General features: G+C 38.4%; 1 protein-coding gene across 1 annotated transcript; it reads left to right on the top strand.

The window, feature by feature from the left end:
* The first annotated feature begins 26,699 nt into the window (after positions 1–26,699).
* On the top strand, positions 26,700–63,369 carry TXNRD3 (thioredoxin reductase 3). The gene is made up of 16 exons (XM_044656874.1): positions 26,700–26,828; positions 30,194–30,254; positions 31,090–31,199; positions 34,197–34,304; positions 34,577–34,649; positions 37,610–37,729; positions 41,770–41,912; positions 43,419–43,534; positions 43,670–43,895; positions 44,404–44,496; positions 46,386–46,462; positions 47,362–47,518; positions 48,234–48,341; positions 57,208–57,303; positions 61,912–62,046; positions 62,237–63,369. Exons 1-16 carry the CDS (start codon positions 26,700–26,702, stop codon positions 62,297–62,299), a joined length of 1,815 nt encoding a protein of 604 aa, XP_044512809.1. The 3' UTR covers positions 62,300–63,369.
* The last annotated feature ends 8,720 nt before the right edge of the window (positions 63,370–72,089 follow it).

Raw genomic sequence — 72,089 nt, 5'->3', positions numbered from 1 at the left:
AATTTCCATAGTCTATTCATGCTACAGAGTTCTCTGACTCTGCTAAGAATTATTTCCCATGCCTTGGTTTTATCCTTTTGGCTAAGCCCAAGTCCCTAAGGTGTTGGCAAAATAGATGCTGCTGGAGGGAAAGCAATAAAAAAGAAGGCATAGAATTGAAGTCGAAGGGCCTGAGCTGAGGCACCATTTTCCAAGAGGCAGTCAACCTATTAAAATGGGCAAGCAGGAAGCCCAGGCTCAGTATAGAGGCAGAAGGCAGAAAGCAGGGAACCCACCGAGACTGGAGGTCAGGCCAGACTGCAGGTCAGAGGCCAGCAGCCTAACGAGGACCAGACAGACGTCGGGTGTCAGAAGACAGTCTTACCAGGGAATAGACAGAAAGGGAAGAGGTAAGACAGATAGCAGACAGATCAGAGGATTTAGAGCATGAGGGGATTTTGGAGATCACTTACACCAAACCCATCATTTTACAGATAAGAAAACTGAGGCTCACCATGTTGTCAAATGCTAGTTCTGCTTCCTTATCGGCGTGATTTTGATTAAGTCAAATAACCTCTCCAAGCCTCAGTTTCTTTACCTGTAAGTCGAGTGACTTGGACGACTGATCACCAAGGTCCCTTCTAATTCTACCTCTATAATTCTGTTGTGATTGACGCCTGGCCAATGAGCCCAGACCATCCGGGTAGGCTCCAGTGTGCTTGGATAATGCAGTTCCCCACATGGAAGAGGCTGGGGGGCTTGCTTTTGGGAGAATCATGCTGATATGCAATGGAAGAGATGAGCTACCAAATGGAGGATTCTCTTTGACTTTGGGGTGCATTCAAGAGGCACCAGCCAAGTAAAACCTTATCTTCTTTGGCTGACTTTCTTCCATGAGCATTCTGGTGGAGAAAAAAAGAGAGAATACTGTAAAGAGAGACTTCAGGCCCTCCTTATCCAACTTCATGGACCATCAATCCAAGTTTTGGTTCTTTGTCTTGGCGTGTATTTGTTCTTTCATTTTTAGGCAAAGGAAACTCGAAATAACTATAACCTCAAAAGCTTCAAGAGATCTGGAGATCGAGGCCATTAGGTAGCACAGTAGTTGGAGCATCAAGCTTAGAGTTGGAAGGACCTGGGTTCAAGTCTGACCTCACAGACTTCCTAGACCATGGGCAAGTCACTTAACTCCAATATTTTAAGACAGAAGATAAGGGTGTTTTTTTTCCCCTAAGATAAGGAAATTAAGCCATAGGAGATCCAGGAGTTGACCTCAGGGAAACCCCTAGAATCCTGGGAAGGAAATGAAAGGCCCATCTTCTTTTAGAGAGGCCTGAGAATATTTAACATACAATGATAGCAGGAAGATCACACAGGAAGTAAATTGTGTGACTGGGAGGTACAGGGCAATAGTCTTAACAAGAACCCTGAGAAAAGTGGCAGTTCTTCATCTTGTACTGTCCCAGAGCTTTTTCATAGTTTTTTGTTGAGGCAGGTTCCCAACTTAATGATTTGTTAACATAAGCAGCCAGGCCTGACCTGTAGGAAGAGGCCACTAGAGCAGCAGGTCCATTTTGGCAGTCAAACAATTCAGAGAGAAAAACAGGGGGAAAAGTCTAAAAAGAAAGGCGAGTTCTTACCAGGGCTAGAACCATGACCCATGACCCATGATCTTAGGCAGTTTGAAGCCTTCTGACCTTAGTTTGAAGCTCTCTGTAGGAGCTGTTTATGGGGAGAAAGCCAAAATGTTCTGAAGCCTCCTTGCTTTCAGAGGAAGCACAGAACATCTTTAAGAACCCAAATTGCTTTTACTTCTAAATAAACCCACTAGAAAGAGCACCTATTGATAAAAGTAGCAAGTAACTTTGTTATCAGTTTAAACAGATACAACCTCTCCTTTCCCCTTCTTCAGGATTAAAAGAGCAAATTGCTTGAAGTGGTAGCAATTTATTACAACATAATCATGTTGCTACTCGCTGATAAAAAAAATAAAATGTTTATGCAGGTTTGCTCAGAAGTGAAAATAGTGATTTATATTTCCATCTGCTCCAGAGTTGGTGGTCAAATCAAGGAGAAGCCTTGCCATTTCTGGGAGAGTCAAATTTCAGACATGACCTTATAGCATATATTGTGCATTGATTTTTATAGAAATACCAAGTAATGATGCAGATCAAGCCCCACTAATCCCTTTTCTCTGCTCTTTCCCCCTCTCCCAAACCACATTAACAGGAGTGCTAGGAAAACCTTATTTCAATTAACTATAGAAACATTTGTTTTATGCTAGGAGGTTTACTGGTCCCTGGGGTAAATTCATCTGTTTCATAGGTCATTTGAAGAGTGTACAGCTTCTCTGGCTATATTGGAATTTCTCTGTAAAGAATATTGTTCACGGGGGCCCATTGGGTCTAACTTGAGCTGGGACGCAGGGATGGGAACCTTTTATCTAGGACAGATCAGATTAAGCTCTCTGTGTTTGACAAGCAAAATATAGTCCTCGTTTACAACAGAGAAGGGGATAGAATGCAGGACTTGGGATCAGGAAGACCTAGTTTGATTGCAGAGCCCACTTCTGACTTTGGGCAAGTCATTCACCTTCTTTGAACTTCAGGCAACAATCCGAGCTCCTAAGTGACAGATGATGGAGAGAGTTCCTTGAAATATCAGAGGTTTCTGTTCTATTGGCATATAGTTGTATTCACTGCCTGGGAAGACAGCTTCATTTTTTTCAGTGCAACCTAATAAGTGCCCACACTTCCCTTTGGTGAACCTGGTAAGATTAGCTGCCAATCTCTGCTGATGATCATGAACCCCAGAACCTTAGTGTTGGAAGAGACCTTGTAGATCATGTAGTCCAGCTTCCCTTCCAATACCACTACCATGTTCCAAAGGGTGAACAACGATGAATGCTCAGTTCATTTTGTGAAGATCATGGATGGATTTTTGGAAGGTAAGGATCTCAGAGGTCGTTTAGTTTAACCCTCCACCCCCTTTTTACAGATGAGAAAATTATAGTCCAGAAAATTAAGGGACATGTCTGGAGGTCATGGAGGTTGCAAGGATCAAAGGTGAGACCTGAAGCCAAGAACTTTGACTCCTTTCCAATGGACCAATCAGCATTGGGTCATAAAGGCAGGGGAAATACTGGGATTTGATCTACAGTAGTTTACTGATGGCTTTCTACCAAAATCCTTCTTCAGTGCCTCTTCATGACCTGCAGGTGTCCCTGGATTCTTGAAGATCCTGCTGGCACCATGCAAGTCCTGGCAGGTTCTCTGGTGCTAGAAAGGCTTTGAATAGGGTCTCAGTGAAAGAATGTTAGGTGAGGACCAGTCAGATACTGCAGAGAAGTTCATCACCTGCCAATTGGTGGGGAATTCTTTGGCCAGGAATCAAAATGACAAAAAAGGTTCTCAGTTCCCCATCTCCATCCCACTTCCATTGTTTCCAGGCAACCCTTCACACTCACACAGTGACTACTTTAATATAGGCGCTCTTCATCTCCTGACTTGCCATCTCTACCACCTTGTAATAATCTCTTGGATGGTTTCTCAACTCCACTCCTCTCCAGCCCATTCTCTGCTCAGCTGCCAAAGTGATATTCCTAAAGCACAGGTCTGAGCATGTCTTCTCGCTGCTTAATAATTTTCAGTGGCTCCCTATTACCACCAGAATAAAATGTGTGGCATTTAAAGTCCTTCACAAGTTCATCCTTTTCTACTTTCCCAATCTTTTTATATATTACTCCCCTTCACGATGACTGTAATCAAATGATCCTGGGCTACTTGATCTTCATTAGACTTAACATTTCATCTCCCATCTCCATGCTTTTGGGGAGCTGTTTCTATTGCCTGGATTGTCCTTCTCCTTCAGTTTATTTAGTGCCCACCTCCAGCAAGAGGTCTTTAGTGGCTTTCTCATTCCTAGTGCCTTTCCTCTGAGATTACTTTCCATTTTCCTAAAACTCTTATCTTCTATCTTAAAGTCAATACTCAATATCAGTTCTAAGACACAGTGGCAATTGGAATTAAATGACTTGCCCAGGATCGCATAACTAGAAAGTGTCTGATGTCAGATTTGAACCCAGGGCTTCCCAATTGCAGACCTGGCTCTCTATCCACCGAGACGCCTAACTGCCCCTTTCTATTTACTTCTGTATATTTTGTATGTTCATCATTTGAATCGTTTCCCTAAGTCCTTAGCATAGTATCTGACATATAGTAAGTACTTAAATGTTTATTGACCGATTGCCTCTTTCCACATATTGTCAGTGAAGGAAGAAGTCATCATTCTGCCTTTTGAGACATCTGTTCTTCCTTCGGAGGAGTGAGTTCTGCTGGGTTGCAAACGCCCTTATGCCAGGATCCATAAGGAAAAAATGTCACTGATGATGCAGCTGTGGACTTTACCCAAGAGGAGTGGAGTCATTTGGACCTTTCTCAGGAGCTGTCTAGAAATGTGATGCTGGAGACTATAGGAACCTTGCTGTTTCTAAACAGGATAAATGCAAACAGTTGAAGTTGGAATCCAGAAAGAAAAGACCCAAGAAGTTGTTCAGTGATTTCTAATATGCTTTTATGTGGTCATTTGCAAAGAGGGTACAGTAATATATTCAGAATATAATCCATTATGACCAAGTTCTATTCATACCTGAGAAGAAAGATGATTTAACACTCAGCTGATGTTTGAAGGGTTGAGTCCCTCAAGTACTTGTCATCCCTCTATAAACATTTACCTATTGATTCTTGACTTTGACTTTTAGGCAAGATCAGGGACTTTTCTAAATTTCTTGCTGTTGCTCACAGAACCTCATCTCCCTCAACTCCATCTCCTTCTGGCTCTTGCACAGAGAATGATTATCATTGCTATTAGCAAGGGTGTGGGAATCTATTATTCTATGACTTTACTCAGAATCTCTCTGATTCAGAATTGTAGGTTGCCTCTCCAGAAGCTGTTTTTCTTGATCTTTACTCACTTCTCCTCAAACCCACACATATGAGCCCCATTCCATCTCATGGCCTTATCCCCACTCTACCTTCTTTTTGTATTTATTTTGTAATGTATATTTTTTCTACCCAAGAGGATACACGTTTCTTGAAGGCATGGACTGTTTGATTTTTGCCTTTGTTTCCCCACTGTCTGGCACAGTTCTTGGAACACAGTAGACACTTGATAAATTCTTGTTGAATGAATGATTGTTGAACGACAATGGTAGGGAAAGGAGCAAAACATACTTAGAATCAACAAGTTTTTATATTGCCCATATACACTAATTTCACTGTTGGTATTGAAAATATATGATCTCTATTCCATGGCCAATAAGGAGATAAGCAACTAGATGAATGTGGCCAAGTGAACATTGACAAAAAATGAAGGCAGAGGACAAAAATAAGTTGTAGAGAAGTGGAACAGTGACATATAGGTTCTCCTTGAAGAGATGAATATAATCATTGGTGTAGATGGTTTCCTCATGTACCAAAAGAAACATTTCATGGAATTCTTGGTCAGTTCACTTTACAATGTTCATTATTACCAATAAAGAGGTAATTTTAGCCTACATGCCAATGTTTGTTACAGAGCATCAAGAAGGAGATGAAGCACTTAAAAAACTTCATGTGATCCTCCAAAATAAGTTGATGAATACCTCAATACTCAATAGTATCCAACTAAAAGTGAGCTTAGGACAAGATGGTGAAAAATGCATTTTAGAATTAAGAAACAAAAGTCTCACTTCTAAATATCATGGATATTTTACTACAGAAGTAAGTAGGAGGAAGTTATAAACCATCCTATGAAAAATTGTTCCAACTCATTAAAAATTAGAAAATAAACTAAAACAAGTTTGAACCTTGTACCCAGAAAACTGGCAAAGGTGAAAAAAGATGGAAATTAGTCAATAATAAAGGAGCCATGGGAAGACATGCATAGCAATACCCTGTTTATAAAGCTGTGAATCAGTTACATCTGGAAACAATCTGGAAGAAAAGTCACTATCTTGCTCATATCTTTGATCTAGAGACCCTACTCTCTGGCAAATGCCCCAAGAAAGTCAATGACAGAAAGAGAGATTTTAGATATACCAAAATGTTAGTAATTGTGCTTTCTTAGAATAACAGAAATTGACCATTAGTGAGGAAAACAAATTGTAGTATGTGAACATAATGAAGCATTATCGTACCAAAAGAAATGAAAAATATGAGGAAGTCAGAGAAACATTGGGAGACTTGGATAAACTCTAGCAATTTGAAGTAAGCAAAAGTAGGAAGACAGTAGACACAATACCTACAATAATATAAATGAAAATGACATGGAAATTTAGTCATAATGCATATCTGCAATGACCAGTCTTGGCTCCAGAAAGGAGATAAAGAAATGCACTTTCTATCTTTTGTTGGAGAGGGCACAAAATAATGTTTACACTGTCAGAGAAGTCCCTGTGTCAGTTGGTTTTACTAATTGTTTTTCTTTGTTCCAAGAGAAAGATCACTGAGTAAGGTGAAATGGAGAGGATACTCAGATATGACAGTAATGTTAAAATATAAGGCATGAGTAAAAAGGAAAGGAGTTGGGAGGTGTTGAACATCCAAGAACCTAGCAATATCATAAAAAATGAAATCCACTCTATGCCAGTGATTAGAAGGCTAGTTAATGGTGAGAGACCTTTTAGAATCAGCTGTTTGAGTGTAGTTGTTAGATCCTAATGTCAGGCATTGTGGTAGATGGTGGGGAATATAAAATAAATAAATAAAAACACAGCAGTCCTTAAAGCCTTTAAGAAGTTTATGATCTATTGACGGAAATAAAATATAAACATAGAAACATAGAAAATACATAAAAAGTAAACAAGATTATGTTGGGTTGGAAGAATGGGCATTACTAGCTGTGAGGATTAAGAAAATTGATACTAAATTTAGTCAACCAAGATAAGAAGACAACATGTAATTATAATAACTCTATAATCTAGGTAGGTCAAAGATAGAAAAAAAGCAAACCAAAATATTTACAGCAGACTTTTGTGTGGTAGCAGAGAATTAGAAACAAAAGTAGATGCCCATCAATTGGAGAATGGCCAAAAAACTTGTGATACACAAATAAAATGATTACTATGTGATAAGAAGCTATGAATATGAAGGATAAAGAGAAGCACGGGAAGGCATATGAACTCTGGGTAAAGGAGATAGGAAGAATGTTCTGGGAAGTGAAGGTGATATAAAATCAAAAATATACCAATAATTTTTTTTAAAAATCACAATAGTTCCAAACCAACATATTTAAAGAAGCTATTATTTCTTTAAAATGGAAATTATGAGAAAGAGAGTAATTGATTCTAATTATCACCACATTTTCATAAACCTTATATATATGTATATATATGTCTATATAATGTACTTATATATAAATATAATACAAAACATTCACCAGGATGAGGAAACCACAAAAGAGGCCATAAATGCCCCAGCCAACAAACATTTAATTCTGTCAAACTGAGAGACATGACAGCCAAGAACAACACCAGTTTTAAATGCAAAGTCATTTGAAAACATTATGGTGTTAAGAGGCTATTTCCACTATTTTAAATAAGTTGAGTCATGGGAATTACAAATGCTTTCAATGTGAGGCAACGAAGAGTATATCTGAATAAAAAAAATCGTGGATGAGAATGAGGGAAGATTAGGAGAAATATCACCTTGCCAAACAGTGGAAAGTAATGGAGGAGAAAATGAGCCTGCAGAAAACTGGGCACAAGACCCAACCAAGTCATATTATCCAGAGAACATTAATAGATGAAACTGGAAGGACAACAAATGGATGCAAAATGGGACAGATGTGCCAGCATTTCTAAGGTGAGTTGTTCTTATCATTGTTGGCATCAGAATGACCACATTTGGGGTTTTAATGTTTCAGTACCATATGAAGAAGTGTAAATGATATTTAGGAAAATGAAGTTGGGAAGAGTGGCTATATTAGACCAAATGCATTCAGAAGAAATCCTGCTAAAGTTGACATAATTTTGAAAGCACTGAAAGATCAGTTTCTCACTCCTAAAGAGAGTAAGATACCAAACAAATGGGAAGAAGTGGTGAATGCCATTATTACCAAAAAAGTTGGCTAACAAGAAATGAGCAATTATTGACCCATATTCCTTCCTCATGTCAATAAAATTTTTATGAAAATGACATACAGATGAAGGACATTTTTGAAAATGTTAGAAGGGAAGGGTGATGTTAGAAGTAAATTAGAGGAACATATAATAGTTTAACTGTCAGATCTCTGGAGAAGGGAAGAATTTATGATCAAAGAAGAGATAGAAATCATTATAAGATGTAAAATGAATAACTTTGACTATATTAAATTAAAAGGTTTTTGTACAAACAAAACCAGTGTACCCAAGATTAGAAGGAAAACAACAAACTGGGGAAAATTTTATAACAAATTTCTCTGATAAAGGTCTCATCCCTCAAATATATAAAGAACTAAGTAAAATTTATAAGACCACAAGTCATCCCCTAATTGACAAATTGTCAAAGGACATAAATGAGCAGTTTTCAGATGAAGAAGTCAAAGTCATCAATAATAATACGCAAAAATGTTCTAAATCCCTCTTGATTAGAAAAATGTAAATTAAAACAACCCTGAGGTTAAAACAACCTCACACCTATCATATTGCCCAATATGAGAGTAAAAGAAAGTGATACATTTTGGACGGGATGTGGCAAAATTGGGACACCAATGCATTGTTAGTGGAGTTGTGAACTGATCCTACTATTCTGGAGGTCAGTTTGGAACTACACCCAAAAGGGTATAAAACTGTGCATACCCTTTAATTCAGTAATGCCACTACTAGGTCTGTATCCCAGAAATAATAAAAATGGGGAAAGGACCTACTTGTATAAAAATACTTATAGCTACTCTTTTTGTGGTGGCAAAGAATTGGAAATTGAGGGGCTGTCCATCAACTGGGAATGGCAAAATAAATTGTGGTACATGTTGGTAATGGAATACTATTGTGCTATAAGAAATGATAAACAGGATGATTTCAGAAAAAGCTGAAAAGATGTGCAGGAACTGATGCAGAGAGAAATAAGCAGAACTGGGAGAACATTATGTACAATAACAGCAATATTGGATGATTGTCTGTGAAAATTTGGCTACTATCAGCAATGCACTGATCTGGGATAATCCTGAAAGACATGATGGGGAATGCCATCCACCTCCAAAAAACTGTTGGAGTCATCTTTCACATTAGTGTATCTTTGGTTTTATTTTAAGGTTTTGGTTATGAGTGTGTTCTTATAACAATGTCCAATATGGAAGTGAGCTTGCATGACAATAAAAATGGAGAAAAAAAAAAGAAATGATGAATAAGATGATTTCAGAAAGAGCTAGAAAGATCTACATGAACTGATGCAGAGTGAAATAAGCAGAACCAGGAGAACACTACACAGTAACAGCAATATTGTGAAATGACCAACTGTGGTAGACTTTGTTACTCTCAGCAATACAATGACCCAGGACAATTCCAAGGGACTTATGACAAAAAATGCTATCCATTACCAGAGAAAGAACTGTTGGAATGGGAATGTAGATGAAAACAAAAAGTTTTTTACTTGTTTATTTGGGTTTTTGTTTTGGGGTTTGGGATTTATGTGATTGTTCACTTACAAAAATGAACAATATGAAAATAGGTTTTACATGATAATATATGTATAAACCAGATAAAATTGCTTGCCAGCCCTGGGAGGGGGGAGGGAAGGGAGAGAGGTAGACAATTTGGATCATATAACTTTGGAAACTGATGTGGAAATTTGTCATATTATATGTAATTGGTAAAAATATATAAATAAATGAGTTCCTTAAAAAATTAGAAGGGAACAGACCAGTTTTAACAGAAATTTTCTATAAAACCCACATCTTAAGTTACAAATTGCCAGAAAGGTATAGAGGTTTCAATATCCCATTTATTTATTTATTATTTCCTATTAAAACATTTTTCTTAGTTGAACAAAATGTAGCCTTAAAGGTTCTTCTTTAAGGAGTCCACTGTGGGTTGTTAGGCTAACCTCCTCTAAATAAATAAGGACCTCATATAGGAGGCTTCTAAGCATATGTTAAGATGATGTAAGATTCCTTACTATGTACAACCATTAGGATAACTTTGTTTTGATATCTGGATATTAATATTGAATGAATAATGCAACCAAGATGTATGCTCACTCAAGGTTAACTCTTGGATATTGTGGGACAGTGAGCCATAGAATTCTTTTTTTAAACCCTTACCTTCTGTTCTTACCTTAAACCCTTACACCGTATTGGCTCCAAGGCAGAAGAGTAGTAAGGGATAGGCAATGGGGGTCAAGTGACTTGCCCAGGGTCACACAGCTGGGAAGTGTCTGAGGCCAGATTTGAACCCAGGACCTCCCATCTCTAGGCCTGGCTCTCAATCCACTGAGCCACCCAGCTGCTCCCTGCCATAGAATTTTGATGGGATATTTTATTAGTAACCATTTACCTCTGGGGCCCTGACTCTTTAAGAGTTGAGATAATCAACTCAGAGCATGAGTTATATATGAAGTATTAAAGGTCCAAAAGGAAGATTTCTGGTGTATTGGGAAGATCCTCTATGAAGAAGTGATGGGAAAACAAGAAGTACAAAGGAATAGAAGACTTAGATGAGTTGTGATCTTTCTACCTTTTATTCACATTAAAAAGAAGTATAAATGTAACATCCCACGGTGCAACTGTACTGACTTTGTCTCATGTTAGTTCACTGTGTCCACTGGAAAATTTATAGGATTATAGGATTCTAATAATCTAATCCAGTCTTCTCATTTTACAAATAAATTAAGGTAGAGAAGTTAATTGGCTTTTCCAAGGTTAAGATAGGATGTGGTAGACCAAGGATTTGAATCCTGATCCAAATTTGTAATCTATATCATGTGGCTGGGAATGAAAAGAGAAGTTTTAGCAGCAATACAACCTGGCCAATTCGATTTCTGACAGTGTCAAGGATTCTCATATGAACCAAACAGACATAATAGTACCTCATAGAAGAGTTAGGAAGAGATCCTCTCTCTTGAAGTCATTTAGAAAAACCATTTTAAAAAGGAGAGACTCACTGAAAAGAAGAATAGAATAAGACCGTTATTACAGACCAATATTTTTTCAAATCATTGACTCTCCTCTATGCCTCAAGCCCTGAATTACATCAGCTCCAGTGTGTATCTATGAACATAGCATTCTCATGACTTATTCTGTTTCTTCATCCATATGTGTCCCATGTCAGCGCCTATATATGCTGTTAGGCTGAGGTTAAGACCTCTTCCATGAGACCTTCCCTGCTTAATCCAGCCTTTATTGATCTCCTTAAAACCTTTACAGTACCAAGTCTGGAGCACATTCTGTAACATTTAACTATACAGTCTTCTACTGTTTATTATTCATCCCTGTATGACTATTTGGTTTCTCTAAATAGCCCATAGTAGGTGCACAAGGCAACTTGCTAATAGAGGGAAATCTATAGAAAACATAAGCCAGACATAGGACATAGTGGTGAGACCACCACCCAACCTCCACAAGTCCCATTCACTTTGCAGCATAAATATCAGCACAGTGAATGCAAAAGAGATATAGGAGAATCTGGGCTCTTCAGGGGCACCTCAGTATCCTTAACCCATGGCAGAACTTTTTTTTAAAACCCTTACTGTCTATCTTATCTGGTACAATATACTCTGTATTGATTCTAAGACGCAAGCATGGCAAGGGCCAGGCAATGGGGATTAAATGATTTGCTCAGGGTCATACAGCTAGGAAGTGTCTGAGTCCAGATTTGAACCCAGGACTTCCCTTCTCTGAGCCTGGCTCTCAATCCACTGAGCCACCCTGCTGCCCCCTCAGAACTACTTTCTTAACATTTCCTATCGCCTTGGTCCACCAATACACCAATATTGCAAATACAATTTGCAATAATATTTAAATGACCAAATATAGTCCTTCAGACAACATAGGGTTAACACAGAGTAGTATAAAGGGCACTAAACTTAAATATCAGGACAAGTGGATTTGAGTTCTAGCTCTGACTATAACTAATCTGTGATCTAGGGCAAGTTGCTTAACCTTTCTAACTTATTTCCTTGTTGGTAAAATACAATAACACTTGTACAATTTAGCTCAAATGGTTATTGTAAGGATAAAAGAGATAATGAACGTGAAAAGAATTTTGCGTATAGTGTTCTTATGAGTGCAAGGTATTATTATCAAAGGGGGCCTATAATCCACCCTTGACATTCACTGTGTAAGGGAAACCACCCTCTCTGTGGTTTTAGACAAGGGAGAGAGTTTCTTCTATTTTCTTGCAATAATAACATGGGAGTGCCCAAATCTTGGAATTTTTAAAAATATGAACAAAGCCTTGAAGTTTTTCTCTAATCTAGCACTGTGCATTGTCATAATTCAGAATTCAAATCATGTGTGTGCTATGAAAGTATCTCTTTCTGGAAGCTAAAAAATTCATACCCACTCCCAGACTGTGTGGATTTTCTTTCTTCAGCATCTTGTATCCATCACTCATTGTAACCTGATAAATGAAGGGAGCGATGAAGCCTACTTTATCGTTTTTACGTTTTGCAGGTTTCCAGCACATTACCACCATATGTCAAACCCACAAGGAAGTAGTGTACAAGCTTTTTTGTTTGTAAGTGTTATTTATATACTAATCCATGAAGTTGTTTTAAAAGAGGGAGAGAAGACAGAATAGTGTAGTGGAAAGTGAATCAGACTGGGAATCAGGAGACCTCTCCTTTCCTAGTCACTAAGTACTTCTGTGAACTTGGGTGAATCATTTCCCCATTTGGGGCTTATTTCCTTCATCTATCAAATGAAGGAGGTTGTCTTAGATGATTTCTAAGGTCTCTTCTATCTCCAAGATTCTAAGAAAAAAAGAAACCAGTTTTAGAATCTTTCTCAACACATTTCCACCAGCTTCATGCATGGTAGGTTATAAAAGACATGTTTCTTTTAAATATAAAAATAAAAAAAACTATAAAATCCATGGAGATTTTAATAATCAATAATCATTAGTGTTATAAATTAAGGATCTGAATCTTTGAAAGCTTATTGATAGTGTCCAATAAATCTCTGAGAAAAGAGTCTTAGATGATTATGAAAAGATGTGTGTGTGAGCATACGCACGCACATGTGGGTTTTCTTGAGCAAACTGGAACAAATAGAACTATATTTGGGAGGTTAAAGTACTTTAACCAGTTTTATGAGATCATTAACCAATTTTTGAGAAAAAAGTGGAAGAATTGGAAATGGAGCTATGGATATAACAAATGGTACTCTGATTTTAAGTAAACTCAGCTGATATAACTGTTTCCAACTCAACCACTTTTACTGTCTGTCTTTGGAAGGCATTTTTAGGAAATGGTAGAGAGATTCTCTTGTGGTGTACAAAACCAAGAAAATCCAAAAGACAGTAACACAAGGGATCACCTGTACTCAAATTTGCATCAGTGAGATAGAGATAAAGGGTGAGAGAGAAGAAATAAGAGACCTGGAAGAAAGGAGGGTGAGCAAGAAGGGTAGAGAGAGTGAAAAAGGAATATCATTATAACATCTTCTCTTTCTAAAAATGATTATGGATTGAGAGGTATCCTTTGGTAGATGTGAAAATGTAAAAGTGAGAAAGCATGATATAATGGGAAGAGCTCTGGAAGTCATTAGGTTTTCATTCATTTCAATTCATGGAAGAATTAGGTTTCTAGCAAGAGTTAGCTGTGTCTTTGACCAATGTACTTTCTTAACTCAGTTTCTCCAACTGTAAAATAAGGGTGTTGCGTGTGACCTTCTTCAAGATTCTTTTTAACATTACTCTTTTATGGTTCTAAGGACTATAGGATCACAGATATAGAACCAGAAGGGATCTTCTGGGTCATCTTGCCTTACCTCCTCATTTTGTAGATGATAAATCTGAGTTTCAGGGAGATTGTAAATGGATTAATCCCAACAACTTCCTTCTGTTCCTATTCAGGTATTGCTGAATAGAGTTAGAGGTGGTCATACCATACTGATAAATTAAGACTATCTAACCTCAAAGGCATACAGGATGTTCATGGATGACTAGTTCCTCCAATATGAGGGCTTGCTGTGCCCTTTTTGGGATTGTTTTCCTCCTTTGGTGTCCACCTGCCACCTAGCTCTCATCAGTGGCATTAAGAAGCCTTGGCATGAGCCACAGTCACCCTTCAATAAACTGTCTCAGCATGTGAGCTCACCCAGGTTGAGGGTAACCAACAGGTCTCAAGCCATTTCATAAATCAGTGGGATGTCTACCTGAGGCCTTTGGAGACTTTTCCTGCAGGACAAGGCAGATAAGAACAATTTGTCCCAAAGGTAATGAAGGCAGCAGGCATTGTGAAGACTTAGAGCTTGGATGGACATCAAAGAAGCCAAGGTGATCCACTGCATCCCTATCCATCACCAGTCATCTTGACTTTAAGACTGTCCCTGAACTTTGATGACTTTGGAAGAGAGAGTGAGCCCAATGAATTTGTGCAACTCTGCCTTACTTAAGCCAAATTTATGCTTGAGTCAAAAGGCATCATCAATTATGCCATTCTGGTCTTCCTTGATATGAAAGACAACCACCACCACAATCTCTCATCTACTGACTTCTTCTCTGTGGTCAACAAATGCCCAGGTATTCCTCATTTTTTTAAACACAAAACAAAAAACAAAATCCTTGAACATATCATCTCCTCAAGATACTGTTCTATATTTCTCTTCCATTTCACAGAGAAATCACTAAAAAATGTCATCTTTGTTATCCCTTTCTCACCTTCCACTCTCTCAACCCTTTGCAATCTGGCTTTCCAATTCATCATTTGACTAAAACTGTTCTTTCCAAATTTACCAATGATCTTTAAACTGCTAAATCCAATGTCCTTTTCTCAATCTTCAACCCTCTTTTCCTCTCTGCAGCTTTTTGACACTCTTCTCCTCCTGAATATTATCTTATCCTTTGGTTTCCATGATGATGCTCTCTCCTCTTTACTTCAATGCCCACCACAGCTCCACCCTAGACCCTCTTCTTTTCTCTTTTTAGATGATCTAATCAACTCCAATGTACCCAGGAATTATCTCTATGTAGTTGACTTCCAAATAAATACTCGGTAATTTCTCTCTTAAACTAGTCTTACATCACCAACTGCTTGCTAAATATTTCCATGTGGATAAGCAGTAGCCATCTCAAACTCAACATATCAAAGACAGAATTCATTATATTTCTCCTTAAACTTATCTTTTCCCCTGATTCTCCTAGTTCTGTAAAGGACTCTACCATTATTCCAGCCACTCAGATTTGCAAATTTGGAGTTATCTCCAACTTTTCACTCTCCCTCACCACCAATATTCAATCAGTCTTGTGAGTCCCCCTTCTAAACCAGCTTTCCTATTTATACCCTACTCTCCACTCACACAGCCACCACCCTAGTTCAGATTCACATCACTTTTTCCCCAGACTTTTGAAATAGTCTAACTGGTTTTCCTGCTTTCAGCCTCTCCCTTCCAAACTATATTCCACATAACTGCCAAATGGATATTTCTAAAATGCAGGTCTCAACATGCTTCTTCCCCACTCAAGAAGTTTTGGTGTCTCTTCATTCCCTGTAGGAGAAAACACGAATTCCTCTTGTCTTTAATGCCTTTCACAAACTGACTGCAACCTATCTTTCCAGAATAGTTTTACTGATTAATATTGATAACTTTTGCCTTTACATCACATTCATTTCTTACCTTCATCTTCTGATCTGTATATCTTGTAACAAAGATTTAAAAAGAAATATAAAAAAAGCAGTTACACAAAAATAATCAGGACATCAGCTTTATCTGCCAAAATATGCAATATTTCACATAGTCCTCCACCTCTGCAGGGGAAGGATGTGGATTTTCTTAACTCTCCTTTAGAGTAATACATCTTGGTCATTTTAATTACATAGAAATCACGGTTTGTTGTTGTTGGACCAATTCATAGTTCCTTCCAGAGGTGTATGAAGTGTTCGAGGAGTTGCCCCTCTGGACTTGTCAAGTCTTTTTCAGGGATGCTCATCCACCTATGATGTCCTCCTTTCACCAACTTTGACTCACGGCTCCAAGAAGTTGTAGCATGAGCAGCAGCCTCACCCTCATAAAACTGTCTTAGCAGACAGGCTAAATCAGATTGAGGGTAAGCAACAGGCTTCAAACCTGTCAGTGAATCAAGGAAATGTCTACCCCAGCCCAGTGAAGACTTCCTCTGGTAGAGCAGGTAGATGAGAATAAAGCATTCCAACAGCCATGAAGGCAGCAAAAGCAGTCATTGCAGAGTGTGTGGAGTTTAGTCAGACATCCGAGATGCCAAGGTCATGCCAGGTCATCACCAGGCACCCTGACTTTTGTCTTGTCACTAGGCACGGATGGCCCTGGAAGACAGAAGGAGGCTGATGCAACTCTGCATCACTTAAGACCAAATCATGAGCAAGTTAGCTCTGGGATGTCGTTGACCTTTGAAAACAAAGGATGAACAAACAGTTCCTTCTAGAGTATTAAAGTGTTTGTCTTTCTACATCATTCCCAACAATGACCATTCTAGTCTTCAGACATCTTTGCCAATTTGTTGATCATGGGATGAAACTTCAGAGTTGTTTTGATTTGCATTTCTCTATTAGTGATCTGGGGAAATTTTTCATAGGATTGTAGTTTGCAATTATTCTCTGAGAACTGTTTATTCATATCTTTTGACCATTAACCACTGGAGAACGGTTCTTGGCTTTATACATTTGTGTTAATTTCCTATATATCTTGGCTATCAGATATATTAGAGTTTTTAATCTGCTATCTGTGAGCTTTTAAAAAAATATTTGATGAGTGTGTTTCAATCTAATTGGTTGGATTTTTAAAAATAAAAATAGTTATGGTTACCATAATTTACAGTGGAGAAATGTTTATAATCTGGAACATGTCCAAACCATGGGATGATCAGAGAGGCTAGAAATCATACTATATAAGGATCAGTGGAAAGAAATAGAAACATTTAGCATGTAAAATAGAAGACTAAGGGATGGGAAGCTAGGTGGCTCTGTGGATAGAGAGCTAGACCTGGAGAGGAGCCGGACTCAAATTTGACCTCAGACATTTCCTTAGCCATATGACCTGGGCAAGTCACCTAACTCCAGGTGCTTAGCTCTTATTGTTGTGCCTTAGGATCAATCAACTCAATATTGATTCTAAGATAGAAGATAAAGATTAAAAAGAAGAAGAAGGCATAGGTGAGACATGATCATCTGTCCTGTATCTGAAAGGAATTTTCCTATGGAATAGTGATTGCATTGGTTCTGCTTAGCTTTGGAGAGAACTAGGAGCAACTATTGGAATATGATGACAGATTTCTACTCAACATAAGAAAAAACTTGCCCACAATTATAACTGTCTAAAAATAAAATGGACTGACTCCGGATGCGATGTGTTTCTTATCACTGGCAGTCTTCAAGAGATGGCTAGTTAGATGACCGTTTGTCAAGGGATCTTTTTCATTGTGGGTTTGACTAGATGACATCTTTGGTACCTTTCAGCTCTGATAGTCTAGAATTCTAAAATTCTATGAAATAGAAGACATATTTCCTGCTCTTGCATAGCCTATAATCTAATTGCAGAGAAAGGCCAATCAAATATTTTTTGAAACATGAAACAACACACAAATACACACAAATCTGTCTTTATCTGCCTGCTTTTTTGGCTGTTAACCACTGGAACCTACACTAAAGAGGACAAGGGAAACTAGAGGAGCTTAGACTCAAACCAGTCATTTGAACTTCTTGCAGTCTCTCTTGGAAAAAAAGGTTTAATGGAGAAGATTGAAATTATTGACCAAAATAAGATTTTAGGATTATCTGTGGATCCCATTTCTAATGCTTGCCTTTCTCCCATTACCAGAGATATGTGAAAATTGGCTTTATTAATATCCAGTTTAGAGAGGTTTTTTTAAATTAATTAAGTACTTTGAGAACCTCAAACCATTAACTCTTATCTTAAAGCTCAAAAGATTATGTCCAGAATTTCAAAGATATTCCCTACTTGAGCTAGCCTAAACTGCTCACCAGGGGGGTTGGGATCTCTCAAATTGTCTATTGTAAAACCAGAGCAAATTAAATATATATAAATCCATTCTGCTACCAGGCTATTAAGTATAGTATTAGTGGCTTCCAATGGGGAGAAAGCAACCTGCTAAGTACCCCAGAATAGAAGAGCTCAGGGGTTTTTCTAAGTTATCTTCTACTCACTTTAAGAAGTCAAATAGACAATTTTCCTACAGAGTATTTAAATGAAGGGTTGTTGTTTTTTTTTAAATTCTAGTCAGTTCTACCAAGAGAGCTCAATGGAACCCTTGTGCAGGGGCCTTAGCCCCAACTTTGACTCCCACTTGTGCACATCACTTGTGATTTTTAAGATCTATCCTCCACGCAGATGGCCTTCTCCACTCCAGGGAAACGAGGTCTGCAGAGTTAAAAAAGGTTACCGTTTCAGAGTAGGGAATATTCAAATGCTTCCTGCCGTTCCCTTAGCGAGACCAATTTATTTTATCCTGCAGCAGCACAAGAATGCACAGCAGGCAGTGTGAATGATAAATTCCGGAAGCCCCAATTTATACAATGTCTCTTGTCAGAGATTTATCACCCGTTTGGGCTCTTAAGCTCCCATTTCGCCACTTTGCTTTAGTAAAGTAAATCCTGTTCTGTGTAAAGGTCAGAGGCATTCGGACTACCCTCCGCCTGCTGCCTTGTCACTGAAGTTCACAGAACCATTGACAAGTCCAAGGACTCCACTGGGAAACCGTTAGTGGATCTATAAACAAAATCTAAACTCCTTATGTTAGCGTTCAAGGCCCTCCATAATCTCAATTCGACCCAAGCTTCTTTGATAGCACTCTGGACACCCCGCTACAAAAGGAGCTATTTATAATTCTTGCACTTAAAGATCCCTCTCCTTTGTAGGGAAAAGCAAAAGGTAAATAGGGCTGCCTTTTCTGCATCCTGCCTTATCATGATTACCTTCAGTAGAGAGGCAAATGTGGTATAGGAGATATAGAATCAGCCCTGTCTGGAAGACTTGAGTTCAAGTCTTACCTGGGATTCATACAAGCTGTGGGCAAGACACAACTTCTCATTTTGAACTTTTATTATTTTTTAAACCCATAACTTCTGTTTATTGGCTCCTAGGTGGAAGAGTGGTAAGAGTGGGCAAAATGGGGGTCAAGTGACTTGCCCAGGGTCACACAGCTGGGAAGAGTCTAAGGCCAGACTTGAATCTAGGACCTCCCGACTCTAGGCCTGACTCTCAATCCACTGAGCTACCCAGCTGCCCCCTTGGCCTGCCATATTTTACTCAGATGTTTCCTCTGAACTCTATGAAAGTTACTGTCTCCAAATAAAAGGTGTTGCTACATTACACACTAAAAGTTCCCTCCTTATACACGTGGTCACTTATTCTCAAGATCCCAATCATTTTTGAATTTAAACTCTCTGGGAGGCAATGTGGCATAGTGGAATTTGGGGTCCAAGGACCTGGGTTCAAATCCCACATTGGTGTGATGGTACTTCCTTGCTGTGTGAATCTAGGCAAGCCACTTCACTCGGGGTCCTTGGGGAGTCGGGCTTATCAGTTGGGTTATAATGTCATGGTCCTCCATGGGCAGAATTGGATACGGGATAACAATTCTGCCAGGTTGCTGCCCCCATCTTCTGAAGAATGAAACGTTCATTAAGACAAGTTAAATTTCCAGCTGCTCTAGCCAAAAATAAAGACCTCCAACAAATACCTCGCCATTAGCTAAGCCCCTTCGTCCCCCCTGTTTTGATCTCCTTCCTCTACAAGGCTGGGTACACATAAGTAAGCAATCAATGAATGCTGTTGGCTGCCTGACTTATCTAGCCAGCTCCCGGTTATCCTTAGTATTCAAGGCAAGCCTCAGCTTGTTCTGGGCTTTAGCATTCCTCCCATGGCCAGATGATTTTAAAACCGAATTTTAGTCATGTTTCAGCTTTCTCCTTATATCAAACCTTTTACCAGAGCTGTTAACAAGTATCAAATTTGACTGGATCTCTCCTCCTTTCTCTTCCCTTGGCCCGGTGGAGATGTTTGCAAGCAATGAAATGGAAGAAGTGATGCCTGAATAATCCAAAAACCCAATAATCTGCATTTGAAAAGAGGGAAGGCTGTACTATCAAAAAAAAAAAAAAAAGGTATGAGGGGGGTCATCGTGTTTTCTCAAGAAGCTGCAGTGCCATCTGGCGTTTGGCTTTAGAAACACCTACTGAGGAAGTCTTGGGTCTGACCATGAAAAGGGTCTTGGCTGTCACCCCCAGACTCAAGAGATGCTTAAGAGGATTTCTCGTAGACTTGCGGAAATGACCCCCGAGCCTACACTTGCTGCTGACAACGAGGGAGGGAACCAAGCTCCTTCCTGCCATGGTCTCTCAAACATTTGGATGAGGATGCCAGTGGAATATGTGATGTCATTCGATTCAGCCTGAAGGGAAGAGCTGAGGGAGGCCGGGGGCAGCTGGACAAACAGTCCTAGAGGAGTGACAGCTGCTCCTGTCCAGGCAGCCCCCCTCACTTAACCAGGCTTTCTTTGCAGCGCTCTACAACGTCTCCATCCTGGATGCTCGCTTCCCCCCCCCCCCCCCCAACTGCACTTTGCCCTCTTCAGCCTTTCTCTCTGATGAGCATCCTCCCACAAGAGCCACATCTTCCATTCCTCTCCGGGCTAATTCCTGCCTCCCTCACACTTTTTCTACGAAGCTCGGAGCCAGTTACCTTTGCCTCTATCCCCCTTAGTTTGGTGGGGGGTCTTCCCTCATTAGCATGTAAGCTCCCTAAAGGCAGGGGTTTTCTTTCTGCTTGTATTTGTACTCCTTGTGCTCAGCACGATGAGGGGCACCTAGGTTTATGCCCTCTCTCTCCTCCCTCCCCAACTACCAAGGTCAAGTGAAAATATTAGGTGGGTTTTTTTTCTCTGACCTCTGAACAGAGTCCCTGATGGGGATCACCTAATGACACCCCACTTAGAACTTTTTTCCGGACCAGAGAGGACATAGGTTAGATGGATATTTACCATATTTTATTCAGTCTTGTCATTTTTGAAGGATCAAGATTATTTTTCCTTCTCATGTTTATAATTAAGCTATTGATCCTTCCCAGTACTATTCTAATTTCCTGGGACACACAAAACGGTTCACTCAAAAGCAGAAAAACATGCACTACATGTGCAGTGTGTGATAAGATTTAGAAGATCAAGTAAGGAAGTATGGGAAGGACACGGCCTCTTAATGTCTCTGGGGACTTGAACGAGAACAAGGTGTGCTCATTAAATGAGTTGTGCCTTTGCCAACAGATGTATCCAAGGTATTGGACTAGGATACAGGCTGAAAGTTTAGCTAAATCATACCTGAAAACATTTCCCTTTTTCTCTGTTCCACCAATAATTATATGCCATATGAACAAGAAATCTCAATTCTTTGGGTCTCAGCTTCCTCATCTACAAAAGGAGGGGTAATTAACTTCCCTCTCAATGCTAAATTTCTATGAGTCTGTAAATTTAAGAATTAATTCTGTCTGAATTCTCACTTCAAGGGTTTCCCTGCTTTTTCTAACCAATTGTGATTCCTTCTTCCTTTGAACTTTTGGCTAAATATTTTTGCCACATAATTTGTCTGGTGATGCTTCCTAAACTATTTCCTATTATTTAACCCTTCTTTCACATGTGTATTTCAGATTACTTTTTGAAATATCCTAATAACTACATTTTTAAAAGTCTATAGCTTAAATTATTTTAAATGATTACATTTAGCTAATGCTTTACTTACAATTTACAAAACAGCTTTCTTAAAACTCTGTGAAATAGGTAGTACATATCTCACTGTATTTGTTCCAAGGGAGGCAAATGAAATACATAGAGATTAGGTGATTTGCCCAAAGTGACAGAGCATGTTGCTCTTCATTCTATGCTCATAACAGATGTTTCAAAAGTATTTGTCAAATACATTTATTCAAAAGCATAGGTACAAAACACTGTTGGGGGCAGAAAATAGTATTAACATTATCTTCAATAAGTGTGTATTGACTAATGGGCATCTCTACCAAACATGCCTACAGAGCTAGATAGTATATAAACAAACACTCTTGGTAGGTCAAACATCTTCTCATTTCTTAAAATCTTATTTCTCCAAAATTCCACCTGCTTCTTGCCAACTTCACTTAGTGAAATATAATCATTTCTTGAACATCAAAGTTCATAGAATTTACAGCTAGAAGAGACTAAACACATCATCTCATTCAACTTCTTCATTTTACTGAAGAGGAAACTGAAATCAAAGAAGATAAGTAATTTTTCCATGGTCATAAAGTAATAAGAGACAAAGCCAGGATAATCTCATTTGAAGGAAACCCCACACATCCACCTTTTGCAAATTCTCCCTTTTCATCCTTTTCCTAACTCAGAACCCTCCTTTCCTCACTCCCCAGAGCCCATTTGACCTCTTTAAGGGGCAGGCACTCAGGGGAGATATAGAAGAATACACAGAAAGTTATCTGTCAGGTTGGGAAGCAGGGTATTCTAGATAAATGGTAAGTCACAATTTTTATACTAAAACTGTTGTCTCAAAACTTTTGAAGGGATACTTTACTTCTCTAGTAAACTCAGGACACAGAAAATAATTTAACCTTTTCTTGAAGACTCTGGATGATCGTTTGATCAACAACATTTACTAAACTGACAATTGAGAAAAGATATGGTATGAAAATCTAGTAAAAGAAAACAAAAGCAAAGACATATTACTGAGGCCTGTTTTATATTCATCTCAATTCCTCTGAAACTCTGACCTTTGCTAACCACTATTCAACCACAAAAATGATTTTATTAAATTGCAGATCTGACCAAGTTACCTTCCTAACTCATCAAACTCCAGTTGATCCCTATTATCTCCAGGAACAAATACAAAATGTTTCAGAGCATAACCAAGCCCTCTTCTAGCTTTCCAGTCTTCTTACATCTCTCTCTCTCTCTTTCCCCGTGTTCTCTCCAATCCAGTGACAATGGCCTTCTGACTGTTCCATGAATATGACACTCCCATCTCTCAGCTCTGGTGATTTTTTTTTTTTCTGGCTGTCTCTGGCTGGAGTACTGTCATCTCAACTCTACCTACTGATTTCTCTGGTTTTAAGTCCCAGCTAAAGTCACACTTCCTAGAGGAAGCCTTCCTTAACTCTTCTTAATTCCAATGCCTTCCCTCAGTTAATTATTTCCTATTTATTGTGTATGTAATAGTTTGCTTTGTATATATTTGTTTACATGTTGCCTTCCCCATTAAATTGTAAGCTCCTTGGGGGAAGGGACTATCTATTTATTGCCTTTTTTTATCCCCCAAATTTATTACAGTGCCTGACACACAGCAGATTGTTTATTGATTGACCAGTCTTCTTGTTAATTCCTGTAATCCCCCATTTCTACATTCCTTTTCTACCTTTTCCTTCACTTTTTGCTATTTCCTTTTCTTTGAATCTTTAAAGAAAAAAGCTATTAAAGGATCTTCCTACATTAATGATCTGACCATATCAATCCCTACCACAATCAGTAACCTTTATAGTAAATTCCAGGAGCTCCCTATCAACTCCAGATTCAAATATAAAATCCTTTTTGGTAGTCAAAGGCCTTCATAACCTACCCCTCCCCCACTTTTCCAGTCTTCTGACATTCCTACCTCCCCACACACATGTACTTTTTGATCCAATAACACTGGCCTCCTTATTGTTCTTCAAATAAGAAACTTTTTTCCCAGTTTCACTAATTTTCACCAGTTATCCCCTATATCTAGAATGTTTGCCTTCATCGCTGCCTCCTGGCTTCCTTCAAACCCCACCTAAAATTTTGCTTTCTACAGGAAGTTTTTTGCAATCTTCTAAAATTTTGGTGTCTTCCTTCTGTAGAGTATTTCCATTTTCTCCCCTGAGATAAATATATCTCCCCTAAATAAATATAGTTTATTTGTACATAACTATTTGCTTGTTGTCTCTACCATTAGATTGTGAACTGAGAAGAGGAACTCTTTTTAACTTCTCCTTGCATCCTCAGAATTTAGCAGTGCCTGGCAAATAGTAGGTGCTTAATGTTTACTGACTGATCGTAGTTTATTATTCTCAGGGATTTCCTTATCTAATAGAAAGGAACTCCATGGATTTTCTGGGTGGGAGAGAAATTCCCTGACTTTTTCATTGTGGTAATCAGATCTTTCCAACTCTCATGATTTTAAGGGGGAATGAAAATCCTATTTCTCCTAACCAAAAAGGGTTTGGTTTAAGAAAGAATTTTCCAAAATCATAGTAGATGATAAATTAGATCCCCACATGCTCTTAATTTCCCTTTCTAAATCTCAAGATTGAAGTGGGAGATATAGTTGTCGTTCAGTAGTTTCAGTCATGTTTGGCTCTTTGTGACCCCATTTGGAGGCTAGAGTCATTTGTGATTTCCTTCTCCAGTTCATTTCACAAATGAGGAATTGAGGCAATCAGGGTTAAGTGACTTGTGTAGGATCACACAGTTTTAAGTGTCTATGGCCAGATTTGAAATCAGGAATGATTCTTTCTAACTCTAGGCCTGGCACTCCACAATCTTAGCTGCCTGGATGTAAACAAAGCCTTCTCTTCACTGGGATAATGAGTTCAGATTTTTATCTTATCTTTCTATTTAAGTATAAAAGTATAGTAAACAGAACAATGAATATGATGGGTTAGAGGATCTAAGTTTCAATATGACACTTTTCCTGTTTTTGCCTTTTCCACCCTTAAGGTTACCTTTGATCAGTTTTGTGTACCTATTAGTAATGATAAATTCCTAAACATGTTGGAATGGAATAATCTCAAGGGGCAGAGACCTGTTGATTCTGTCTTTGTATCCTATATCCTCTGAACCCAGAGTCTTGATAAATGTCTGTTGGTTGACTGATTGCACCCCTTTCTATCTGTGATCTTGGACAAAGGGCATACTTTTTCTGGACCTCAGTTCAAGTCCCACCTAGGACACTTACTGAGTCACATACTAACTCAAGAATAAATCTTAAAGACTGCATCTCCAGCTTCTGTGCTTTTGCCCAAGCCTGGAATGTACACATTCTCCTTTCCTTTGCACCAGAGTCCTCTTCCTTTAAGATCACAGCTCAGGAATCTTTTACACTAAACCTTTCCTCATCTCAAACTGCCAAAGCTCAGTCCCTCAGGTTTTGTTGTTCAGTTACATGGGACTCTTCTTTATCCCATTTGGGGTTTTCCTGGCAGAGATATTGGAATGGTTTGCCGTTTCTTTCTCCAGCTCATTTTACATATGGGAAAACTGAGGCAAACAGGGCTAAGTCCGAGGTCACACAGCTAGTAATATCTAAATACCAATCTGAACTCCGCTGCAGGACCGACACCACCTAACTGCTTTACTCGGGGGATAGATTGAAGCACTTCTGAAGTATCTTCCCCAGTGCACAGAACAGCGGCAGGCACACAGCAGGTGCTTAATAGATGATATACTTTTAGACTATTGAGAGAAGCACCGCAACAGCGTTGGGAGACGGAGCCATCTCACCGGGAGCTCCATTCAGCAAAACAAAAACAAAAATAAAGGATTTGGCCCGAAAGTATCTTCCAGTTCCTAATCTTTCGGTCCCAGTGTGGCCTCCAGGAATGGGACAAGTCCTTTCATCTCTCTCGGCCTATTTCCTAACATGCAAAAACGGAATACACCTCTCTGCCCGGTCTCCCTCACAGGATCGTATATAAATAAATTGTTATATTTAAAAAATTTATAAAATTTTACAGCGTGGAAGTGTTTTGCAGAACTAAAGGTGCCTCACAAACTGGGAGGGTTAACGGACAAATACGGGAGGAAAAGCGTAGTCCCCCTCCGCTGGGCCTACCGGCGCCGAGGAAGGCAGGTGACTTCTACGCATGCTCCAGATTGGGTTATCTCAAAAAGCATGCCAACAGTAGGCGGGGGAGAAATCAAGAAAAGGACATCATGAATTTCTCTCCCCTTGACAACACTATTAGGTTCCTTCCTCAATAGTATGATTTTAATATTCTTGGTAAATATGATTTTTCTGATGGCACTTCTTGGAGATTTAGGAAAACGGGTTTCCCGTCTTAGGCTCCTAACACCCCCACTCTATGGTTTGGTCTCTTCGGCTCAGCCAGAACCAGAAGGCGTGTAGGAAGGCCAGGGCGCTGGGCGCACGCGCGGGGGGCGGGTGCTGTAATGGGGGAGGTGAGGTTCCCCCTCCCTACCCTCCGGGATTCTCGCGGCTTGCAGGACCGCTGGCCCTGAGAGGCTAGGAGGCCGGCGCTGCGCGCACGCGCACACAGGAACGTCTTCCCCGTGCTTCCCTCCCAAAGTCAGTCAGAAGCTCCAAGTCCGGTCGCTTCTTCTGTGGGTCGAGGCTGCAGTTGTCCGACGACAGCACGCTCGGTAGCCCCGGGCCCAGGTCCTCTGCAGTGAGAGGGAGGCGTCGAGCGCGCCTCCGCCTCAATCCGTAAAGGTGGGGACTATCCTGACCCGCATCGTCTCCGGCGTCCTTACCTCGCCGAGGTCTGAAGAGCCCGACGAAGCGGAGGACCCGGAGGACCGTGACCAGTCCTCGTTTCTGGCTGACATGCAGCGCGAAGGCAACAGCTGCTTCACTCTGGAGCCGCGCGACGACCTGAAGCGGCGGCTCTGGACCCTCATCGAGACCAACCGCGTGATGATCTTCAGTAAGAGCTACTGCCCCTACAGCACCAAGGTGACGGCGGTGGCGCGGACCAGACCGGGGGAAGGGAAGACCGGACTGGACGAGGGAGGGGGCTATAGTGTGAGGACTCCGTCTAGGGGAAAGGGTTCCCCGCAGGGCGTAAGGACTTTAGACGACGGAGACTGGATTGGGGAGCCCTTGGGAGGGTCATGGTCGAGAGAGGAGGATCCAGGATTGGACAGTGAAGGGATCCAAAACTGAATGAAGACTTGGGGTCAGCCTGTGTTTGACAGGGGGAGGACCCAGGATGGGCCTAGCAGGGATGGGGGACGAGGATAGGATGGGGTGGTGGTGGGTAGAATTAATGGACCTGGGATGTGAGAGAGAAGGCTGAGCACCGAGATGTGAGATCTGCCCTGGCAAAATGAGCCTAAGCCTCTTCGAGGGACTTTGAGACTGGCGGTCCGCAGTCCTGTGGGAAGAGGTCACATTACACTATTTCCCCGGGTTTGTCAAGCTGCTAGAGGGGAAAATTGGCAACTGAGAGTTATAGCTTGCTCCCCAGGTCTGGTTCAGGCACCGTGCTAGTTGTGGCTCCCTAGCTAGAAGTTCCTGGGACTAAAAACGGATTGGTAGACTTTTTTCTGAGGTAGCTGGAGACAAGATTGGGATTCTTTGGCCTATGAGAATTCGGGCATTCGTGGTTCCAGAGTAACCCCTTTACTATAGGCTTTCAGTGGTACAGTGGAGAAAGACCATAGATCACTGTCTCAGCAGGGCATGATCTGGCTCACAGTACAAATCTGTAATAGTTAAGTACTTAAGTAGGAAATATTTTCTTGCCTTCTTTCACCATGCTGTGAATTTCGTAATGATTTGTGTGATAAATTACTCTTCTGCTTTATATTGGGTCTGCACTTTCATCTCTTTCTGCTTAAATTGGGTCTGTTTAATGTCCTGGATGACTTGCTCCTGATTTTCCCTTAGACTGTACATTCAGCTCAATTATTTGTGAAATATCTATTGTGGATTCAAATGAGTTACAGTCTAATAAGAAGTATTGTCACATCCACAAATAAGTGTGATCAAAGTGAAGAATTTGATCAAGGAGGGATTGACTTATAAGTGAAAGAGATGACATCTGAGTTGGATCTTGAAGGAGGGGAGGGATTTAAGCAGATAGAGCTGGAGAGTACTGAAATAAATTTGAAGCATAGGGGAAGGGATGACATGAGATAGAAGAACAAGGGATGAACATCTGGGAATCTTAATTGTAGAATATCTTATAAGGAGAAATATGAGATTGTCAGCTAGTGAAAGTTTTTGAGTAAAGGCACACCATGATCAGAGTGGTGCATTAGGGAGATGATGGATGAAGGAGTACCAAGGGTGAATTGGAAAAGGGGATTAAACTGGAGGGAAGAATAACAGTTAAGGAGCTTCACTGAGAAGAAATGAGTGGTCATTTACCTTGAGAGTAGAGAGAGAAATCACAAAGGTATAATGATAATATTAGCTCACATTTTTATGAAACTTTAAGGTTTGCAAAATTTTATAACCTTGTGAGATTGATAATATTAGTAACTGCCTTTTAAAGATGGGAAAACAGTCTCTAGGATGTGAAATGTCTAGTCCAGGATTACAAAGCTAGCTAATTTGGCTCCAAGACCAGAACTTTCAGGATGTTACCTGACTAGATATGTAAGGTGACTGAGAGGGAGGAGTTAAAAATGAGGTTTTGAGCCTTAGAAGATGGTGTAGCCACCAATAGAAAAGCAGAAGGAAGCAAGTCTTGAGGACAAGATGAAGGGTTCTATTTTAGACTTATTGATTTTGAGACCAAAGGACTGACTGACTAGGTAGTAAAATGATAATCCCAATAAATTCATAATCCAATAGACTGTTGAAAACAAGCTTTGGAGTAATAGGAAGAATTTGATTTGTTTAAGTGGTTCATAGCAATTGCTAACATTTACATGTGTGTTACCCTTACAAAACACTTAAACATTGATTATTTCACTTGATTGCAAGGGCTCAAGTGAAGCTTACTCCTGTTCTCATCCACTGCAAGATGCATCATAAACCTTTTTTGGCCCCAAAATCTTCTCTGCTTTACAGTGAGATAGACCCAGTTTTCTTGAGAGATAGTCATTATCATAATTTTGGATTACAAATAAGTATAAGTTAGTAAACATACTTATAAATTTAATCTACTAAAATAGACATATTCCACTGAAGCCTTACTCTAAATAAAACATGTTTAGGAAGCAATATTTTAGTTTTTCAAAGGCCATGTATTCTAAAATATAATAAAGTTTCTATATTTGTGGGTGGAAATAAAAATAATCATGAAAATATAATAGCTATTTATGTATTTATGTAGTGCTTAAAGATTTATAAAGTTTTATATCATATTTTATATTTTTCATTTGACCCTAATAAGAGTCTTGTGAGTTAGGTGCTATTCTCATTTTATAGATAAGTAAAGTGAGGCAGAGAGAAGGTAGTTGATCTGTCACACAGTTTCTGAGGCAGGATTCAAATTCAGGTCTCCCTGATTCCAAGTCCCCTCCAAAGGGTACTATTTACTGTACCATCTAGATGCCTGCATAGTACACAAACCAACAAAGTCACCAATCCATTCAAGTATACTGGTTTATGATAAAAAATAAATTTGTTTGAAAATTTTTAAGGAGAAAAATAAAATTGATAAATAGCCTGTATTTATTTTGTAGATAGCCTGTATTTATCTGTAAATATATAATAACTCCCAGTGAACTATAATCATCTTGAAGATAGGGTCTCATTTTTGTATTTGTATACCCAGTGACAAAGTAGCTAGCACATAGCCAATGCTTTAATACTTGTTGACTTATTGTTAAATTACATTCTATCCTAAATTCTCAATTCTTTTAAAATAATTTAAAGTAGGGGGAACTAGGTGACTCAGTGGATAGAGAGCCAGGCCTGGAGTCTGGAGAACCATAGTTCAGATCTGACCTTAGACACTTCCTAGCTGTATGACCCTATAGGTAAGTCACTTAACCCCAGTTTCCTAGCCCTCACCACTCTTATGCCTTGGCGTCAATAGTTACTCTAGATTCTAAGATAAAAGGCATGGATTAAAAAATTTGTATTTAAAGTCCAATCAAATTCAGCAAATATTTATTAAATACCTCTTATGTATAGAGCATTGATCCATTCCTCTTACACAATTTTCCCCTCTATCCAAGTTCATCCTCCTCAAAATTGAACTTCAAAAGATACTAGGGAAATAATGGTAAAAACTCTTTAAAAGAAAACTTGGTCTATCTTCATTGTTGTTGTTGTTTTTTGTAGTTCACATTTTAATTAGACTCCATCATAAATGTTACAGCTTGTGATACTGAAATTTATTGCAAGTTTTTTTGTTACAGGTAAAGGAACTCTTCACTACCTTGGGAGTAAAATGTGAAATCTTGGAACTTGATCTAGTTGGTAAGTAAAATATTTAGCTTGAAGTCTTCTCAATAGAAAATTTTGGTAAAATTTTTTATTTCTTCAAGTATCACAAGTAAAATGAGTAATTCTGATTAGCCTTTAGCAATGCATTTTAAAGATAGTGAAAGATAGTGAACCAGAATGGGCTAAAATAAAGAATATTTAGTTAAGATTTACATTTTCAGGATGAAAAAGGGATCATGACAGTTTCTAATTAGATTACCAATGTGTTTTAAGCAAGTTCTTTTATTCAGAAGCCAACATAAGACAAAGAAAATGGAAGGAATTCATACTCATTGCTAGTTGGGCCTAGTCCTTCATGAAAACTCATTCATTTCCTTTACCATTAGGGATTCCCACATTAAAGTTTGAGGCAGTGTTCATATAATCTCATGTAACCTTAATAAATGAAATTATTTTGAACTGTTGGAGTCTTAGACTAGGAATGAAGGAGGCAGGGTGCAGGAGGAGAAATTTTTATTTTTGACTAAAGTTTTTTTTTTTTTCAAATGTAATCAGAGAAGAAGAACATTTTAATTAACATTAATTTGGTTGTTTTTTGTTATTGATTTTACCAGAGATTTATGTATAAATTGGTATAACTAGTGGATTTTTATAATAAAAACAAGGTTTTTATTTCAAAAAACAAACCCTCATTCTTCATTTATTTTAAGTTTCCTGTTAAGGCAGTCTCCTCTCCATTCAGAATCTTCATTCTCTCTGAATTTTAAGCATTGTACATTGGAACTTAAATTTTTGCTTAAAAAGACTTTAGTTCATTTCACAAAATTGTTGAAAATTTTTTCAATGTTTTTAACTTTTTATTCCTTAGATGATGGAGCCAGGGTTCAAGAAATGTTATTGGAGATAACTAGTCAGAGGACTGTGCCTAATATATTTGTGAATAAAATACACATGGGTGGATGTGATAAAACTTTGCAGGTAATGTGGTTTATTTTGAGGCTTGAAGAAAGTGAATGTATGGCATCATGGGTTCTTTCCAACCTAATGGTATAATTATAAGTATGCTTGCCAAAGACAAAGCGGAGGCTTGGTCCAAAAACAGACAAACTCCCTAAAAAAAACTGACATCTGCTTAAATGGAGAAGCAATAGTAGTGATGTCAGTAATGTAGGGACATAATTGAACATCTTTGTGTGAGTATCAGGGGTTACTAATACCAAGCAAAACTTCAGTACTTTGACTAAATAGGCCCTTAATATGTTTAAAAATTGAATGAGGAAATTAGAATTTTGTTTAAAAGCAAACAAGAATAAGCTTAGGTCTAGCAATGATAGATGATGATTAAAGATAGAAGGAAATGAGTTGTACTGTGAATTTGGATATGTTTTAAAATGTTCAAAGAGAAGTGGAGGAGATGTTATAACCCTATTAGGAAATGATTTATGCCAGTTCAATCATCTCTGACAGGTTGTAATTCATGAGTTCTACTAGGTTAAAAGATTATCTTTATTATCTGATGCAAATTAGCTTTTACACCAACTCCCAAGGAAGTTCTCTTGATTGGGAGAAGAGTATCCTGGGATTTTACACAGGCTTGGGCTAGTTGAAGAGTTTCCTTCTTATGTGTGAGTACCTGAAGTGGTAATCTTACTTTATGCCAGCCACTTTATGCTTCTCTTTATCTGGAAAGACAGAGAGCAGTTTCCATCCTTATAAGAAAGATACAGGAAGGAACCTTCTCTGAGAGAGCAAAATGAAGTCCCAGATGATATTTTTGGTTAGGTTAATTAGACTTAGAAGTCATTTATTTAACTAAAAAAAGAGATTTTATCGATGCCTTTTGTCTTCCTCATCACCTTCATTTCCAAACATATTCCTTCCCCTTACTCAGTCAGTCATACATTGTGCCAAAAGTTGCAAAAGAACGAATCAAAAAAGCAGGTCAGCAGAACCAACCAAAACATCAACTGTGACTGACAATGTATGTAATATTCTACAAACAGAGCTTCCTACTTAAGCAGTGAAGGGAGGAGCTATGTGCATTTTCTCAACTCTTCTCTGCCAGGTGTGGTGATCACACAGCTTTTAGGTTCCTTTTATTGTTCTATTTTCATTTCTATAGTTGGTGTGTATTCATAGAAGTCTTCCCATGCTCCTCTGAATTCTTTCATATTTATCATTTCTTATGGCATTGTAATATCCTGTTATTTTCCTGTGTCCCAGTTTGTTTTGCTATTTCCTAATTGATGTGCACCTAATTTGGTTCAAAGTTTTTTGCTACCACAAAAGTGATTAATAATTATTTAACAGAATCAATCAGCAACCATTTATTAAGTACCTATTATGTGCTATGCACTGTGTGAGGTGTTGGGGCTCCAAAGCCAAAAATGGAACAGTGCCTTCCTTTAAGGATGTTATGTCCTGTTGGGAGAAACAACACACACCTACATATGTAAATAAAAATTAATACACAGTAATTTTGAGGGGATCAGAAAAGGTTTATGTATGAAGTATCACCTAAACTATGCTTTGAAGGTAGTAGGTAATCTTGAAGGAAGAGGTCAGGGAAGTGTCCATGCCAAGCTTGGGGAACAGCTTAAGCAAAGGCATGGAGACAGGATTGGGGAATGCTATGGACAAGTTGCCCCAAGTAGACCAATTTGATTGGAGTGTAGATGTGAAAGGAGACTTCAGAAGGCTACAAAGGTTAAGCTATTGGAAAGTTATGCAGTTACAAAGTGTGGGGCTTTTTAATATGTAAAGAAAAATGGGTGAAAGATAAAGAAGGACTCTCCTTAAATTTGAATAAACAAAGTCAAGATTTAGTTTAAATAGTAATAGATTATTGAAGTTCAATCAAGATTAAATAGTAGTAGAAAATAGTTGGTTTAGTCAGAGAGGTCCTCAATTTGTATGTAAGTATTTGCAGTTCTTTAAATATTGGTCCTTATTCTGTACTTTTAAAATGTGTGGTGGGCACCTGGGTAGCTCCGTGGACTGAGAGTCAGGCCTAGAGATGGGAGGTCCTGGGTTCAAATCTGGCCTCAGACACTTCCTAGCTTTGTGACCCTGGGCAAGTTACTTAACCCCCATTGCCTAGCCCTTACTGTTCTGCCTTGGAACCAATACACAGTATTGATTCTAAGAAGGAAGGTAAGGGTTTAAAAATTAAACAAATAAAACATGTCTAGATGTTAGCAATGAGTGATTATTAAACTAAATAAAATACGTTAAAAACAATTTAAATATAGTATCCATAATTGGATTAATTGTCATTCATTGGACTATTAACTGCATGCAGGGAAAACAAGGTTTGGGAGCCAATATGAAAAGATCAGTAATTTCAGGTGGTTAGAACATGATGCTTCCAAAGTCATGTTCATGGGGTCTGTTAATTGATTTTACATCAATAAAACTTTTGCAAAGTCACAGATTCTAATCTCAGCTAGCTCTGTTGTAACAAACTACACAGCACTGATCACTGGGGTTGTGCCAAATGACAAAATGGCCTAGTACATTCTGTGACTACTGTTGGATAAATAGCAGAAATGCAAGGTCTACTGGACATTATTATCCTCATAAATGAGGGATATAACACGCTTTTACAAGGTCTTAGAAAATGATACTTTCCAATTGATTAGCAAAAGATGTAAAATTTTGTTGACTCATCCAAGAGAAATGTCTTAATGATCTCTAGCTGAGACAGGAACAAAAATGTGGTCTCTGGGTAGGCGGCATCTCCTAACTTTTAGATGAGAGGGTTTACTCCAAAGAAAACCAGTGCTCTTTGGTATGGTTTCTGAAAAGTCAGGTCCTGTTGAATAGCCATGTAGGAAATTTTAAACTGCTTGTATAGCTTCCAGATTAGTTGCTTCCTAACAAACCAAACATTAATTGAAGAAACTAAAAGTGAATTAGATTTTAGGATAATCAATGTGACTTGCTCTCATATTAGACCTTGTATACAAATTATAGGCTCATAAGAGTGGTTACCTACAGAAACTTCTACAGAATGACTCAACATCTTATGAATACGATCTTATTGTAATTGGTGGTGGTTCTGGTGGACTGGCATGCTCTAAGGTAAGAGAAACTAAAGGAATGTGTAGATGCTTTTCTTGCTAACTGTGGGAAGCCATTTCTTAGACTTTTATTTTTCATTCTTCATAAGCTAGAATATGTGTAACTTTAAATTTGATATATTCTGTGCAATTTCTCATGTAATAGTCAATCATGGTAAACTGAAAATTTGTTTTTCTTATGATATGGATGACATTTTGTGTGTCTGAGCAGAATAAAACATTTGGAAAAATACTAAGATTTTTAGTATTCAGGTGTTTTGTTTATTTTTGTAGGAAGCTGCAAATTGGGGGAAGAAGGTTATGGTACTAGATTATGTTACACCAACTCCTTTGGGCAAATCATGGGGTAAGCTATTTTTACTTCTTTTTTGTTTGTGTTTTAAAATCTCATTGTCACCAGAGTGATAACTTAAGTGCTTGAATTGTTCTTGTCAACATTCCTGAATAGTAATTTCTCTGATGTTGTTGGCTATCATTAAAAAATTTTTTTTTTAAAAACTCTAGCCTTCCATCTTGGAATCAGTACTATGTATTGGTTCCAAGACAGAAGAGTGGTAAGGGTGGGCAATGGAGGTTAAGTGACTTGTCCAGGGTCAGACAACTAGGAAATGTCTGAGACCAAATTTGAACCCAGGACCTCTCGTCTCTAGACCTGACTCTCAATCCACTGAGCCATGTAGCTGCCTCCCCCTCCCCCCGACTATCTTCATATAAAATAAATTATGTTTTACTCTCCCTTTTGTCAGTGTTCTATATGTCCTTAATCACATAGTTTACCCCCGTAAAATAAGAATTACAAAGAAAACAATAGTATTTTTTAGTTGTTCCACACAATTTTTAGTCTAGGGATTTCTTTTGATTTGATTTTTCTCTTGTATTTCTTTCCCAGTATGCAAAAATAAAATCAGAATTGTTTCTTTTTTTAACTCAACTTTTTTTCTTTTGAACTTAAATATCCCCAAAAAGAATATTTCTATAATATTCCTATATACAAAGTAGAACACTATTTAACTCGGTAATCTCATCAGGTCCCATGGATTCATAATTATCTCTTTATGCTGATGATTCTAATGATGCTAATTATCTAAATGTTAAAGTATCTCCTAACCTTAATCTCCAGCTACCTATTGCGTATTTGAATTGGATATCCCATAGGCATCTTAAACCCATCTCTAAAACTGAACTCATTATTTTGCTCTTTCAAGTTCTCCCCTTTTCCAGATATTCCTATTACTGATGAAGGTACCACCACCCTCCCAGTCACCCAGATTTACAATCCTGTGACTCCTTATTCTCTTTCACCTCCCTATACCCATTCTCTCACCAAGACTTTGATGATTCTACCTTCTTTCCTCTGACACTGATACCACCCTGGTACAGACCTAATCACCTTAGTCTTGGATTATATTGTAGTAACCTTCTGAGTAATGTCCCTGCCTTGACTCTACTCCACTATCAGACTGATCATTGTAAAAGATAGTCTCATCCCCGCCCCACAGCATTCAGTCAACTCCTGTTTCTCTATCACCTCTATGATCAAATAAAATTTTTTGTTTGGCCTTCAAAGCCTTTCATAAACTAGCTCCTTCCTTTATAGTCTCTTTACTGCCCTCCACATGAACCAGTGACAATGGCCTCCTTGCTGTTTCTTGTTCAGTACTTCATTTTCATTAACTTTTCCCCCATGCCTTAAAATCTCTCCTTTCTCATCTTTATCTGGCCTCCCTAGCTTTATTCAAATCTTAGCTTAAATTGTACCTTCTACTAGATGTCTTTCTCTATTCACTCTAATGCAAGTGTTTTCTTTTGAGATTATCTTCAATTTATCATGTCTGTATCTTCTTTTTTTACTTAATTGTTTATATGTTGTCTCCTCTATTAGAGAGCTCCTTGAAAGTAGGGACTGTTTTTGCTCTTCTGTGTATCCTCAGTGCTTAGCACAATGCCTTGCAAATAGTAGGTATTTACAACAAATGTTTATTGACTGACTGCTGGATATAGTGAAGGTTACATATAAAACTGAATCTTTTCTATATTGCTTGCTTTTAAATAAGTATTTAACAGATTCAGCATGTTTCTATCAAAACTGCTTATTTTTCTGCTTCTTTCTGAGCTCTTTTTCCTTCTTTTGTTTCCTTTTAAAAATGTCCTATTTTTTCCTTTTCTTTTGTTATCATCATTACTGTCCCTTCTCACCTAACTTTTGTTCTCTTATTTTTCCCCTCTCCCCAACTATATAACATCAAATCCACACCACTAATAGAAGAAATATCTCAAAATGTCTATCTGATTGATGTTGGAATTCAAATTTAGCTTCATGTTGCCACTATACATTAGTGTATTACTATACTATATACACATTACTATACTAATATCAATATAAGTTCCTTTAATAAATCTTAATCCAATATTTCATTGACATATGGGGGTGAATCTAGGTCCTCAAATGCTGTAATGGCTAAATTAAAGCTTTAGCAACTCTTCTTAAACTGGAAAGGCTTTGAATCTGGCTCTGGATAGTTACTGTCTGTGCCTTTTGTCAGGACTAGCCTAGTGGCATTCAGAGTTCATAGGTCAATGAGTTTTTCAGGTATAGCCAGGAAAGCCAGGAGACAAGATAAAGATGATGATAAAGGAGAGAATTCAAGGCATAGGGACAAAGCTGATGAAAATGCAGTACTGAACAAGGAACAGCAAGGAGGCCATTGTCACTGGTTTATGGACTGACTGATTGATTAACTCTCTCTCTCTCTCTCTCTCTCTCTCTCTCTCTCTCTCTCTCTCTCTCCCCCTTTCTCTTACTCTCTGTCTCCCTCCTCCCTCCCTCCATACATGCATCAGAGTGCTGGTAGTTTCAGATGAGAAGAGGGTACATGTATGAGAGTGATGGGCAAATCGACAGGACTTGGCAACAGAAAGGATATGGAAGAAAAATAGAATGAGTAGTCCAGATAACACTTAGATAATAAGACACAGTAAATGAAAGGGTAGTAGAAAAAGGGACATTTAACAGACATCCATAGGTTTCACTTGACTGCTTAAAGGGCTCATTAATTAAAAAAAAACTCAAGAACTATTGTAGGATTTCCCTCCAACCTTGTTAGCAGGGTTTTGTAGTAGTCTGTAGTGGTATAGACTACTACCATACAGAATGTACCAAAGTGCAGTTTTCAACTTTTAATACTTTAAAAACTACACTAAGACTTTTGGGACTCTGACTTTCACCCCAGCAAGCAGCACAATACTAATTGTGCAGAAAATACATAGATACAGTGGAAACATCTAAATTATGATTTTCTTTCTTAGGTCTTGGTGGCACTTGTGTAAACGTTGGATGTGTTCCTAAAAAACTGATGCATCAGGCTGCCCTTTTGGGGCAAGCCTTAAAAGACTCGAGGAAGTTTGGATGGGAGTATGAAGAAAATGGTAGGTAATGAAGTATGAAGAAACTAGAATAAAGAAGAAAGTATATCACTTACCTCTTTTAGTTGAGTGTGAACTTGCTTTTATGCATGAGATTTGCTCATGAGAATTATAAAGTCTGGCTATATAAAGTGAAGATAGTATTATATGAGGCATTTCTGCCCTAGACTTTTTGTTTGGGATCTGTCAGACTACAAGTGGAGTGTTGGGAGCTGTACTTAAAAGAGGAACCCTAAAAAAACGGAACCTGTCCAAAAATGAGCTCCCAGGACAGAAGTTGCTACTCACCACATCCCATAGAAAAGCCAAAGAACCTGAGAACTTCTTAAGTTGTACAGGACCTTGTCCCAGAGGACTTCCTTTCATTGTAGCTTCAGTAATGGGAAGTGATGAGGGATATTTCTGGGAGAGAGAATTCAAGACCGAATGATGATGGTTTATAACAGCTGAATCAGGACCATATAGAGTGCCTAATAATATGAATTTCCCTGTCATAGGAGTGTTTAAGCAGAGGCTAGGTGATGACTCAGGGCTAGTATAAACCTGATTGCTTTGTATGGTAGAGGATTGGAACAAAGGACTTTGGTGGACATGAAATCAGAAGAAACCTGGGTTCAAATTCTGCCTCTAACACATCACATTAGCTATATGGCTATGGGCCAGTGACTTGACCTCTCTGAGCCTGTGTCCTTATCTGAAATATGGATCCAATAATATCTGCAGTATTTTACTGATGAATTGTAAAGATCAAGTGAGTCTATATATATATATATATATGCATATATATGAAATTCTTTATAAACCTTATAGTGTTCATCAACATAAACTATTCTGCCAACTCTTAGTTCTGTGATTCTCTCCATAAGCTACGTTTTGGAGCCACTATCTATGCTTATTCCCCTTTTGCTTTCTATATATTTAGCTCTCTACTGTTTGAAAGCAAACCTCAGTTTTTTATTGCTATATCTGAGGTGCACATTTAGAACTCAGGCCATGACAGTTTTATTTTCTCTGCATAACCTAAGTCTAGCTATACCTGGTTTTTAAGTTCCCTGAGAAATAGGTGTAATTCTTCCTTTCTTGGTGTTCATCATCACTCCCTGTTATTTAGTGGGTAATTAATGCCTGTTAAATATATTTATGGGGTTTGGACTAAGGTAGTTAGTTAGATGGTACTTGAAAATGTACTTGAGAAAAAGCTGTGTATGAATTTCATTTGTTTGTTTAAACCAAAGCTTTACAGAATTGCTCTGGACTTCCTCTATAAGTTGTAAGCTGGTTCCAGAGAAACCCTGAATATGACCTGATTGTCCACTCTCTTTTATAGTCAGATTGGATAAAAGGAACTTTTTATTTCCTTGACTAGTAAAGGATTTGCTAAATTCTCAGGGAACAATGGACAAACATTTCCAAACCATCCTTGTGTTTGTTTTCCGAAAACTATATTTCCTTTATATGTGGCACTGTTCTCACCTATAGAGTTAGCTCTTTCTGAGCTTCACAATGGAAGATTGGAGAGCAGAGGGAGCCAACTGAGGGTATGTAGAGTTGAAAAATAGGACTACCTAGGAAATCAACTGGTCTTAGCTATGCTACATTTGGAACAGGATCCCCAGCTTTTGTAAATACTTAGTTAACAATTGTTTGAGTAGTGACATGATTCAATGGAAAGAGAACTGAATGTGGAATTCAAGAGCTTGAGCTTCAATCCTGCCTTTGTCATTCTTTTGAGTGACCTTAGGCAAGTCACTTAACCGCCTCGGGTCTCAGTTTCCTCACTTGTAAATTAGTGGAAAGGGCTTGATAGCTTCTAAGGTCCCTTTCATATCTAAATCTATTATTTGATGAAAAGTGAATCTTTTAATTTGAGTTAATGGTGACATACTAACCAAATTGGATCAGAAAGTAGAATGATGTTATGGACATATCACAGGACAGGAAAAATAAGGCTTGTGTTATAAATTGGGATCTACCTCTGAGTAGGGGACTGGGATTAGGTGACAGCTACAATCCTCTGGATCTGTCCCTTTAGCACACATGTATTAATAAGTGCCTTATTGTGTAAGTGGCAGTTACAAAAGCACAACATCTCTGCCTTCCAAGAACTTGTGTTCTGCTGGGTGATTGGATTTATTAGGAACAGTAAAGACAGAATTTTAAAATTAGTAATTCAACAGTTGCCCTCATTTTGCTGATGGCAGTACCTTATTATTTGCTGAAATGCAGTTTTTTTACCACTTTCATTCCTCTTCCTTATTGCTAAGATCCACCAAAGTGAGAATTTGAAGCCTCTACTTCAATTTGTCCAAAATATTGCCCAAAGTATTGTCCAAAATCAGATGTCTGAGACCTTTGAGGGAACTTGAGGAGATGCTAGATGATAGGGAAGGGATAGTAGCTTGAGCATTTCCTTATTCTTTTTGTCTTTTTTTTTAAAGGCTGATTCTCCCCATCTCACCCAGGTTGAAAGTATAGGGGTTTCTAATGGACCTGATGCCTCACTACCCATCAGTATAGTTTTTATCCACTTTTATAGCCTCAACCAGTTTTCTTCTCCTTAAGCAACCTCTAAGTTGATAGCCCTTTACTTTTGGAGTTTTACCATTCTGAAGTTTAACTTAGTATGGACACCCAGGCTGCATTGTACGGTAGAACTCACGACTCTGAAGCTCAAAACATCTGCAAACCTCAGCCTCTCCCATAGCTGGATTACAGGTGTGCACCTGGCTTGGGAATTTGTCACTGATTGACATAATAATGACTATTATTACTTGGAGTAGGATTGAGGATGTGGATAACTATTTCCATAGTATCTCATTCTCAGATATGTAGGAATTCAACTTGGAATTTCTGGAAGAGGTTCTTTGTAGAGAGGGATTCTCTAAGTGATTAATAATAATTGCACTTCCAGTTTCTCTGTGAAGAAAGACACTTAGGGGTGTAAGGTGGGTTGAAGGCCAGATAATTGGCAATGCCAAATTTGATTGGAGATAAACTGTGGGCCATTTTATATAATTATTCCTCACTATTTTCCATTTTGATTGAGTCATTAAAGATTGCCTCATCTTTTCTTTCTTTTTCTTTCTTTTTTTTTTTTTTTGCCATTTATTAGCAAATCTTGACATTAATTAAAATGTGTTGGTCTTCTTTAGGATAGACCGGACACAGTGGGGAGCAATTTAATATCAGCCCTCATTGTTGAATTTTCTTTCAGGCTAGTAAAGTTATTTGTGCCATCAACAGGGTATCATCTACTTGTAGAGTGTAGGAGTCAGGCTGCTGAAAAAGGAAATGGATTGGTGCCCTCTCCCTTCCTATCAAACTTTCCATTGTTCCCTGATTCATAGTTCTTTTCTCCAGGTCTTTTCGTTTAAGTATTAATCACTTCTGAGTGACACCATTTTTTCACCTTATTTTAAAACAACAACAGTAACAGTCCTACAGCTTAATGAGCTTGTTCAGTGCGGGTATTTGGAACAGGTATGTTCATGAGCCTGTGGATGTGGTTTCCCAAGGTTGGGAAGATAAAGAGTTGGATCAGTGTTCCTCTGGGAGCTGCCCTCTGGTGTAGAGCTTGATTTTGGGGGATGGAAGTATTGCTATTACAGGCAGATCTGGGTTTGAATGTCAGATGCCCTTAGTTCAAATCCCAGTGGTTACCTACATATTCCTTTGTGGTTGGGGAGGTCATTTCACCTCCTTTGCTGTAAAATGAGGAGGCTAGTCTTGATGGTTCTTTCTGGCTCTGAGTTCTTTGAGACTCTGGGACTTGAGAAGGGCCTCAAAAGGATGAACAGCCTTCCCCAATGCCTTTCTATTTTTTCAGCTGTGCCCTTAGAAGCCTGCCCTTTATGCATGTTTTATTCTTTAGAGTAGAAAGCTGTGGTGCAAATATGACAAAGGTGACAGAGACTGGAGTTCTTCTGGTGGATTTTGTCCTAGATATCTTTGGAGCTTCTTAGTACTTGTTTTTCCTTGTGTGTTGTGAGTGGTACCATAAACTAAGTTTGATTTTAAATCTCAGCCTTGCTGTTTACTTTTAGTTAAGCACAACTGGGAGACCATGACAGAAGCAATTCAGAACTACATAGGCTCTTTAAATTGGGGTTTCAGGGTGTCTTTGAGAGAGAAATCTGTGGCATACGTCAATTCCTATGGTGAATTCGTCGAACACCATACAATAAAGGTACAGGTTCCATTTTATCTCTTGTTTTGCTTTGTTTTGCCTGTGCTGTTCTTTTAACTAAAATGTATTGCTCTAAGTATGAATTAGTTATTTATTATCACATGCTTGATTTGTTTCAGATGGGTATGTAGATTTTTCTTTTCCTTGTCATTTAGGATTTTGAGTCCTTTTGGTAAAATGAATGAATTTCATTTTTAAGAAACCTCTTTTTTAAATTAAAACCTTATTTCTTCTTTTAAATTAGATTGCTGTCTTAAATAATAACCAGAACATGTTTTGTCTGGAAACTACAAAGGGGTAGGATATTTAAAAGAGAAGTTGAAGAGAAAATAGTTTGTATTAATGATGTTTGTGATTTAAAATTTCAAAATGTTTTGTAGACATTAGTTATCAGCATCTTAGTAAGGGTTTGGGATGACTTGTTTAAATAGTCTCCTTTAAGACCATTAATTGAGCTAATTTATTGTCACTTTTACCACACAGATGTAATGGTAAATATTTAACAACCAGCTCTGGAGGGAAAATGTATACCTATCACATTTTTAGGTTTCATTTGCTTTTTCTTTTTAAAAAACTCCTTACTTTATGTCCTAGAATTATATCAATTCTAAGACAAAAGACTGGTAAGGGCTAGGGTTAAGTAATTTGTCCAGGGTCACATAGTTAAGAAATATCTGAGGCCAAATTTGAACCCAGGTCCTCTAGACTCCAGACCCAGCACTGTATATAGCTGCCCCTAATTGTATTATTAACATTTTCTTTATTATTTTAAGTCTAGATAATCACCAAAATGATAAATCAAGCCCCGGTTTATAACATTTGCTAATATCCAAGGTTTAAATTCTTATAATAAAAATTTAACAGTTGGCTCTTGGTTGAGCTAGCTTCAGCAAAGCCCTGATGCAAACCAGTTAAATTGTTTATTCACATTCTAATGTTGATGCCCTTAGATTTGCATCAAATTAATACAAAAACTATTTATAAAATCCTTCTTGAGTGCCTACTATGTGCAAGGTTATCTTCAATACCTCTATGGTCTTTTCCAATTCTTAAATCTATGTCTAAAATCCTGCTACCTTTTTGTTTGAAAAATCTGTGTGTATGTTTTTACATACATATATGAACACACACATATGTATTATGGTTGCTGGCTTAGGTTGTAAATGTGTGGAGGGTATGACTACATCACTGAAATTCTCTTTGTAGAGCATATAGCATGGTGCTCCATGCTTTAAAGCAGTGATTCCCAAAGCGGGCCCTGCAGTGATCCAGGGGGGCAGTGATGGCCACACTTTTTTTGTATTACATTCTATTCTGAGTTCAATAAATAGTTTCATAATTTCCAGGGGTGCTAAGTAATATTCTTTCTGGAAAGGGGGTGGTAAGCCAAAAAAGTTTGGGAACCAATGCTTTAAAGCATATAAATCCTTTTGATAGTGTCTTATTACATTTATACTTTCAAGAAAATATGACTTTCTTGATTTGTTTTACTTTCTCTTTTTCTAGGCAACCAATAGGAAAGGACAGGAAACATTTTACACTGCAGAAAGGTTTGTCATAGCAACAGGTGAAAGACCCCGGTATTTAGGAATTCCAGGAGATAAAGAATATTGTATCACTAGGTAAGGTACAACTAAGGCCTATCTTTACTTTAAACAGTATTATCTTTATAATTAGGGAGAAATCCCATCCATTTACTCTAAATTTGAATGTTTCTTTTTAAGTATAAATGGTTTTGCTTTTTCCCCCCCATCTAGTGATGATCTTTTCTCCCTGCCTTATTGCCCTGGAAAGACTTTAATTATAGGGGCTTCTTATGTTGCTCTGGAGTGTGGAGGATTCCTTGCTGGCATTGGGCTGGATGTCACAATTATGGTACGGTCCATCCTTCTTCGTGGCTTTGATCAGGAAATGGCTGAGAAAATAGGTGATTACATGGAAATGCATGGTGTGACATTCATCAGGAAATACATACCTGTGACGGTGAGTCTTTGTGAAATTTAGAAATCCTTTCTAAAAAAAATCCTTCTGAACTGTAACATTTTCCTTATCCTACCCTCCTCAAATTAGCCAGACCCTCAAGATTGAAATCTCTTGGGAGGGTTTAGGGTAGAGCAGCTAGGTAGCACAGTGGATAGAGCACCAGGCCTTGAGTTGGGAGAACCTGGGTTCAAATGTGACCTCAGATACTTCTTAGCTGTGTGACTGTGCAAGTTACTTAGCCTTTGCTGCTCCTCTGTCTTAGAATTAATACTAAGACAGAAGGTAAGGATTTAAGTTTAAAAAAAATTCTTGTGGGGAATAGCAGTTGGGAGATTTTCTTTCCAAATTTGTAAGAACAAAGATGATGATAGTTGAGTAAGAACAAAGAAGGTGATAGTTTCTGAGTTTTTCATTACAGATATTCTTCTGGAAAGTTGAAGGTTGTACAAAATATGGATTCAGAATTTATTGCTTTCTTTGACGTAAACATATAATTTATTGTTATTAGATTCAGCAGTTAGAGGAAGGCTCACCTGGAAGATTGAAAGTGGTAGCCAGATCTACAGAAGGATCAGAAACGATCGAAGGAGAATATAATACAGTAAGTTTGGTTTTGTTCTTTGGAAAAAAATAGATGGATAATTACAGTGTAATATATGTATGTATGTATGTATGTATGTATGTATGTATATATATACCCCTATACATTTCCAGGGTCAAGAGTCTGGAAAAAAAGGTATTTTTAAAAAGATATTTTAGGTAACATTTTGTGAGAGATAATGATTTTATGCTTGGAGAAACCCAAATTCAAGTCCAACATCTGATATATCTACCATCTGTGTAACTATAGGCAAGGTCTTTAACCTCTCAGTGTTCCTGGTAACTTTTAAGGTGATAAGGATTCGTAAGTTGCTGATCCACATTGGTAGAAGGAATTTCTACTCTAGTAGGTCTCCCTCAAATTCAGTTAAAAATATGTAAATCTCAGGACTTGAGATCTCTCAGTTTTACTGTTGATGAATTTACTATCCCTGTGGCAGCAAGAACCATGAAGAGAACTAGTGAAAAATCTTATGTGCTGTTAATGTTTATAGACCAAAAGATGTCTTTGAATTTGTTTCATAATAGAGATTATTTTAGAAAAGCTTCTCTTATCCTAGTGTAGTTGGAGCTGTTTATAATAGAGATGAAGACTTCTCTCTGGCCTTTTCACCCAGTTGTGATCATATAAGCTTGATTCTGGGAGTTTGAGATATTCTCATTTGATATGAATAGTGGCTTGACCACTTGATTAGGGCAGACATTTTCTGTTTCCTGACCTTTATAAGAAAGATATTTGGGTTTAAAAGGATCTGACAAGAGTTTCAAATGAGAGAAGAGATACTCGGTCTGACAGATACAAAATAGAAGGTTGTTCAAGGAAATCAAGCTGGTATGAAGAAGGTATAGAATACAGAGAATAAAGTAAAGTAGGCGTTATAGCAGGTTTATTTGATTGGGGCTAAAGTGACCAAGAGAACAGGAAGAAATAGTAGGAATTGACTAGTTGAAGGACTTGAAATTAATTATGGATTGATCGAGTCTTATAAAGGAGAGTGGATACATAAAACCTAACATTACAAAAAAGAGTTTTTGGGATGAAGTGATTTGTTCAAAATGGCAGCTGATAATTTTAGCAACCACCTTTTAGACTGAGAAAAGGCTGAAAGCCAAGGAGAAGAAGGAAAGCCTATCATTTAAGTTTCTCTATTTTGTTTTATTTAATATGTTCCATTTGACATCTTTCTTTTCATGCCTTCCCTGCTGCTCTCCATTCCCTCTTTTTCTTTCTGTTCCTATTTTCTGAATTTACAGTAAGAATTTATTTCTTAGGATATAAATAAGATGCAGATTTTTTGGTTAAGCAGTTATTTGAATGATTTTAAAATGTAATGGCCTTGTAAACTAAAGGTATTTAAATTCATTAGGAAGTAAAGTAGATAATGCAAACTCAACTATTAGCATGAAATATTTCTTTAAAGTACTTTTATTCTGAACACTAAATAAAAACAATACTTTCCTTAATCCTAGAAGAACACAGGTAGATTATATGTGAAACTGCAGGTGTCTATTATGGACAGTCTGCTTTTCTCATTAAGTACATATAATAAGTTAAGCTTGTAGTTCTCAGAGCTGCTCTGCTTGTCTGTGCTTCTTTCTGGCCTTCCTTTTGTGTTTATGAAATATTTTTAATAACTATTTGGATGTTGCCTATTCATTATTACCAAGACATCCAAACCAGGTAAAGTTTATTCTTAAGAGATATCATATTTTAGCTTTGCTAGTACCTTTGAATTCTTAATCTTGACAATCTGAGTTCTCAAGTTATTTCTAGGAAATTAGCTTTAATTGCTAATGAAACTATTGGTAATGAGTAACAGAGTGAATAGAATGTAACTTAAAATCTATCTGGTTTAAATGTAATAGCTATTATATCTGTCTAATACGTAGGTTTTGATAGCCATTGGTCGAGAATCCTGTACAAGGAAAATTGGCTTGGAGAAGATTGGTGTCAGAATCAATGAGATGTAAGTGTATATGAACTTATTGATATTTTACTGGCATAAAACACATTTTCATTACAGATAGCTCTTTGGAAATTATCACTTAACTAGCAAGGTGTGAAATTGCTATAAAATTGTTAATCTTTTAAGTTTGCCTTTGAAAAAACATGGTGTTATCACATCATTACTGATAATCAGTGTACTGATACCATCACTAAGTTGAATGCATTGAGTGTTTATTATGCTGTAGTCTTGCATATTAAAGCAGCTATGGAAGTAAAATTACCTACTAACAGTGATTTATAGGAGATAGCCAAGCAATAATCTAGGTTTGATATGATGGGGTCCCACGTAGTCAAGATGACTCTCAGATACAGACACAGAATCTGGAGATAGTCCTGGAAACACTGGAATTGTGATTTGCATGCCATTTGGTTGATCATCAGTGGATCAATATTTATTGAGGCTGTAAACAGAGAAGTTTGAGGCGTTTTAACGTTTCTTATATAACTAATAGCTGACAAGGGATTTTCGTGGAGAATGCCAGTATCTCTTTTGCTTAAGTACTAGAAAACTAACCAGCCAGAGGTGATATTTTGGTGGGTCCAGATTCAAACACTGTTCCTGTGGTTAGGGGATCAATTTAGTTCATTTTCTATTATCCTTTTTTTCTGCCCCACCTCCCCTTTCCCATTTGGGGTTTATTGGCTGGGGACGTGGTACACTCAGAAGTAGGCAGGTGGCTTAGGAAATGTAATTTCCATTCTTGTTAGTGCCTAATGGGCATTAAACTCTTTGTGGGAAGATTGCCAAGAAGATGGTATGTGTGAAGTGCCCAATTAATCTATAAAGTGCAATATATATTCTTACTCCATCAACATGAGACCAATCATAATCTTTTTATTTTATCCATTTAAATATAGGACTGGAAAAATACCAGTAAATGATGAAGAACAAACCAATGTGCCCTATGTTTATGCTGTTGGAGATGTATTGGAGGATAAGCTGGAGCTCACTCCAGTTGCTATACAAGCAGGAAAGCTGTTGGCACGAAGACTTTTTGGGGGACAATTAGAAAAGGTAAATGCCTATATAGTCTTTGAGGTTGGGTTAATATTTTAGATCAAGATTATTTCATTACTATCTATATCCTACAAGCAATCATCACAAATATAGAGGAACTTTTTGATGGGGAGAAAGTGTTTTGAACTAAAAATTATTGAGAACTCACTGTCTATACGACAGTAAATTTTGTGTGTATACTCTTTGTATACAGACACAAAATACTCAACACAAGCAAGTAGAAAGCCTGAGAAAACCTCCTTCAAAATGTCTAAATTTTTACATAAGAGTAAAGTGTTGGGCTGCTTGAAAATCATTCACTCTCAAGAAATTTATTTCCCCAGAAATCTTCTTTATAATAGCCATTCAATTTGTATTTTTTATAAAAAAAGGAAACTTATTTAAGAAGGAGAAATTTCATCCAAAGTTATCCTCCATGTGGATTTGAGGGAGTTTGCAGTAGTAATTTTTTCTTCATTTCAAACTTTAATAGTGTTTTAAAACTTCGTCCCATTTTTAAAGAATGTCATTCCTAAAAAAGGACAGACATTATATCATATACCTCTTTTGTATCCCTTACAGTATCAATGATAGTTGTTAGGTACGTAGCAGGCACTGAATTAAATATCTATTAGGTTGAATTAAAATAATTTTCATTTAAAATACATATTAATAGCTTCTGTTGCTATTTAGAGATTTTTTAAAAAAAGAATGTGTTCTGTTTGTCTTTTAGTGTGATTATATTAATGTACCAACTACAGTGTTTACGCCTTTGGAATATGGTTGCTGTGGATATTCTGAAGAGAAAGCCAAGGAATTACTTAACAAAGAGAATATAGAGGTAAGGTTATTTAATTACATTAGCTTTTGAAGGACATCTCATTTGTAATTAGTCAGGCAGCCTCATTGTGCTTTAACTTGGAAGATTTTCCAAATGTTTTCTTATTTTGTAATTTTTGTAATTTTTATTTTTTAGAAAAGTTATCATGGTTACATGATTCATGTCCTTACTTTCCCCTTCACCCCCCAACTTCTTCCCCCCCACCCCCCCGCCCCATAGCTGAATGGCACATTTCCACTGGTTTTAAGATGTGTCATTGATCAAGACTTATTTCCAAATTGTTGATAGTTGCATTGGTGTGGTAGTTTCGAGTCTACATCCCCAATCATGTCCGTCTCAACCCATGTGTTTAAGCAGTTGCTTTTCTTCTGTGTTCCCTCTCCTGTAGTTCTTCCTCTGAATGTGGGTAGTGTTCTTTTCCGTAAGTCCCTCAGAATTGTTATGGATCATTGCATTGCTGCTAGTACAAAATTCCGTTACATTCTATTTTACCACATTGTATTGGTCTCTGTGTACAATGTTCTCCTGGCTCTGCTCCTTTCACTCTGCATCAGTTCCTGGAGGTCTTTCCAGTTCACCTGGAACTCCTCCAGTTTATTATTCCTTTTAGCACAATAGTATTCCATCACCCTCATATACCACAGTTTGTTCAGCCATTCCCCAATAGAAGGGCATACCGTCATTTTCCAGTTTTTTGCCACCACAAAAAAGCACGGCTATAAATATTTTCATACAAGTCTGTTTATCTATGATCTCTTTGGGGTAAAAACCCAACAACAGTATGGCTGGATCAAAGGGCAGGCAATCTTTTATAGCCCTTTGAGCATACTTCCAAATTGCCATCCAGAATGGTTGGATCAGTTCACAAATCCACCAGCAGTGCATTAATGTCCTAATTTGGCCACATCCCCTCCAACATTCATTACTCTCCCCTGCTATCATTTAGCCAATCTGCTAGGTGTGAGGTGATACCTCAGAGTTGTTTTGATTTGCATTTCTCTAATTATTAGAGATTTAGAACACTTTCTCATATGCTTATTAATAGTTTTGACTTCTTTATCTGAAAATTGCCTATTCATGTCTCTTGCCCATTTATCAATTGGGGAATGGCTTGATATTTTATACAATTGATTTAACTCCTTGTATATTTGGGTAATTAGACCCCTGTCAGAGTTTTTTGTTATAAAGATTTTTTTCCCAATTTGTTGTTTCCCTTCTGATTTTGGTTGCATTGTTTTTGTTTGTACAAAAGCTTTTTAATTTAGTATAATCAAAATAATTTATTTTACATTTTGTAATTTTCTCTAACTCCTGCTTGGTTTTAAAATCTTTCCTTTCCCAGAGATCTGACAAGTATACTATTCTGTGTTCGCTTAATTTATTTAGAGTTTCCCTCTTTATATTCAGGTCATTCACCCATTCTGAATTTATCTTGGTGTAGGGTGTGAGATCTTGATCTAAACCTAATCTCTCCCATATTGTTTTCAAAATTTCTCAGCAGTTTTTGTCAAATAGTGGATTTTTGTCCCAAAAGTTGGGCTCCTTGGGTTTATCATATGCTGTCTTGCTGATGTCACTTACCCCAAGTCTATTCCATTGATCCTCCCTTTTGTCTCTTAGCCAGTACCATATTGTTTTGTTGACCACTGCTTTATAGTATAGTTTAATATCTGGTACTGCTAGGCTACCTTCCTTCACATTTTTTTTTCATTATTTCCCTTGATATTCTTGATCTTTTGTTCTTCCAAATGAACTTTGTTATAGGGTTTTTCTAATTCAGTAAAAACTTTTTTGGTAGTTTGATAGGTATGGCACTAAATAGGTAAATTAATTTGGGTAGAATGGTCATTTTTATTATGTTAACTCGTCCTACCCATGAGCAATCAATGGTTTTCCAATTGTTTAGATCTAGTTTTAATTCTTTGGAAAGTGTTTTGTAGTTGTGTTCATATAATTTCTGTTTGTTTTGGTAGATAGATTCCTAAGTATTTTATATTGTCTAGGGTGATTTTAAATGGTGTTTCTCTTTCTACCTCTTGCTGCTGTGATGTGTTGGAAGTATATAGAAATGCTGATGATGTGCATTTATTTTGTATTCTGCCACTTTGCTAAAGTTGTTGATTATTTCTACTAGCTTTTTAGTTGATTCTCTAGGATTTTTTAAGTGTAACATCATATCATCTGCAAAGAGTGATACCTTAGTCTCCTCACTGCCTATTTTAATGCTTTCAATTTCTTTTTCTTCTCTAATTACTACTGCTAGTGTTTCTAATACAATGCTAAATAATAGAGGTGATAATGGGAATCCTTGTTTCACACCTGACCTTACTGGGAAGGCTTCTAATTTATCCCCATTGCATATGATGCTTGTTGATGGTTTTAGGTATATACTGTTTATTATTTTTAGGAAAGGTCCTTCTATTCCTATACTTTCTAGTTTTTTTCAATAGGAATGGTTGTTGTATTTCGTCAAAGGTTTTTTCAGCATCTATTGAGATAGTCATGTGATTTTTGTTTGTTAGCTTGTTGATATGGTCAGTTATGTGGATGGTTTCCTAATGTTGAACCATCCTTGCATTCCTGGTATAAATCCCACTTGATCATGGTGGATAATCCTCTTGATCACTTGCTAGAGTCTTTTTGCTAGTATTCTATTTAAGATTTTTGCATCTATTTTCATTAGGGAGATTGGTCTGTAGTTTTTTTTTCTCTGTTTTTGAGATACCTGGCTTTGGAATCAGTACCATATTTGTGTCATAAAAGGAATTTGGTAGGACTCCTTCTTTGCTTATTATATCAAATAATTTGTATAGTAGTGGGATTAGTTGTTTGAATGTTTGATAGAATTCACTTGTGAATCCATTAGGCCTTCTTAGGGAATGGCTTGTTCAATTTCTTTTTCTGATATGGGATTGTTTTAAGTATTCTATTTCTTTTGCTGTTAATCTAGGCAATTTATATTTTTGTAAATATTTATCAATATCACCTAGATTGCTATATTTATTGCCATATAATTGGGCAAAATAGTTTTTAATGATTGCCTTAATTTCTTCTTCATTAGAGGTGAGGTCTCCCTTTTCATCTTTGATACTGTTAATTTTGTTTCCTTCTTTCCTTTTTTTTTATTATATTGACCAGTAACTTTGCCTATTTTATCTGTTTTTTCAAAATACCAGCTTCTAGTTTTATTTATTAGTTCAATAGTTCTTTTACTTTTGATTTTACTAATTTCTCCCTTGATTTTTAGTATTTCTAATTTAGTTTTCATCTGGGGATTTTTAATTTGCTCGCTTTCTAGTTTTTTAAGTTGCATGCCCAATTCATTCATCTCTGCCCTCCCTAATTTATTAATATATGCACTCAAGGATATAAATTTCCCCCTGAGTACTGCCTTGGCTGCATCCCACAGAGTTTGGTAGGATGTCTCCTCATTGTCATTCTCTTCAATGAAATTGTTGATTGTTTCTATAATTTCTTCTTTAACTGACTACTTTTGGAGAATCATATTATTTAATTTCCAATTAGTTTTTGATTTGCCTGTCCAGGTGCCCTTACTAATTATTATTTTTATTGCATTATGATCTGAGGTTACATTTATTATTTATGCTCTTTTGCATTTGTTTGCCATGTTTCTATGCCGTAGTACATGGTTTGTTTTGTAAATGTACCATGTGTAGCTGAAAAGAAGGTGTATTCCTTTTTGTACCTGTTTATTTTTCTCCACATATCTATTAAATCTAATTTTTCTAGGATTTCATTTACATCTCTTATCTCTTTCTTATTTATTTTTTGGTTTGATTTGTCTAAATCTGAAAGAGGAATATTTAGATCTCCCACTAGTATGGTTTTACTATCTATTTCCTTCTTGAGCTCTGCCAGTTTCTCCTTCAGGAATTTGGATGTTATACCACTTGGTGCATACATGTTGAGGACTGTTATTTCCTCATTGTCTATACTGACTTTTATCAGGAAGTAATTACCTTCCCTATCTCTTTTAACCAAATCTATTTTTACTTTGGCTCTGTCAGAAATCATGATCGCCACTCCTGCCTTCTTTTTCTCATTTGAAGCCCAAAAGATTTTGCTCCAGCCTTTCACCTTAAACTTGTGTATGTCTATCCACCTCTTAATGTGTTTCTTGCAGACAACATATGGTAGGATTTTGGTTTCTAATCCACTCTGCTATTTGCTTCCATTTTATGGGTGAGTTCATCCCATTCACATTCAGAGTTATAATTATCAGTTGTGTATTCCCCAACATTTTGGTATCCTCTCCTAGTTCTACCCCTTCTTCTTACGATATTTCCTTTTAAACCAGTGATTTGTTTTAAACCAGTAACCCCCGTCCCCTCCCTTGATTTACTTCCCTTTCCACCCCCTCCCTTATTATTCCCCTCATTTTATTTTAAAGCCTAATGAATTCCCTCCCCCTTCTCCTCCTGTCCCTTTTTTTACCTCCCCACTCCCCTTGGTTTATCCCTTCTGACTTTCTCAGTAGGATTAGATAGACTTCTATATCCCAATGGATATAGCTACTCTTCCCTCTCAGGGTTAATTCCACTGATAGTAAGGTTTAAATGTTACCTCTTATTGCTCTCTTCCTCTCTTTCTTATAATAGTATTTGTCCCCTCCCCTTCCCATGCATGCCTCTTTGTGTGTAATAGAATATCCTATTTTTCTTATTCATTCAAGTTTCTCTTGGTGCCATCTACTATTCACCCCCCTCTTTCCCATCCACCCTCATATTATCTTAGACCATTTATTACTCCAACCTCTCCCTGTGAATAATTCTTCTAATTACTATAATAGTGGATAGTATAATAGTGAATAAAGTTCACTACAGAGAATTACACATAACATTTCTCCAAATAGGAATACAAATAATTAGATCATATTGAAGCCCTTTTATGAGGCAAATTTAAAAATACGAGTTTTCTTTCTTTCCCCTCTGTTTCTTATTTATCTTTTCATGTTTCTCTTGATTTTTGTGGTTGGATATCGAACTTTCCATTCAGTCCTGGTCTTTTCTGTGCAAATACTTGGAAATCTTCTATCTTGTTGAATGCCCATACTTTCCCCTGGAAGTATAGAGTCAGTTTTGATGGGTACGTGATCCTTGGTTGTAGACCCAGTTCTCTTGCCTTTCTGAATATCATATTCCAAGCCTTGCAGTCTTTTAGTGTGGAGGCTGCCAGATCCTGTGTGATCCTGATTGGTGCTCCTTGATATCTGAATTGTCTCTTTCTGGCTTCTTGTAAAATATTTTCTTTTACTTGGAAGCTCTTGAATTTGGCTATTATATTCCTGGGGGTTGTCTTTTCAGGGTTTAGTGTAGAGGGTGAGCTATGGATCCTTTCAGTGTCTATATTGCCCTCTTGTAGAACTTCAGGGCAGTTTTGCTGAATAATTTCTTTGAGTATGGAGTCCAAATTTCTATTAATTACTGCTTTTTCAGGAAGACCAATGATTCTCAGATTGTCTCTTCTAGACCTGTTTTCTGGATCTGTCAATTTCTCAGTGAGATATTTCATGTTTCCTTCTATTTTATCAGTCTTTTGACTTTTCTTTCTTTGTTCTTACTGTCTTGAGAGATCATTGGCTTCTACTTGCCCAATTCTTGTCTTTAGAGACTGGTTTTATGGTATAATCTTTTGATTTTCCTTTTCGATTTGGTCTATCCTGTTTTCCAGCTGTTTGATTTTGGTCTCCAATTTGCCTATCAATTCTTTTAATTTGGGGTCATCTTTTTCGAATTGCCCAATTCTAGCCTTTAGAGACTGGTTTTCGGCTATAATCTTTTGGTTTTCCTTTTCAATCTGGTCTGTTTGGTTCTTCAAGGCTTCCAGCTGGTCATTTCTGGTCTTCAATTTGCTTATCAATTCATTTGATTTCTTAGCCTCACTTTCCAATTACAAAATTTTGCCTTTTAAATTGTTATTTTCTTGCCAGATCCCTTCCATCTTTCTCATAATCTCAGATTTGAACTCTTCAAGAGCTTGTGACCTGTTTTCATTTTGGGGGGGAAGGTTTGGATATGGTTACTTGTTTCTTCTCCTCTGCTATTTGCCCTGTTGTCTGGATTTTTTCTGTGTAAAAGTTGTCGAGTGTTAAAGATTTCTTTTTGATCTTTCTCTTTTGGGGTTCTTGTGTCTGGCTTGCCATTGTTAGCCCAGTGCCCTCTCAGCTTTATCCTCACACCCAGGGACTGTCTGTGCTCTTTAGGCTACTGAGGTCTCAGGTCTAGTTGTTCTCAGGGTCAAGCCTCCTGGTGGTCCCCTTGCTTGTTCCTCTGCCAGAAGCTCCTTTAACAGTCTCAGGAAGCTGCTTCCACAGTCATGCACCCCTTTGCACTGGCTCCCCACCCAAGGTCCGCGCCTTTGCTCAGGATCCGTGTCTGTACCTGCGTCAGAGCTTGCGTTCAAGGTCTCTGTTCAAAGTCCGCGTATTATTTAGCCTCTTGGGGTCTTAAGTCTTGCTACTCTCAGGAGCAGGCCCTGGTGCTCCCAGGTAGCTGCCAAGGTCCTAATGGATGCCCCAAACTTGTTCTAACTCTTGTGCTCTGGCTTTGGCCCTGTAGGTGGTGTCGGGGGGAGGGAGTTGCTCAGCTCGCGTTTTAGTGAGAGCTATTTCGCCCCCTTATAGCATGAAAATGCCCCGATTCCATGTACCTTCAATGCTGTGCCCTGTCACTTCATTCATCTGGATTTGTTTTTATGTCCTCTTGAGGAGTCCTGTATGTGTGGTTTAGGAGAGATTAAGCAGCTATTTTTTACTCTGCCTGCATCTTAACCTGGAAGCCCCTATAATGTTTTATTATAATTAATGCTTTGCTACAAGTCGCATCCCCTTCTAAAAGAGCTAAAATAAGGCAGCCTTTGTAAAAATAGAAATAAAATATAAATGGAAAGAAGGACTTTTTAAAAAATTAAGTTTTACTTTTTTTTTCAGTTGTCAAGAATTGTTTTTCTCTCTCTCCCTTGAGGAAAAAAGAATGGAAAACAAATCCTTAATAAATGTTAGTCTAGCAAGACAGATTCCCACATTGGCCATTTCCAAAAATGTTTTTATTATCATTTCTTCTAGATTCTTGGTGGGTCACTGCATTGATCAGAGTTCTTAAGTCTTTCAAACATGTTTGTTTTTACTCTGTTAAACCCTCCTGATTCTGCTCACTTCACTCTGCATCAGTACTTATAAACCTTCCCAGGTTTCTCTGAACTATTTATTACAGAAAGTAATGTTAGAGGGGATGTGTCAAAATACAAGATAGGGACATTAATGCATTGCTGGTGGAGTTGTGAATTGATCCAACCTTCTGGATGGCATTTTGGAACTATGCCCAAAGGGCTTTAAAAGACTGTCTGCTCTTTGATCCAGTCATACCACTGCTGGGTTTATACCCTAAAGAGATAATAAGGAAAAAGACTTGTACAAAAATATTTATAGCTGTGCTCTTTGTGGTGGCAAAAAATTGGAAAATGAGGGGATTCCGTTCAATTGGGGAATAGCTGAACAAATTGTGGTATCTGTTGGTGATGGAATACTATTATGCTAAAAGGAATAATGAATTGGAGGAATTTCATGTGAACTGGAAAGATCTCCAGGAGTTGATACAGAGTGAAAGGAGCAGAACCAGAACATTGTACACAGAGGCTGATACACTGTGGTACAATCGAATGTAATGGCCTTCTCTACTAGCAGAAATACAATGATCCAAGACATTTCTGAGGGACTTATGAGACAGAAGCTCTCCACATCCAGAGAAAGAACTGTGGGAGTAGAAACACAGAAGAAAAACAACTGCTTGATCACATGGGTTGATCGGTATATGACTGGGAATGTAGACTCTAAACGATCACCCTAGTGTAACTATCAATAATATGGAAATAGGTCTTGATCAATGACACATATAAAACCCAGTGGAATTATGCTTTGGCTATGGGAGGGGGCTGGAAGGAGGGGAGGGAAAGAACATGAATCATGTAACCATGGAAAAATTTTCTTAATCAATAAAATTAAAAAATAAAATAAAATAAGTATGATGGGAGTAAAAATAAATGTAGACATGGGCAAGTTGAGTTTGGCAGGCAGTACCCCAAGTGTGGATGTGCCTAGGGAATGGGTGCCTTAAGTCTGGAGTTCTGAAAAGTTTTAAGTTTGTATGGTTTACTATACAAGTTAGTTCTCCCCCTCCCCTTTTTCTCAATGAAAAGCAACTTTTCTGAAAGTATTCTCCTATTAATATTTTAGAAACTTTTGTAACTATGACTAAAGTATATTAATAGATATATTTTATAAATCAGTATATTCTGTAGTCATCCAGCTCTGCAGATTTCCATTGCAAAAGATTTTGCAGAAATCCCTTTGTGGATCAGAGTAAGAGCAACAAACCACTTCTTGCTTAAGGCTGTAAAGGCTGCATCTGCTCACCATCCACTAATGGCCTGGATTTATGTTTCTGGGATGACTGTCAGAAGACCATCTAGAGATGGGAGGGAAACTGACTAGTGTCTTCCTTCTTCCCAAATATCACAACTTTTTTCCTTCAGTCACTGTAACTCTTCACAAACAACTGGCAGTTTTGCTGAAGGAAAATCCGTGTTATTTGAAAGCTTTTCAGAGCATATGGTTATTGACTGCCTACCATTTCAAAAAATGAAAGTTAGCAAAATTGTGGATTTATAATTTTAGGAGGGATGAGCCCCCCACTAGATCACAAGTTAGATGATTTGGTTCATAGGATTTAACCTTGCAACACAATTTTTTTCCAAGGAATATTGATTTTTCTCAAGAGATTCAAGAAAACTGAATTCCAGTATATCATTTCCTGCCATAATAATATTCCCACCCCCCATTCTCTTCCAGGTATTTCATACCTTTTTCTGGCCTCTTGAATGGACTCTAGCTGGCAGAGAAAATGATACTTGTTTTGGAAAGATAATCTGCAATAAACGTGACAATGTATGTAATAGAAGTGGAAGTGAGTTAATAAAAACCTTGAAAGGGTAACTCTCATTCATGAAATCTGAAATTTTAGTGATAAACTTCAAAGAGATTTGATTGTAAAGCACGTTATTATTCAGATAATTATCCAATTAATGTTTATCTGGCTGATTAAGCAAATGACAAGTTATATAATTGAAACTTAATAACATCATATGCTTATAATTGTTTTCAGTTTGAAGGTGTTCTTATATTTTAAAATTAGATGTGATCTTTGAAAAATTTAGTCATTAGTTAATGTCATTCATGGCTTTGGAATTTGTTTTGTTTTGAAGTTGATTTTGATTCTTGGGGAAGAACTTTGAAAAAGGATATCATTTGCACAAGATGCAAAAGTGGAGATTCCTAATCTCTTCTAGGAGAACATTTGGAATAATCTGAAAAGAGCAGAGATTTAGTTTGTTTTCATTTCTTCTCTTGCAGTACTTTTACCTGTTTTTTTGGCCTACGCTAATAGTAGTCACAGGAAAATTGTTAACACTTTCATTATCAGATACTTATGGAGCCACCTATACTGCAGACATTGTATGCAGAGATACAAAGATAGGCTGACTCATAGCATTGTCTTCAGAGGATGTATGCATAAAGATTAAATTAAAGCTGCAGGCTGGCATATGATCATTACTAAGTAGTCAAGACCCTGCAATATTATGAAACACCATCTGAATTATGGAGAGAGTGTATTCATATTTTCTGAGAGAGTGTATTTTATTGTGTTATTATTTTTAAGCTTTCTTTAAAACTTGCTAATTCCCATAGAGCACATAAGAGAACAGATCACATTTGACCTGTATCATACTACTAATAGTAAAGGGAAAGGAGACTAGTCAAATTTTTCCTTTTTCTCCAGGGATGGGCGGGGATTGGATGAAAAAATACCTAACTAGAGAGGCAGGACTAGACTAAGTCTGAATTGGGAAGTCCGGGATAATTTGGGAGAAGCTGAAGCTTGTAACTTCCAAACTCGTCTTGACATTTTACTGGCATTGATACATTTTACTGGCATTGATACATATCAGGTGCTTCCAAGTCCTCAGGCAAAAGTACTACATAGGCAAAAATAGTTTTTATCTTAACACCTTACTCCTCTGAACAACTAACTCCTAATTCCTATGCAATTTCCTCACATTGCCCTCTGGCCATAATTTCTTTCTTAGACCTGTCCTCTTTTCCTTCTCTCCTATGCCAATCAGAGTTCTCCTTCCCAGTGTGCTGTCCTATATAAATAATGAGCTTGTAGTCTTGTGGAATGTTAGGTCTGGAAATCTGCTTATTTGATTGAAATGATTTATCTTGAAGGATGCATGAAGTTTAGCGCTCCTTGGGTGGTACTTGAAGGTTAAAACAGGAAATGGACCTCTAATTGGTAGACTGGATAGAACAGGATCATTTGAGCTTGTGTGCCTGGTTTACTTTAGCCAGCACTTTCATCCCCGAGACTGCCATCCCTTTGCCCACACTGCCAGAGAACATAAGATAACTATTAATTAGCAGTACATCCTTGTACAATTTTCCCTGCAAGCCTTGCATCCTCTACAGTTAAAAGTCATTCCACACAAGATATCCCTTCATCTTCCTGGGTTCAAATCTGGCCTCAGATAATCTTGTATGACTCTGGGCAAGACACTTAACCCTGATTGCTTCAGTTTCCTCATCTGTAAAAAGAACTAGAGAAGGAAATGGCAAACTATTCTAGTATCTTTGCCAAGAAAATCCCAACTAGGATCACAAAAAGTCAGGCATGCAGGCATGACTGAAACAACTAAACAACAACAATAAATTGTATTGAATGGACTTAACATTATTTCGTGATCATTAGATTGATAGAAGATATTCATAGGAAGTTCAAGTTTAAAAATTTACCGTTATAATTCAAAAAACAAACATTTTTTGAGAGTTGACTCAAAGATTACTTACAATTTCAGTAATAAGACTCCATTGGCAGGTAAGGAAGAAGATAGAGGGAAATCCTGGCTGACTGTCAGTATTGGCATTAATAGTAAAATATTTGATCTCTTTTTGTATTTCCATTTAAAAAACCATTTTAGTGATTATTTGTAGTAACAAGTGATGAAAATGGAGCATAATTACATGACCATTATGCTTTTTAGGAAAACTTGCTTCACCAAATTTGTAATTTATCATTCTTCATTTTTAAAAAGTTTTATTATATTCTATATCTTCATATATTTCTATGATACAAATACAGATATCCCTTCCATATCATCAGGGTTAGGGGCAAAAGTGCACTCATGATCTGGAAAATCTGGGTACCATTTTTTGGCTTTTTAGTATCAGAGAAGTCTGAATTTTTTCCTTTTTTTTAATGAGGTGTTTACAGTACCTTATTGTAAAATTTGGGTTAAGTATTTAATCATAGGCTATATATAGATATTACATAATACATGGTATTATGTAAAAATACTGTATAAAAAAAGACATTTTAAAAATATGAAATATGAAAAATTTTTAAAAAATGAAACAAATCTGAGGAGAATAATGCTGAACATTTGAAGTACAGGGAATATTATGCATAACTTTTTTACATTTTATGTATTTATGATTTACTAAAATTTTTAAAGATATCTTTACATTTCTAGCTTTCGTGTGTCATCTGCTGGCTTTTGCATTCTTTTAACAAACTTCTTTTTACTTATTTTAACTTTATTTAAAAAAGAAATTGTGTATATTTATAGCATACATGTATTTTTTGCATTTCTGCATTTTTCTCTTTGTTGCCTGCTGGCCTTTGTGTATCATCTGTGGCTTCCACAAAACTCCCCCAGAATTCCCATTTCATTTCTTATGCTGACCCATGATATTGAAGTTGTGATGGGGAAAGTTGTGACATAGAAGGTATACCTATATTATATAATGCCACATATTTTTATATCACATCCATTTTCACTTATACCCCACATCTTCCTTTTTTCTTTCTCCACTAAAGAATACTGCTTCAAGATGAGGAAATTAATTTCTGTTTTCAAAGACCTTGATGACCTAGTGGATAGAACACTAGACCTTTAGTCAAGAAGACCTGGGTTCAAATTTGGACAAAGAAGCTTAGTAGCTCTGTGACTCTAAGCAAGTCATTTAATGTTTCTGCCTCAGTTTCCCCTAGAATCACTGGAATGTCAGGAATAGGATAAATGCCAAACTAAAGCATCACAGATGTTAGTCTTCTATAATTTTCAGTTGTTTTTTTTTTAAGGGATACAATCCAGCTGAAGGGATGCAAATGATCTCTTTTAAATAGTCCTTGTCCAAATGTCATTCCCTCTCTTCAATCATTACGTATGGGTCACAGTGCCTTAAAAAGTACCCTTTGTGGATTCTGACCCTCAACAAAAAAGACCACCTTAAAGGCCTTCTTTTGTATCAAAGCACAAAAGATGCACAGCAGGTGTTTAAAAATTTGTCTCATATCCATTCATTTTAAAGTGAATAATTCTGGCATAGGGAGGTTAGGAATGAAAGCTTGTGAAAGGACCTTAGAGATTATCTAGTTCAGGCCCCTTATTTTATAGAGAAAGAAACCAAGGTCCAGAGAGTGTAAGAACTTGCCTAAGCTTAGCCAGGGGCAGAACTGAGACTGGAACTCAGGATTTCTTCCATTTACTTTTTTTTTAAGCCACAAAAATTCTTGAGTTTCTATAGATGACTGCCAAGATTTTCACAGATTGTATCTAATTTTAAAAAGGAAAAAAGAATAGTCTTCATATTCCAGGAGTTTGCAGTCTAGTCGAATGGCTGGCATTTTATGTCTTAACAGCATACTATGTTATCTATGTTAAGTAGACTTACTGCTAGGTGACAGGAAGTATCATTTAAGCAAGTGTTTTCCATGATGCAGCCCAGCCTAGGTTTCCATGGGCACTTACTTTCATACCTTACCTACTTCTTATGTGTCATCCTCTGCTTATTGTACACATTTGATGTTTGGGAATCTAGGTTAGTAATGAATGAATTAAAATCCGAGAATAATCAAAAAGTGAATGGCCTGTAAGTTAGTAATAACATTTTCACTCAAAAATTTCCTCAGAACATAACAAAAAGTTCTTGTGAGTCTGTGCCTGTTGTCCACAACTACATCTGGATGTATTATTAAGTAAAATTCTGCTAGAGACCACTACTTTGAGCTCTGTTTATTATAGTTTAGGAGTCAGGCAGTGGTTTCTTCCTTGGCCAGTAACATCCTGAATTTACTGTAACATTGGCCTCTTAGGAATATTCTAATGTTGGACTTTAATTCTGATTTGTTATGTTGATGTTTAGTAGCACTTGAGCATAATTCTAAAATTTGCATCATACTAATGAACTCCTTCATGCAGTTGTTAAATTGCTTGTTCTGGTAAATTTGAGAGCAAATTAACTCTAGATGTGCATTTACTGCCTCATTTAACTGATTCTTATAGCAGCTCCGTTTCATGATAATGTCCTAGACTCAGTTCCAAAATAGGATTATTGTTCTGTAGTAGAAGCTTTATATATGCTCCAGCTTTGAGATCATGGTTAAGGCATTACTATTCAGACTTTTAACCTGAGGCTTTTTTTTTTCTCAAAAAGAATCGTGTGATAGGATTTCATGTTCTTGGCCCCAATGCTGGTGAGGTTACCCAGGGCTTTGCAGCTGCAATGAAATGTGGCCTTACCAAGCAGTTGCTCGATGATACTATTGGCATCCATCCTACCTGTGGTGAGGTAAGAGAAACAAAAGAATATTGTACTAACCTCCCTGCAGGTTTGAAAAACTATCTAAAAAGCTAGTTGACAAATATCAGCAGGTATTTTTTGAGATAAAACAAATGTAATTTAGATTCTCTAAATTAAAATACCAATAATTCCCATACCTTGTTTTCTTTCTTTCTTTCTTTTTCTTTTTTTTTTACAGATCTTCACAACTATGGAAATTACAAAATCATCAAGAACGGTTATCTCTCCGAGGGGATGCTGAGCTTAGACCCTGCTGCTTTATAGTTTTCCTTGTCATGTGTACTTTTCTCAGTAGAAAAAATTTAAAAATATACCTAAATATGCTCAGGTAAAACAAATAGAAACAGAGCAGATATGTTAAAGCTCAGAAAAGATACAGGACTTTTCTTCAGTTGTTGTAGGAAAGTTCTTTGGCAATGAAAACAGCATAGCAGCAGGGTATTTGACTAAGAAATCTTGACTTCCTTGGAAAAGCATTAATCTTGCTTTCTTGATGTCATAGCTCAGAACCCTATTGTGAGGTGAGCTATGACTGATGATTTCCTTGCAAGTCAGGACCCCTCCCTTCCCAGTTAAGATGGCTGAACACCCTCCAGAAGGAGTCACATAATTAGCCACAGTTAGCTTTCCTAGTTGCCACTGTGTTTGTCCTTCTACTTCATTATTTGTATAAAAACTTTACTCAGAAGCAAAATTGACTGTCAAAAAACTGCACTATTTTAACAGATCAACCTAGAATTCACAGCAGGTCTCTTATGCATTGGACTTGGAAATTGAAATATTTCTGATAAGGTGTTCAGATATAGAGTAGATTTACTTGAATATGTATGTTGCCATAAAAATTCTGTACAACTCAGAGGATTTTTTTGCCTGACAGTTTGTGATCAAATTGTTAGGAAGAGTATGAATGTTCCCCATTCTTGTTTGTTTGCCCTTTGGCACTACAGAGATCAAGCTGGACTGCAGCCTCAGACAGTGCTACACATTGTCTGGGTAGTGTTCTCAATAAACCATTTTCTCTTGGAATGTATTTTATCTCCTACCCTTTTAGAGACCTGACTCATGATTTTCTCTCTCTTGTGCATTTCTTTATATCAGCACACACGAAGCCATTTTTCCCATGGTATTATCACTAGAATGAGAAAGTGTCTCACCACAGAGGGGAAAATGCTTGAATTTTTTTTTCATTTTGGTTTAAAGAATAAAATTACAAGACTTTTCAATATTATATTATGTGAAATTTAAGTAATTTCAAATGGTTTTTAACTATTTAATCTACAATGTATTATGAAATTTTAGGTTCAATAAATGAACAGCTCCAAGTGGTATATGAAATTTCATTTGAACTGTCGCAAACATTTATGTGTATGTACTTCAGGTCCTAAATGACTTTATTACATTGATCTTGATGCAACTTTTAATGAAGTAGCCATTTATCTGTTGCCAATTGTTTTGGAGGGGGAATTATACAGCTTTAGGTTGATTCAAATGGATGGGTATTGAATCTAGATCTGTGGCAAAAGTGCATCAGTGTAAATAGATTGTGTCCATGTTGACACTATAACTAAATCTAAGAGTATGCTCATTTAACTGATAAATTCTGTCTTGTTGGCAGATCATAACTGTGTTGTAGAAGCTGGCAAACAGATTATATATGCTTGGATTTAGTTTTTTAGGTGTAACATAACATTCATATTTATAAATTGCTTCCTCTCACTTCCTAAGGCCTAGTGGGTTTTATTTTGTCCTTAGGGGCAGAGAGAGAGAAATTTTTTGAAATATACTCTCTTTTGGAAACCTTAGTTTTGTACCCATCCTTACAGGTGGGTGAGTACTCTTCCAGTTTTCCCCTTTTTTCTCCTTCTCCCCAAAGCTCAGAGAATATGAAAAGGGACTAGGTCCCTCCCCCCCCCCCCACTTCTGAAATGTTTTCTGTGAAGAGAGACTAGAACAATGCTTTTTCTTCATAGTACTTTGCTGGCAAAGAAACCTGTGGGAGAAAGAAATGTAGGGCAGTCATTTTATACTTGTTTGCAAGGCAGATGTAAATCTTCATTTGAAATCACAGAATTAACATTAGGTAAGTATTACAGTTGAGATGGAATGGAGCTCATGAGCCACAGTCAGTGCACCCACTCACTGCAAACATGCTGTGACATCTTTACCCTGAATTGTCATCTGAAGACACAAATCTCCTAGCTCTCTGTTTCCTCTGCATGGGATTAATGAGCACAGGCTATTAAATTAGCTCTTTCTTGGAGGTCTCATAGTACTACTGATCTCAGCCTTGCTTGGCTTATGATTCCTGCCTAAAGTGGTATGACCCTAGGCAGTATGTTCAGTGAAAGCAGACAACTGGAAATTTGGGATGATTTTTGAAAGTGCCATGTGAACTGTTTAACTTGCACAGAATCAGACTGATTCTGAAGGCATCAGGAAGATGTACTATATGAAAATGAAGGAGGCATTAATAAACAATGAGATCAACTTTACTCACTCATCAGAGGATCAGCACACATTCACTGAGCCCTGGAACAGCTTGGTGTCATGGGATTTATCTGGATTGTAATTTTTATTTATTTAAACCCTTACCTTCCATCTTGAATTAATACTATGTGAGGGTTCCAAGGCAGAAGAGCAGTAAGGACTAGGCAATGGGGGTTAAGTGACGTGCCCAGGGTCACACAGCTAGAAAGTGTCTGAGGCCAAATTTGAACCCAGGACCTCCCATTTCTGGGCCTGACTCTCAAACCAGTGAGCCACCCAGCTGCTCCATGGATTATAATTTTTAGTTGCAGCCTCTGCCCCTCAGTGAATTTACTAACTAGTTATAAGAACAAATGTAGATAAATATGTAAAGAAACAGGTTAGTTTTGGTTTGGGGCATCAGAGAAAAACTTTGGCAAATTCATAAAACAGAGCTCTTTTAACACTTCACTAAGATAATTACTTTTAAATTATTTTATTCTTTCATTAAAGCCATTATCACTCCTCATATGGAAGAGACGACATTTTTGAATTTCCCATTTCACAGCAGCCTTCTGTCTTCCCTTATCATTGATAGTGAGTGGAGTAATCCGGTCTAGAGAAAGGCCAAGTCTGAATTCTTAACTTCTTCCCTATTGTGGGCTCTGAGCTTACATACCTTCTTGATACCTCCTTCTCTTCGATCATTCCATAGATCCTTTGGTCTTTGGTATGTTTCCAGTTCTCAACCAGTCAGGCAGTAGGTCCGTTCCATACTTTTTGTGCTCCTGGTCAGCTGTTGGTGACTTTTGGCTCTGACTATGCGTTGGGTGGTGGTTTTCATCTTCCTTATTACAGGGCTCCACTAGCTTCTCATCACATGGTGAATTGCCCCCAGTGCATCTTCCCCACACCAAGCCTACCGTGTTCTTCATTGGGCACCTGGTTTGGCCTATTGCCCATTAGGTGATTTTTTGCTCTTCATTTTGAATCCATAACCCAGTACATAGAAGGTGGGTGGCACTGAAGATGAACAATAATGCCCTGATAGTTGCAGGCATTGTCACTATTTGTAAAGGTTTGGATTACACATCCAAGTACACAAGAGGCATAGAGCAGAAATAATGAGTTTGTTTGGGAGACCACTTAGATACTGTTAATGATTCCCCGGTGTTAAACAGGAACTAATTGGGCTATTTCCCTCTTGGAACTACTCTTCTCCACCCCTTGGACCCTTGGTGTGGTCCTTAGGATTCCTGGGTTGGTTGTACTAAGAAAGCTGCCAAATATGAAGTACCTACTAGATACCATGCACTGAGAATGAGAAAAAAATGAAACTGCCTTTGCCTTCAATGAGCTTACATTCTAGCTAAGACCTGGTTGTCTAGCAAACCAAAGGCTGCTGTGCCAGGAAAGCCAATTTGCCTTGCTTCTCAGTGGCAAAATAGGAAAAACAACTGTCATACTTGAAAGATAATGGCGATGAGATGAGTAAAAATGCCATAGAAATATGAGATCTGTTAGCCGCCATTCCTGAGGGGTTTTGTGTATCTTATGTGGGTACATCTATATGTATGTATATACATTTGGGGGCCCTAGCATCTCTCTTGAACCTGTAATGATTCCCTGCTCAATCTTACCTAAACTATACCCAGTCACTAAAGGGTTAAGATTTCTATAGGTTGGATTTTTCCTTCCCAGCTTATAAAGTGAGGAAGAGGATAGATTGGATTACAGAGAGAAGCTAATTTGGCATTTGACCTCTTTTTAGTGGAAAACATTGGACGATATTCTGATAGTATCGGAAAAGGGCAACTAAAGAGAAAATAAGAGGCACAAAGGGGTTCAAACATACTATTTTCACATTTCTTCCACATGCCTATGGGTATAGCAGTTAACTGAAAACTGTATGTGGTCTTTACCCAAATGGTTAAATAATTCCTAGTCACATCTGTCTCCCAGCCATGCTTCTAATTAAATTCCAAGCCCATTTCCTTAGGGAGAAGCCGGGTAGGTAGAACCCTCACCCCTTCCCCCCCTTCCCCAGTTAAGGCTTTGAAAATATCTTAGAAACCCTCATTGTCCCATATATATTGCAGATATCTCAAACACCCATCTCAGACATTTATTACCCAGGAAGAGACTGCAGAGTATCTGTTGCTGTAGCAACCACTACCTAAAGAACAGATCAGATGGATGCCAAACACAGATGGGTTTCTATAGAAACTTAGATATGTAAATTATCAGCAGTAGCTCTTATTCAGGTTTTGATCAAAACATTTTCTTAGGTTAAGTTTAAACTCTCTCTCAGCACTCGAAAATTTGCAGTTGTTTTGGTTTTCCTGGAAAAGAACCTAACCGTTCAGATGCCTTTGTCATAAAAAGAAATATAGAGTGTCTTTTAAACGAACTTCACCTGCAGTTTTATGTTATGACATCATCCCATATTTGAGCTGCAGATATCTAAACCTTTGGAGAAACTGCCATAAGAAAAGACCCCGGTGAATAGAGCAGCCCTCCTCCAATTGACTTGCCAAAGATGTATTTGATATGCCTCATCCCGAGCCAAGGGTATAGCAGAGGGCATAGTGAGCCAAGCCAAGTCAACAGGCATCATTAAGCCCCTTCTAGATGCCAGGCACTGTTAAGTGCTGGGAAGACAAAGGTAAAAACCATCCCTCGAGGACCTCCTGGGCTAATGGGAGAGACAATGGGCAAATAGCCACGTGCAAGCAAAATAGATGCCGGATATTGGGAGGCAATCTCAGGCTCTAGCATTAGAGGGAAATGGGAAATGGCTTCTCGCAGAGCTCCAGGCTGGGACCTCAGGTTTGAGATTGGAATGGAATGAGACATTCTCATTCCAACTGTTAACAAAAGGATGTTTATTTAGCCTCATAGAGCATAGAGACTTGCCTCGGCCCAGCCCAGCCTTTCTCCTGCCAGTGTTGGTCCTGCGGTTTGCCGATCAGAATCCCCAGAGAAGGGCTGGAGCCCCGAGGGGTGTCCAGGCTGATTTTTGGTTTTGAGTGACTGGGAAACTGTACCCGTAGTCTCAGTCCCCCGAGTCCATTCAGTCTCGGAGATCATTTCAATACTATTTAAGGGAAAACTCCCAACCTACATGAGGCAAGGACTTTGAAAGCTGCTGCCACAACAGAGGGAAAACTGAGAGTCTACGCTCATAACTTAATATGGAAGTGGGGTTTTCAGTCTTTCTGACCTTAAGAATGCTAAATCTTGCTTTTATATACTGCTTTCAGGCTTGCTAAGCACTTTACCCATGCTCTCTCGTTTGAGCATCACCCATAACCTAAGAGGGAGGTGTTGTTATCCTCCACTTACAGATGAGGAAACCGAGTCTGAGAGAGGTTACATGACTTGACCAGAGTCACACAGCTAGTGTCTGAAACAGAATATGATGAACTGGTTTCTGTGCCCGCGATCTCCCTCTCCCCGTGCCAGTCTACACAGCACGAGGCTCGGCCGCCAGAGCCCTCTTTGCTGGTCAGCCACGCAGGACCCCAAGGAGTTTCTCCAATCTCGCTGCCCTCCGGCTCTACATGGGCTGTCTGTTCCAATCGGGCGGCCGAGCAGGCTTTCCGTAGCGCTGCCTCCAGACTCGGGATGGCGTTTGCTCCATTTCCCACTTCCTTCCGAGCTTGAGCGCCGCCTTCTCCATTAACCTTTGCTCAGTAGTCAGCCGCATCCGGCCTGCCTGCCACGACACTTAGTGCCGTGTTGATTATGGTGGCCGCCGGATGGCTTGTGAGGAGGCAGGAAGGCCCTTAGACACGGGCTGGCCTCTAGACCCGATTCCGTAAAGCACTTGCACGTCGTGCCGTGCTACAGAACTGCAGGCCATTACTCAGATGCTTTCCAATACTTTTTTTTTTAACCCTTACCTTCTGTCTTGGAACAAAGGCAGAAGAGAGGTAAGGGCTAGGCAAGGGGGTTAAGTGACTTGCGCAGGGTCACACAGCTAGGAAGTGTCTGAGGCCAGATTTGAACTCAGTTTCCCATCTCCGTACCTGGCTTTCAATCCATTGAGCCACCTCACTGCCCCTTCCATATTGCTTTTATTTGGAGAAGTTTCTCCCCAATTAGATTCAAGACAAGACTTTTCTCTCCTCGAGGACAGGGACTTCTTTCTCACTTTTTTTGTCTTTTCCATAGCATGTAATGAATGGAGAGTGTTTCACATAATAAACGTATGGACTCCCTCTCCACCAGCCAGTTTTTCTCCTTCCGTGGGAAGGCGCTCACGAAATCACCGGAATCCAGGGAGGACATTATGTGTTCTCCGAGGCCGTGTTCCCAGCTCCCCAGCTGCACAAAGGCCAGCCTTTAGAGGAGCGCTGGAGGCGCCGGGCCTAGCGGGCAGTCGGCAGGTCTGTGTCCTCCAGTCACCTCCCTGCCTCTCCGGTCATCTCTTCTCGGAGACGCGGAATCGAGGCCGGACGGTCCGAGTCGGGAGAGCCGGGCTGCTGCTCTCCCCCAGACGGGCCACGCGGCCCTGGGCGAGGCCTCCGTCTCTGCGGGCCCCGCTTCGCTCCTCGGCAAACCGAGCAGGCCGGCCTCCGGGACTCCCAAAGCTCCTTCCGGTTCATTCAAAGAAACAGGTCTTCGGCTCCGTCCCGGGACGCCGCGACTCCCTTTCCCGGCCCCGACTTCGAACCCACCCCAGGAAAAACGTCTTCCTCTCAGTCCTGCTCGTCTCCTAAACGGACGCTCGTCCCTAGAGAACTCGAGGAGCGGCTCCGGACGGGCGGCGGCGTGGCCCCCTCCCGCGGGAGGAAGGCAGGGAGGAGCCGATCCAAAGTGGGGCCACCCAACAGTGCAGGAGGACAAGCAGCCTTTGAGGGGAAGGGAGATGTCACAATGGGAGCCCCTGCTCTATGGAGGGGGACTGAGGCCCGTTACCAGGCAGCCGGCCCAAGGCCCACCCACACTGACCATGCTGACAGAGGCGGGGAGCCTTTAGGTGTTCAGCATTTCAGGAGTTCCTCCCACCTCCGTGTGTTCTCTCCTTGACTGCTTCCCCGAGGCAGCCCCAAACTCCACGGGCCGAGCTCCCACCAGTGGGAGGGGGACACCCAAGTCCTACCTTTCCCCCCTTCTGCCCCAGAACAGTTGCCCCCCACTTGCCATCCCGTCGAGATGACTCCGCTAGGCCAAGCTTCTTCTTCCAGACCCCCCTAAGCCCTTCCGGGCCCGTCTGTAGCGGCATTTGGAAGAGAGAAGTTCGGGTTCATGGACCTTCGGAGGCCGATGCGGGGGAAGATGTAAGACGACACATCCGGGGCCTAGCAGAGGAGGCCCAGATCCGCCATCTGTGGAAGGAGGACAGGAGAAAGCAATCCGAGGGGGAGCCCCACGTGCCAGCGATCGGCACCCTCAGGAAGCCCTCGAGGGTCTGCGTCGGTGAAAAGGTAGGCATCGGGGTGCACTGAGCCCTGGGGGTCACCTTCTCCCTTTCCTGTTGGGCTGCCATTGGCCAGTGTGGTCGATGCTAAGTACTGATCCATGAATCCACCCGCAGGGCTGCCATTAGGCCAGCTGGACCCCTTTAAATGGACAGAATATCCGATATTTGTCTTTCTTATACTGCTCCTGAACCCCAGATAACTGTGCTCCCTCACCCCACTTCCTCTTCTTACTTTGACTTCTGACGTTTGCCGTATTCTGTCAGGACTCAACCCTTTATCTCTCAAATTGCTCTGATGGATTGCAATAGTAGGTTTGAATAGAACATAAAATTAACATTAGAGCTAGGAAGGAATTTAGAAGTCAATCAGGGGCAGCTGGGTGGCCCAGTGGATAGAGAGCCAGGCCTAGAGACAGCAGGAGGTCCTGGGTTTAGATCAGGCCTCAGATACTTCCTGGCTGTGTGACCCTGGGCAAGTCACTTAACTCCAGTTGCCTAGTCCTTACTGCTCTTCTGCCTTGGAACCAATACAGACTATTGATTCTAAGACAAAAGGTAAGGGTTCAAAAGAGTCAGAGACAGAGAGAGAGAAAGAGAGGGAGAAGGAGAGAGAGAGAGAGAGAAGAAGAAGAAGAAAGAGAGGAGGGAAAGAAGGGAGATTTAGAGACAAAGACAATGACAGGGAGAGTTGGAGAGAGAGAAAGAGAAAGAGACAGAGAGAGGGAAAGAGGGAAAGAGGGAGTTCTAGAGGGAGGGGAGAGAGAGAGAGGAAGAGAGAGAGACAACAACAAGGAGAGAGAAAGGGAGAGAGTCAGGGAGAGAGACAGAGAGAGAAGGAGGAGGGAGGGAGGAGAGATAGAGACAGAGGGAGAGACAGGGTAAAAGGAAGAGAATATAATGTGAATAAGTGCAAATACTAATGAATACATGCATATGTACAATGTATAAATACATGCATAATGTAACTATACATATGAATGTGTATATTTGTTAATATAGTACTGATATGTTTATCAACCATTAAGTATTTGTTAAATGCTTACTCTGTGCCAGCAGATACTATGCTAAGCTCAAAAGGAGGCAAAAGACAGCCTTTGCCCTCAAAAAGCTTATATAGCCTAATGGGAAGACAACATGCTAACAAATATATACAGAGCAAGTTATATACAAGATAAATAGGAAATAATTAATAGAGGAAAGGCACTAGAATTAAGAGGGGTTGGGGAAGATGAGATTTTAGTTGGCACTTGAAAGAAACCAAGGAGGTTAGTCTTTGTGTATATATTTATGTATATGTGTCTGTATACACACGTAATTAAGTATAAGTCAGTTGGGGAGGAAGGGCACTAGAAGCAGTTACCTCCTTGTTAAAAATGAGGTAACAGAAGAGGAAGCTCTTTGCTCACACACACACGGACGGTTGAATGGTACTATTGGTTCTGGGATGCAGGTGTCCTAATTCTTCAGGCCAGTGTTCCTTCTACTACACCACACCAATTACAATGGGCTACCCGTCTTAGGGGAACATACTGGAAGGGACCAATATCTAGTATCAATTCTAAGGTAGAAGATAAAAGATTTAAAACAGAGAGAGAGAGAGAGAGAGAGAGAGAGAGAGAGAGAGAGAGAGAGAGAGAGAGAGAGAGAGGGAGAGAGGAGTAGTTTTACTATTTCCTTCTCCAGCTCATTTTATAGATGAGTAAATGGAGGCAAACGGGGTAAGTGACTTTTTTAGGGTCATGCAGCTAGGAAATGTCTGAGACTGGTTTTGAACTCGGGAAGATGAAGCTTCCTGGCTTCAAGCCTGGCATTCTATCCACTGGGTCAACTAGCTAGATGTCAATAATCAAAAACTATTAATAAACTTGAGTCTGGCCATGCAATCAGCCTCCCTACCCGTACTATTGGGTAGCCTTCATCTATCATGTACACAAGAATAGCATGAGAGTCTTAGTCAAATGCATTCTTAAGAAGGGCTTTCCATGTAATAACTCCCAAATACCTTGCATATCAAAGAACTTTTTGGAAAGGAGAATCTTTTAATGACTGTCAAGTCCCATCACATTGGTAACCACTACTTAATTTGAACGGAGAGAGGAAGGATGGGAGGCATCCAAAAAATGTTAGTTCATGGATC

Source organism: Gracilinanus agilis, chromosome 1 (assembly GCF_016433145.1).
Source record: "Gracilinanus agilis isolate LMUSP501 chromosome 1, AgileGrace, whole genome shotgun sequence".
Classification (NCBI taxonomy): domain Eukaryota; kingdom Metazoa; phylum Chordata; class Mammalia; order Didelphimorphia; family Didelphidae; genus Gracilinanus; species Gracilinanus agilis.
The sequence above is the reverse complement of the archived record's forward strand: the minus strand, read 5'-3'. Positions and strand labels throughout refer to the sequence as shown.

What these genes read in the sequence shown, in the direction of transcription:
- TXNRD3 (XM_044656874.1), top strand. Translation starts at nt 26,700, where the DNA reads ATGCAGCGCGAAGGCAACAGCTGCTTCACTCTGGAGCCGCGCGACGAC. An exon ending in GATGTGATAAAACTTTGCAG is followed by an intron (nt 31,200 to 34,196) that starts GTAATGTGGTTT and finishes TACAAATTATAG; the next exon opens with GCTCATAAGAGTGGTTACCT. An exon ending in ATGGGAGTATGAAGAAAATG is followed by an intron (nt 37,730 to 41,769) that starts GTAGGTAATGAA and finishes GTTTACTTTTAG; the next exon opens with TTAAGCACAACTGGGAGACC.